Genomic DNA, 66600 nt, shown 5'->3' with positions numbered 1-66600 from the left:
AGTCTGTCCTTCCTAGGAGACAAAAACAGGGTGGAAAGGGGTAGCCACTGTGGCTGGAAGCAAAGGATCATGTCTGGGACTGCAAGGTGATGTAGCTATGCAGAGGAACAGAGAATTCCTGAGCTACATCTCAAATCTACAGCTCAGGGATTAATTCCTACAGGTTGAGGAGGTTTCTTTGCTCATTAGTGAATCTGTACTTAAGATGTCTGTGAACACCTGAGTCACAAATGTAGCTCCTGAGCGAAAATGAAATAGTAAACAAATCTTTACAAGAAATTTGCTTTCAACGTTTAACACACAAACACCCTTCCTTGCCCTATACGTGTGTATCAGTTGTGTACTGTACCTTATGCTTGTATATGTGTATGTTTGCAATTAAATCCCTGCTGCCATGTAACTTGTACAAGCCCTCAGCCTACACTTGATGGCTAAGGACTCTGGTAGCTCCTCCATGTTCATGCAGAGGAACGGGCGAGAGCTGGCACCTTCCATGGCCGGGCAGAAGGGTGTCATTACAGCCCCCCGGGCCTGAGCTGCGTCCCCACCGGCCCCGAGGTGCCCTCCGCCCACAGCGCGGGCAAAGGCAGCCTGGGCCCTGCCTCGAGTCACCGGCCCTCCGCCGCGGCCTGCCACGGGCAAGGCCCAGGCTGGGCTGGCCTGGCCTGCAGCCTCGCCCAGCTCCGGCAGCGGCCACAACCCCACACCCGCCTCGCCACGGTGGTAAGCGGGGCACGGAGGCCGCCCCGGGCTGAGGAGAAGGGGAGGCGCTGAGAGGGCGGGCTGCGGCGGGCGCTGCGCCGCCTTCCCTCAGACAGCGCGGCCAGGGGACCGGGCCCGCTCCCCTCACGACACCGCCTCCCCGGCACCACCGCGCCCCCTGGTGGCGCGGCGCCATGGCCGCAGCACCGGCTGGGGCAGCGCGGGCCCGCCGGCGTAGGGGGCTTGGCAGCCGGCGTGCTGCTTTGCAAACGCAGCCGCTTCGCCTGCTGAAGGCTGGGCACAGCTCTGTAAGAAAATAAGGGAAAGGTTTTACCAGCAGCTTGTTGACGGGTTGAAACTCCTGGTTTAGTTGTTGAGGTGTTTTTTTTTAATGATTATTATTTTTAGGGCCCTGTCGGGCCCACGGCTCCGCCGGCGCCGCGCCGTTCCCTCAGCGTGTGCCGCGCCCCCGGCCCCGCAGGCTGCGAGGGAGCGCAGTGCTGGAGGTCGTGTATGTTATTTCTGGCGAAGGCTGCCACACGTGTCCGTGCAGCGTTCAGAGTTATGAGGGGGCAGCGGCCTGGCGGGCAAGTCGCTCCTTTCTGCTCATCACCCGAGAAGGACACGGTGAGGAGAAATGGCAGCTGCCGCCTTCCCCCTCCAGCTCTGCCTGGCCTGAGGGAATCTGCTTTTCTGTAATGCCTGCCAGTGAGAATGTGCCTGTTTTCTTCATAAAACGCCCCATGGAAGAGAAACAGCAGTTGTTAGACAGGTTCATGTCCTTCAGCCCAGCTGCGTTTTAGCCAGGGGGTTCCCTGTCCCGCCTGCAGCCGTACAGCCCCGCTGCGGATCTCCCACCCTTTGCTCCCATAGCTTCTGCGGGGTTTTATTTGTTCACCAACTGCGGCTCACGGCCAGAAATCATTTGAGCTTTATCTCCTCCTCAACATCGTGAAAATACATTTATGTGCAAAATAATAGCATCTGGCTTAACAAAATACTGGTTTTACTTGGGGGGGGGGGGGGTAGTGCCAAGAATGTATTGTATGTTTGTAAATGAGACTGCTTTTGCTTATAACGTAATAAAATAAAAAGAGGATCATTTCACGAATTTAATAATCATGCCAACTGTTAATGTTTGTTTATACTGTAATAGGACATTGAATGCGTTAGACTTCAAATGGCCTAGCTGAATAAATTGCCCTAGTGGGTGGAGCAGAGCGGAGAATTGTAAAAGTGTGAAAAAAGAAGACAGTGAAAAAAAAGAGAGGAAGAGAAGGTCTGAAGAAACAGAGCTGCAGTTGTTATTACAGGAGCTACACTAAAGAGAAACTCGGCTCGGAGAAAGTAAGCCTTATACAGATCTCTTAACCTTTGAGGGATTTTTGTAAAATTCTCACATGCAAGTTGTATGTTAGCATTATGCGGATAGCACAAATGTTGTCTTTTTCACTTCTTTTCATAAACCTGTGTCTATGTAAGTTTATTAAATAAGCACTTAGCTACAATTAAAATTCCATAATCATCATTTGTCAATACATTTGTAATAAATCATATTTATAAAAGTATATATAAATACTTTGTGTAGGTATATTAATATACATTAATATGATATTAAATATAAAAATAATTTAAACTATAACTAGATAATTATTATGTATAATTATTAAGTAATAGGTTATTAACTATTTAAAGATTAGGAAATGGTGGAACTAAGGTTGTCAGTACAAGTTTTGTTTGAACCCCTTTGCAGGTGCTTTCTGGTGTTACTTTTAGTGATTGTTTTCCCCAGGGTCCTTTGCTTCATTCAGAGGACAGAGTGGTAGTGCAACAGGTGTCCTACGAGGAGCCAGGGTTGTTAAGAAGTGATATGGTTGTTTGAAGGGTGTAAGATATATGCAAATTGGGGGTTGGTAAAAGAAGGGTTTGCCTAAGGGCATATCAGGTCTTTGTAACCTGTTACAGGATGAGGAGACCCGAGCAGCTTTGCAGAGAGGAGGCAGTAGGAACTGCCCATTGCAACGTGCTGCTGTGAACGGAAGAGGGACAGAATAATTTAACAGCTGGGATGGAGGGCAGGGAAGTAGGTATTTATCCTGGACATACTTCTATCACCTCCAGCTGTGCTGGCTGGAGTTTATTTTGGAGCAAACCCCAGTATAATACAGTGGCAGATTTCCAGTCCTTTTATAGAGCAGACAATATTTGAGTAAAATTACTTCAATCATTTTTGCTATTAGAACTTTTTAAGAGGTACATTCCTGTGTGCAGCTGTATTTTTGCTTCATCTTAACTATGCCGTTGCAGAGAATGTTTCATCAGAAAGTGCTGTCTTTTGTTTTATTTTTCATATTTTATTGCTCCAGATTTTTTTAAAAAGTAATTAATGTCTAAATCTCAGCTAGGCAAAGGTAGTACAGCCACATGATTAATGAATAGAAAAAAATACAGAATTCCAAACGACCTGAATGAAACAAACTGAGCAGCTGAATTTGAGTCTTGATTAATCAGTGTGAAACATTTTCAGGTATGTGTAACCTGATTTGTTGGTTTAAATGTGAGAGATGTACTAATGAGACCTCAGTCAGTGGCATCAGCAACAAAGCTAAAGTCAAATTTTTTTTTATCTAATGGACAATGCTTGTTGGGGTTGTTGTATGTTGGGACATATTGTCCCAATTGTTTCTCAGGTTGGTGACATCAGGTGTCTTGTTACATATGTAACGGGAAGTATTGTGGTTTTTTGAGAACCACAAGTGTAAAACTGGAGTCTTACGAGGCCTACAGCACTAGCCTGTTTATTGCAGCTTGCTAAAAGTGTGTCCTGTGTTCAAAGATGTGGCAAAAGAGTGTAAAAATATATAAAGATATGAAGGAGAAAGAATTTCCAGGACTGTATCTTTAAAGGTAGGCTATGCAAGGCTCTGTATCTTCAGACAGGTTTGTTATGATTTATTTAGGATCTTATCAAACCTATTCTAATGGCATATGTATTTTATTGTGTCTGTGTCTATCGATAATTTTTAATTAATTGAAACATAGTCGTGTCAGAGGAAGTTTGCAGTTAGAAGACAGTGTTATCTGGTAGTCAGGAGTCTATAGGAGGGGGCAGTCAGTCCTCCCACAGTGCTCTATAAAAATGAGTTGCACAAGAAAAATTCAGTCTGCCAAATGCTTTCATGAGATGCTAAATGTAAATTATTTTAATTTATTCAATTTGCAGAACTTCGTAAAAACAAAGCAAATTTATTTAAAAAAATGTGAAAACATGAAGCTAGTTACTTGCACAGTGTATCCTCTTTATAAAAGCCTTACAGTATTACACCAAAAATGAATAATAGTGGTATATCAAAAGTGAATGTAATGTTAGAAGTAATGAGGTATATTTTTGGGAAAAAAAAATCTTTTCATTAAAAAGTTAAACAACTGCCTCTCCTTCTGTGTAAACACAGTGGCTGACAGACACCATGGAAAATTCTCAGCCTTTATTTAAATCGCTGTAAAATACAGAGATTCATGAGGAGAAGATACAAATGTCTCTGCCACGTTTTGTGGGAGATACCTGTGTATGTAAAGCCGTTAAAAATCCTGAAATCTCAGCAGTAACAGATTTCATCCTTACAGGGTGTTCCACTGATAAAGACTTAAAATCTGACCGAGTGGGTTAGCTTTCATTATATATTTTTTTGCTTTTATTAGCTTCAGCACATTCTTCGTAAGTTTTTACATTTAAGCAATTTTATGAGGAATTTTTTTTATTTGCTTTGATGGTGCAACATCTGAGCATTTCTAAATTCCGTAAGAACCTATACACTGCCAGATTATTAGAAAGAATCTTGAGCATCACCATAATTCGAATAGCTAAATTTACAAACAATGCTACCACTTGTCTTTTTGGCCAGAGACAGATAATGTTGATTTTATACCACAGCTCAGGGACGTGTTTCTGTCTTGGAAACTATGATTGCTTTCTTAGTTGAAGTCACTGTATATATTGATTTCACTCAAGCTGGTGTAATATAATGGCTGAAGATCTAATCCAGTGTGAATTGTTACGTGTGATCAGGCTGTCCAGGAATTTGCTCTGGTCACTGTATATGTATTCTGTGTCTATCCAGTCACATGATCTTGAAGAGCGTATTTCAAATGCAGTCCACCCATCTAAACTCCACGTAAGTATCCAATTTCCATAGAGTTAGAGTAAGCAAATATAATGGCTATAAATTACCTTTGCCAGTTCCAGTCTAGGTATTTTTTGTTATCTAGGTGGTAAGAGTAATCAGAATCAAATATATGTATCAGCTGGCTATTGGAATCCTGGCCACTCTGCAGGAGCAGCCACTAAAATAAAAATAAACTGTTAACCTGCATGAATGCTTGTATGCTGAAAAGAAAGAAAATGTCTCCCCCAAAATAAATATGTAATCAGATCATGGTTTAGGCAGACCATTATTTTCAGTATGGACCTTTGCGGTTTTATTATTGGATACCTCAACATGGCTATTACACAAAATAAAAGTTTTTAAGATCAATTTACATGTGATCTTCAAAGAAAAAAACCAAAATATGTCGAATGTGCTTAATCAGAGGGTCACTGTTTATTTCTTCTGGATCAAACGAAAGACATTTTTTGCAAGCTTTCCTGCACACGGGTACCCTGTGTTCTGTTATGTGCAGTGGCTTAGATTGTCTATTGGGTTTTTTTTTCCTCTGAGTTTTGCACATACCCAATGGCCAGAAATCTTGGAGGAAAAAATACAACGATGATAATAATACTCAATTTAATTTTTTATTACGAGCTCCCAAATAAGGTTGGTGCTATAACTAAAGTGCTAATGAAGATTAATCTGTTTGGGAAATACATCTTTTCATATATGGTAACACAGTTTATGAATCTTGTTATTAGCACTAAAATTAAGGAGTCTTTCTGTGCATAAGCTTTATAGTCACTGCCCCTGCTTTTAAGATATGCATGTGTGTAGTGACTGGAGGCAGCTGAAGACCACTTACAGGGAGCACGACAGTTAGTGTGTATAGTAAAAAAAGTGCATTTCTCTAGATTTAACATAATATGATAGCTCCAGTAGCAGCTTCAATCAGCCCTTTTACGGCCGGTGTCTTCCTGGCAGCGGCCAGCGGAGGGTGCTGTTGTTACTTTTCTGTACCGGTGGAAAAAAAAGTCCGGAGTAACCTTGTGCTGGGTGGGAGAGGTACAGAGTGCCAGCGAGGGGTCCTGCGGTTCCCCTCCCGGCACGGCCTGTGCAAACTCGAAAATCGACAAAGTGCTTAGTAATGGTTGACAGTGAGCGCCATCTCCAGTGTGACAGGGAGAGGCGGGGGAGCAGGAAGGGAACAGCTTCCTTTAGGAAGGAGTCTGCAGCAGAGCGCTGCAAAAAGCTGTGGGGTAGGGGTCAGTTGTTTGTCTCGCTTTCAGCGTGTGAGGCTTGACACATCAGCTGGCAAGAGGTTCTCAGCAGTCACTGGACTTGGTCTGTCATGCTAGGTGCTTTTGTCTGAGCTCTGTTTCTATTTTGAAATATCTTGGTGGAGCTGCACAGCAGAAGTTTACCTCCTTTAGCATAAGCTTTGGCTGCATAGGTGCATCCTTTGTGGTGAGCTTTTGCTTCCATTGTGGTATTGTAGCTGTCTGGCTGTTTTCAAGCAATCCTGATCCCAACTTTGAAAAGTCACCTTTTAAAGGTTGCACTATGCAGTATTAAAAGTATCATGTATTGTGGCCCATGCATGTTGAATGGCATATGTTGGTTGACTTCACAGGTATGGAACCTCTGATGGGAAAAGCCTGCTGAAGCCCTCAGCTTCTGCTCCGTTACATCTGTGGCTTGCCAGATATCCTACACAGAAAGCCTGCAATGCCAAAAAGTCTTTAATAGTCACTGAATAGAGCCTGAAGACAGAAATAAACTACTAGACATAGGAAGCAGGAGTCAATCACAACAAGAAATAACTTCTAAATACACAGTTAAAGCCTCTTAGTGACTCTTGTGTGCTGCTCTGTCTTTTTGGTTGGCACTAACTTCACTCAGTTTTTTTCTTTTTGGACCAGTACCAGTGCTTTTCTTATGCCTAGGGAGTCAGGTGTGCTTATTCCTTTCTCTTCTCTGTGCATCCTTCCTTATTACTGAGTGGCGGCATTTCTCCTTTGTTCAAATACAGCAGGCGCTTATTTAGGGAATTCACTCAGCTGAGCATTACTGAAAATAATGGAGATCTTCTGTCAAAGAAGAGATCTATTTTTTCATGCAGGGTGCTAGACCAGCAGAATTAGCAGACCTTGAGTTTCGTTTGGTAGGGCCGGGAGTGTACATGTGGTTAGGCAGAAGTCCATCTCTTGCTTCTTTGTCTGCAGGTTCGGATAGACCAAGTTGTTCTCTTCTAGTTGCTGTTACTATGTGATCAGCCCCCTTAAGGTGAATGGGACAATTCGTATGCACAAATGCTGGTAATGTCAGGGCTTATATTTGTGTACTCTGGCTTAAAAGACTCAGGTTCCCTTTCTCTTTCCCACCATCCTTCTCTCTCTGACTTTGTTTTGAAATTCAGTTCTTCCTGTCCCTGATTATTCCTTCTCAATTGCAAAAAGACATCCTCAAAGTAAGGAGTGAGGTTACTGAGGCCAGGGGAAATCCAGCAGGTTTCCTTTTCTGAGTTCTAGGTCTGGCTCCGCCACAGCCAGGAGCAGCTGAAAGCAGCTGGTTCAGATGCTCGGACAGTAACAGAGTTGTTACTGTCCTGAAGCAACACACGCAACAAATGTTTATATCTGGTACCAAGAGGGATAAAGCATGTTTGGTGAAGATAGGCTCTTTGGACATGACAAAAGTCTTGTCTTTAGGCAAGGCTGAGCAATTTGGAGGGATTTCCGTTTAAGTCAATCTGAAAAGCTTGAGAAAACTATAGTAGGTGGTAGGGAATGTTCAGAAATCACAGAAACTAGCAAAATTATCAGAGTTAGTGGCAGTGAAATAGTGAGGGTAATGTACTTATAACTTCTTCTGTACGTATAATATATACGATACTAAATATAAGCCCCAAGGTTGCAGATGCTCAGGCAAAAATATTCCCAAATTTTGGAGAACACTTAAATGCATAAAACATGCAGGGCATGCTGATGAATATGTGGAAATGAGCATTGGTAGACAAGAAAACTGGGTTAGTCTTGTTTGTAGTTTGCCACGTAAAATGGACATGATGCTGTGGAAACTTTAAAGGTAAGGTGTTAGTCAGGTGAGAAGCATTCTAAAGAGAAGTTCCTCTCTAATCTCCTATCTTTGTACTTTGTTGTCTTTGGGTAGAGGGTTATTTGAAAAATACTGCACTGTCAGGGGTGATTTTCTGCTGCTGTTGTGTTAAATCAGTCTGTTTGTTTTACTTTACTCTGAAGCCTACATCCTGTTTTCAAAGTGATGGCACAATTTGTGGAGATCAGGAACAGCTTGCAGATATTCAAGACCAACCTTTTAATTCCTCCACCACACAGAATGGAAATTGTTGCAGAAGTTTTGTACCTTTCTCTGCTTACTGAATTGTAATTTGTCAGTCATGTGCCTCACAATAAGGCTGTTTGGCATCTAGCACAGAATTCTTTGTTACATATTCACCTTAAAAAATGACTCTTTAGTTCTTCTTTGTGATTTTTTTAATTCATTTCTGCTGTGTGGTAGGCCTCTGAATATCTCAAGTTGGTGAGCTTTCCTGAGGCTTGTGAGCATTAGGAATAACTGCACAGCTTCACATTCTGGAGTCAGAGGCAGTTATTAGTTGAAACTGGCATATGTCTTGGGAAGAAACAGGATCTGCTCCACTTCAGAAAGCTACTTCTGGTTGTCAGGAAATCTCCACTGAGTTTCCTGTGTGTCTTCTGATTTGTCAGGTGGGCAAGCTGTATTTCTTTGGTGCCTTAATTTTTCTGTTTGTGAAGTGGGATAACAACAGATGTTTCTTATATCACCAGGAAAGGTTTTGAGATTTGACAGAGTATTAATGGAAAGCGCTGCTGAAAATGTTATACCATGATTCCTGTTATACCATGAAAATCTGCTTTACGCTTTAGCACTGCTGCAGGGAATACGCTGTGGCAAATAATGACATTTTGGATGAGGCAAAGTCGTTCTGAGTACTTAAATAACTGAATTGTATTTACTAATATGGAAGAAGCAGAGGACAGTTCTTCCCTCAGGAAGAACACAACGCTCTTGTTTGTTCAAATGCTGTGACTCATTCTTCAGAGTCCCTCCCCAGATTATAAAAATGTAAATATCAGTGCATCCACAAAAAAAAATTCGGTTTCTTAAAACTTAGGTCCAATGTCATACACATTTTTCCTGGTTGTTTGTTTTCAATAATTGCATCTCCCGATATTTCAGACTATATAAAATGTGTACACGTGGTGAATAGGGGTCTCTAAATGGCAATTTCATATTGTATTTAATGGCTTTAAAGATGAGTGGGTTTGTTGGATCTAATCATTGTTTTAAGGGATAAATGCATTAAATAAATACCAGGCATAAATAAGAATTATTATATTTCATGAAAAAAATAGGGAATTAAGGACCCTATTAAGATGGTCTTATTTTGAATAATGCTTTTTCTTTCTGAAGTAATTTCCTTAATTTTAGTGGCCTTACTTGTAAATGAGAACCCATGCTGGCAGAATTGTGCTCTGAAAGATCTGTGCTGCTGGAAAACATTCAAATATTTTTCATGCAGGAAGTTTGAGAGAATCATAAAAGATTTGCAATTAAAGGAAAACAGAGGTCAGTTTCTCTGAGAAAGAACTCAAGGAATGAAAAGTAGTCAATGAGCCATAAAGTGGGTCAGCCCTGAGATCCCAAAAGGTTAATAAAAAGCCTTGCCTGGCAAAAGGCAAGGAAGGAAGCTAGGATGAACATAACCCGTACAGAGTTAAAGGCCCTTGCAGGGAAAAGGCAAAAGAGGAGGATGTTAACGGTGCGTTCAGAAAGCTTAAGGGAGAGGAGAAGTGACAAGAAAAATTGTTTAGGTGGAAGTCCAAGAAAGACTGCAGAGCAAGGAAAATAATTACTTGAGAAGATTTTTTATAAACTTTCATTTGCAAGTGTAACTTTTTCAATTGTAACAGTCTTGCTGTCTCTCCCCCTTGAAAAACTTAATAAATATGCCTCTGACTGCAGATATAGAGGTACATCCATATGAGAGAGGGCCCGGGATCTCTCTCATGCACTGGATCCTGAATATCCAAGCTGCTTAAGTGTTAGCTGATTTCCTGCCTGCTCCAGACAGCTCTCTCCAAGATAAAGCACGGGAGCAGTCTGAGGACAGTTTGCTCTGGGGACAGTTTGCTCCAAGGACCACACTCAAAAGGCAGTCACAGGCCAGGACCAAACTTAATTCTTGGCCCTGTCTAATCTTCCAAAGCCAGCCCAGAGGTTTTTGTGTCTTCCAATACCTGCACATACCCTTGTGTCATAGGCTGTGGTATGCGACATGTACGCTTAGTTTTGTGCTTAACTAAACCACTGCTGGACTGCGTAACAGTTCACTTTATTTCAGACACTGTGAACTCAGGGCGGGTGGGTAGAATAAAAAATTTGTGTCCTAGGGCTACAGCAACCCAGCAGAGATCGTGGGCTAAACACTATGTAGTACAGATGCAGCCAGTGAGATTCTAGGGGTTAGCAGTTTGGACACAATCCAGTCCTTGCTACTTGGCCTCAGGGATCACACCCTGTCCTTCTCTTAATTAGGAGTGCAGACTCCACACAGAGTTTGTTCTCGGCAGCCTCTGGTAGGAAAAAATAAAGGGAGTTCCTGCTTTTCATGCTCCTACCCTGTCACTTCTCCAATGAATAAGTTATTGCATCAATCCTAGTGTTTGAAGTAATGCCTCTTTTTCCCAGGGGCAATGTGATTGTTTCTGTGCAGAGCTGCTTTAGTGCAGATCCTCATGTTTTATTGTTGCTCTATGACAAAACTACAGTGTTACATCCTAGGCTGAAACACTAAACTGTGCTTGGGAAGAAATGAGTGGGCCACTGTTTATATTAGTATGCAGATTCCAAGTGAAGTGAACAGCAATAGAAGTCCTTGGGTCAGGAAGAATAAATAGCTGTAATTCATGGAATTACTCCTGGTTTTTTGGATCTGGACTGTTTCAGGCCAGGGGAAAGTTCACAGTCTTTACACAGTTCTTAAAAAAGAGGAAAGAAAAATCGTCTTTTATCATAATTTATCTCCAAGCACACAAATACAGCCTTCAGATTAAAAAAGTACAGTAGGTTCTTGAACTTATGCATGTCTAATTTAAGAATAAGTGATTATATTTATACCACCTCATAGTTACAATTTCAACTCAAGGTACTAGAAATCTTACGAGGAAAATGAAATTAAAAGAATAGTGAAAACACTGAATTGTTACCCACCAGTTCTTACTAGCATTTTGTATGGAATGGTTGGCAGAATTGTTGCTCCAAAATTTTGCCTGTTGGCAGTGTTCTTGGGGTCTAAGACTATGATTCAGCCATCCTTAGGCAAGCTTTTGATAAGAAACATTGTAGCCTTTGAGCACACACTTACATCCACCCCACTCAGCAAATTAACTTAAGCTCACAAAAAAATTCCTTTAATTTGTAGGAAACTTTGGTGTGTGCTGAGTGGATTCCTGAAGGCAGAAAGCCTTCAGTGTAGCTAACTTTGAACAGTTGACCAGGAGAGGTCAGGAAACACATCTTTTTTTGGATAGAGGAATTTTCTTTCTTAGTAGACCTTGTCCAAAAAAGAAAATGTTTACAAGCAACCTCAGTGTTCAATCTGGCCAAGCATAGACTTACATAGGGAACTTTGTTCACCCTCTGGGCAGGGCTTTCACACTATCTCTCCATGTAAAGATGAACCACAATCTAATTTTGAGACCATACAGTTAGTAAGTGTTATCTTTATTAAATATTTCTTCCCTTATCCAGTCCTGTTGTAAAAAATAGTAGTTAAAAGTTTTGGCCTTTGCTGTACCACAGCGTCATCTACCCTGAATGAAAATCAGTTTCTCTGTTTACTCACAGTTGCTCAAGGTAATGAAATATTCTCCTGGGTGAATTTTACTAGCTTTGGCAATGAATTCCCCTTCAGAAAATCAGTTTCAGAAATAAGTCTTTTTCCTTGTAAAAGAGATCATCCAGTCATGATGGGGGAAGATAAGCTGTCTCCTCTAAATTGTCATCATTATTTAGGCTCATCTGATACTTTTTCTCTAAATGGCAGTTGTTGCATGTTGTATTGTTGTAGCAGGCAGAGAATCTAGGGAGTGTGAGGCTCCGTGAGCTGGGATGCTCTGTAGGCACAAGGAGCAGATGTGAGGTAGTAGCTTGACTGCCACAGGAGAGGCCGTGCTAACATTTCAGCCCTTTTGAATGTTTGTAGAAAAGTTTAGGCTGAACTTGCCTCGTCATTATTTGTTACTGAATTTCTAGCTACCACTAACATCAGACCAGTGCGTGGCCTCTCCTTGCTGACTGACTGTCATCTAGAAGCTTTGCTGCTGGGGCTCAGTGCAACATCTTTCTTGTGTGTTCCGTGTACAATTGTACATCGCAGTCAAAGTCTGGATCCCAAGTAAAATGAAATATAAAACTTAACAATGCTTTTGGTTTGGATGCACATTCAATCTGAAGTGATGGTCTAACTTGAGATGCATTAAATACCATCTCAACGCCAGACTACAAGGAGGTGTATTTTCCCTGCATGTATTACCGCTATTCTGAAGTCTGACACAGTAAGACAGTGGGTCAGAGTAGTTATTTTCTTTAGCCTTAGAGTAGATAGGAGGTAAAGGATACCTTTTCCATATCTGTCTTCCTGTCCTGTTCAAATTGTTTTTCCACTCCCCATTCCCATTGTTTAAAAAACAATGTTCCTTCATATTGTAGCTGGCTTTTGCATATATGAGAAACTGGTCACACATTTTGTTTTCCTGTCTCCTGTGTGTTTTTTAAAACTCTGAAGTCAGTTAATATTGTCTGTTTGGAGTCTTTTGTTGCACAAAGCTAAAACTTTTCGATAATAACAAAACAGTTGGACTTGGAGGAGATGTAGTAGTTGACTTGGAGTAGGTGTAGTAGTTTTGTGCTGAATGTTTAAATAGAAGGCTAATTATATACTTTCTTGCCCTATTACAACTCTCTCTTACTAGAAGTCCTAGTATTCTTACTGGATTAGAGACTCCATTCTTGAAAGACGATAAGCATTAGGATTTGAGAAGGATAGCTTGATGAAATATAGAAAAAGATAAAAAGCATCGTATTTTTCATGTGACCACCTGACAGATGGGAGAACTGTAAGGCTTTGTTTATCTAGCCAGTTTCCATGATGCTGATAGTTTTCTGTTCCATTTTCCATTTCATTTTTCTGAAGTTATAAACTGGGATGAAGAAAACTGGTGCTTCTGTACAAGCATAACTTCACTGCATAACTTCCTCTGTGATATTTTTTTTCTATCCCTTATTAATATAGTTATCAGTTCTAATAATAAGACATAGAAATAGATGAAGGTAACCCTAAAAATGTAAACAGTCTCTCCTCAAGGAAGGGCCTGAGAGATACTGTTTCTCCTATGCTTCTTGCCCTGCTCCAGGCAGTCACTAATCTGTTATTGCTATGTACCATTATATTGCAGCAGTGTATCTCTTCTGTACTGACCAGGTCATTGGCCAAGTGTTTACCACATCCCCATTTTTGCCCAGCTGTTCTCCAGAACAGGATATGAACTCTCCAGGAGCTTGTCCTTTTGTTGCCCTGTAAGATCTCTGCATGAGAGAAAAATAAGGGATTCTACAGTCTTCTGTACCCTGCACTAATGCAGAGGGTGAGATACAATATTACCCTTCACGTGCATCTCTCTTCAAGAGCGAGCATCTTACAGGGCTTCAAAATTAGTCTCTTTCTGTAGAGAGTTCTGCTGCAAAATCCACTTTTTTTGATGTTGTTCCTGAGTCTTGTGACCTTCGTAGTGATACAGGCTCATGTAGTGTTACAGAAGGAATCTCATAATGTTCCACTCTAATGAACAATTAACATTAAGTTCCAAGTCAGAGTGATTTAAATTTATGATGCTCACTCCATGATTTTCCTGCAAGCTTTGCCTTCGCTTGTGACCCTCTAATTCCCATGACCTTGTCTCTCTTAAAAAAATGTTCCTTCTCAGCAGACCTCAGTCCTATTCTTTCCTGTCATTATCTCAAATGCTCACTTCTCTTCAGTTTATTACCACATGGTTACTCTGTCCTTTGATGATCCGTCCACTAGAATGCTTTGTCAACATTGGACAGCAGTGGATCATCATGAGGGGCCCAGGGCATTACTTCCCTTCCTCCAATCATACCAGCAAAGGGGTCACTAACTTCTTTTCCCTCTGTTAATAGAACCTGGGTAGGAGCTTGAGAAGGTCAAGAGAGTCACAGTATCTGCAATCCCCTTTTCCAAATCTCCTCACATGTAGGCAGTGGAAGTTTTCAAATATATGTGCGTGTATACCTGTGAGCTATTTTACTATGTAAGAACACAGAAACTCAGGTCAAAATCTCTTGGGCTATCTTGTCCCGTGATCAAATACAGAATTATTCCTTAAGTTCTGTTATTTAGTAATCTGACCAACCTAGTGTTGGACTACTCAAAGCTTTCTGTCATTCTGCTCCCACTATGCCTAATTATGATTTTGCTGAAAATAGACCCCATGGTAAGGAAACTTTTTCTGTTGTTTGGTTTCATGGCTTCTTTTAGTTATTTTCCATCTCCTTGTTACGTGTACTCCTCAAACTCCTCCATTTGGTAGCACACTTCAGATATCTGAATTGAAGACACTCCATATCTTCAGATGACAGAAGATGTTAATCAAATCTCCTCCCCATTATTAGCCAAGTACACATGTTCAGTTCTTTAACAATTCCTTGTACATCATTCCCTCTGGTCCTCTGATCTTTTTTACTGTTTCACTCCGAATTCTCTCCATTGGTGAATTTTCAGTGAGATCTCTGATATCACAAGCAGGCTCTGGGAAAGCAGTGTCATTATATCCCTTTAGAACATGTCACTTACTTCCTTGTGACACAATAAAACCTGCTCATTTGTTGTACAGGGTCTCTGGCTGCTCTCGGGATGCTGTTGTTTTGTAAACTACTGACATACCTGATTTATGATCCATTGGAAAGGTGATGTTCTTCCTGGCATTTACTGGCTGTGTTCTGGAAGATTTCTGTTGATGGTGTGTTAGCTGATGGTATTCCAGTTTGCATGTGAATACATTTCTTCCCTTCTTAAGTCTCGATAAAGTGTTTTGTGTTCCCCATTCTGGTTGGTGTTAGCAGTTAGTGTCTCCCAATTAATTGCACTGTATGTAAGCATGCTTTTCCATCCCTTTTTTAGGTCGCTACTGAAGATACTAGAAAGGACAATAAAAATATTTTTTCAGTCTCAGAACTAGCAACTCTCATTACTCCTCACAGCGGGAGCTGCATACAAGGTAAGCTTACTCAACTACAACGGAAACACTGCAATCTCCTTAAGGTAAAAATAGACTAAACAATCACAGTATACTGACTAATGGAGGAAGGATTTACCGTAACGCAGCTATTACTCTGTTCTAAACATGCAGATGTAGATATTTAACTCTTCAGCCTTTGAATCGGTTTCAAATTTACTACAGTAAGTTTCTAGCTTCCCAGTGGTCCTCATCCTCCAGATCCTGGACATAATGGTCAGCAACGTGCCTCTGACAGAAAGTTATTACCATGTCAGAGTTTTCTTCTTGTTGTGCTTATATCTTCTTCTTGTGGAGGTTGACTTTCATGTTGAGGGAAAATGTGGCTATGGAAGACTTCAAGCCTAACAGAAATTACATTTTTTGATGTTGTGAATGTATATGTGGAGTTCTGGAGGTGTTATGGGGTTTAATTTTGGCTTTCTCTTTGCATTGTACAAGCACGTCTTTCCTATAGGTTCTGCAGGTTTGTAAATAGGCTTAAACTGGAGAGGGGAGGTTGTAATGGGAAGATGATTTTGTGGTGAAAGCAGCTGGTAGTATTCCAGTGCACACATCTAGTGTGGGTAAGAAGGTACAGTTTGCTTAGCTATCCATTTGTTAAATGAGGAGAAAGATAACTCAGCTGGATATCTTGAGGCTTCTTTATGGATATGACTGTGCTAAGGTATGGTGGTGATCCAGCCAGGAGACTGCTTTTGTAGCAGTGGTTAGCCAGATACCCCTGAATTCACCCGTCACTGTCTTACGGGCCCTGAAAATACAGAGGGACATTGCAGGTGAAGGTACAGCAAAAAGTAAATTGTGTGGAGAGAGGACTTGTCTTCCTCCCAGACCACTGTGCTACTGTGGCTGTTTTCACTGAAATAGCAAAGTCAATTGTAGATAGTTGCTAGTGATAATAATGGTGATTAGATACACAGATATGTTTGTCTCTTAGGTAGGCATGGTTATACCATGGCTATACTCTACCCTGGAATGTCTTGTGCTCTTGCCATTCGCCAAATGAAAAACTGTGTTTCCTTACCAAAGAAAAGAGCAGGTATCAAAAGAGAAGTAAAAAGCCATGTAAACAGCATGCGGGTAGCATTTCAGCTGCCTTCCCTCAGGTGGTTTTCTGCTATAAACATTCTGTGGAAATATCATGGCATGTACTTTACCGGACAAAATTTTATCCTTAAGTACTGCTGTCTTCACTTGGAAGCTTTAGGAAAAAATATATGAAATGTACCCATTCTTCAGTTGCTTCTGAGTGTTTCTTGGGAACAGGACTAGGCTATAAACGCAGAAGACATAGTCAGAAAGGATGTGTGTAGATATCCCATATTTCTTTTCTATGTATCTCATATAATCAGTGAGTTTTTCATTTACAGATTATTATTATTTTTTAAATGTCATTTTAAAACCAAATGCAGGTCTGGCCTTGATGGTGCTGATTTGTGGGACACATTCCCGTGTAGTTCTTCGGTTCCCCCCGATAATTAGCACCTGGTCTCAAAATGATGTCAGAAGATGGCACCGGGATTAGGATTTTCGTTTCACGTTGATCCCGGCACTAGCTTGCAGTGCGCTGGCCGCCGCCCGGCTGCGGGAAGGTACTGCCGCTGCCGGAGCGAGCGGAGCCCGCGTTCCCTAGCGCCGAGCCCGCGGAACAGTCGCGGCTTTGGAAGCAGCTGCGGGATTTGGCTTCCGCAGTTCCTCACCCCGCAGGCGACGCGCTCAGATCCCGGCAGCGGCGGAGCCCCCGCAGCCCGGCGCCCCTACACACCGCCCCCAGCGCCGCGGCTGCCGCCGCTTTGCTCCCGCCGGCTCGGAGGCGGCGGGCGAAGCCCCCCCCGCCCCCAGCCGCGCCCCGGGCTGTGAGAGCGGGCCCCAGGGGTCCCGGCGGCGGGCGGGGGCGTCCCGGCGGGGCGGGGGGTCCCGCCCGCCCCCTCGCCCCCCGCGCAGCCATTGGCCGCGGCGCCGTCCCCCGCCCGCCGGCCCGGCCCGGCCGCCCCCGCTGCCAGCGCTTATAGCGGCGGGACGGCGGCGCCGTGCCGGGAGGTGTCGGGATGCGCGTTGCGTCGAGTTGCCTGCGCTGGGTGCTGCTGCCCCTGGCGCTGCCCCTGGCGCTGCCCGCCCAGCGGCTGCCGCTGCTGCCGCACGGGGAGGAGCGCGGCGATGCCGCGCTGGAGCCCGGGGACGATGCGCGCTCGGCGGCGCTGGAGCTGAGCACGGCGCTGCGCTTCTACGGCGCCGCCGTCCGCTCCCTCTACGTGAGTGTGGGGCCGGGAGGGTGCGCGGCCTCGTTCCGGCCGCCGCAGGGTCTTGGGGGCTCCCCGGGGGGGTGCTGCCGGGGTTGGGGTTGGGGCTGCTGCGTGGTGGTGCTCGTTGGAGTTCGCGTCGGTTGCGCGAGCGCCGTGGTCAGAGGTCGGTCCGAAGGCTTAACTGTGCCGGCTGTGTTCAGTCGGGTGTCAGAGCTGTGTTAGTTCCCTTCTCACACAGTGGGTGCTGCTGATTCTCTGAGGTGCACGCGGTCTGTGCTGGGAGGCGATGCAACCGACAGCAGGAGGGGAAAGAGAATGTAATGGGTTATCCAGAGTGAACATCGTCCCCAGGTGTTTTGTGTGCTCCCGCACAGCGTGCATGTCCAGCTAAGAAAAAGCCTCGTCTTGGTCTGCGTTTTGCATATTTCAGCATGCCAAAGTCATAAAACCGAAACTACGAGCCTCCAACCAGCAGCTTGACATGCCCAAGATTTGCACCTCTTAGCGCTGAGAGTGCTTTCTGCCCCTTAATGTCTTGGACACCCTCAGATGTTCGTTGCTCATGACTCTCTTGGGCAGGCGAAATTCACATCCAGAGCAATTGCAGGCTTTGGGCTGCAGACAGACGCCAGCCATGTGTGTGCCTCGTAGCAGAATCTGCATCCCAGGGTTGTGTGTGCATGTTTATAGCTAATGGAGGACGTTTAGTATATGAAGGTGGGATTGAAAACAGATTGTCTGGAGCAGAGCTGCTCCAAAGTAGCCAGAAAAAAATGTTTAATGCGACAGCATGTCTTCAGAACACTCTAAGAGTATTGTCTATTTTATCATTGCCTCTTTTCTTCTGAAGCCTCATCTAGGCTGGCAGTTGGAGATGCCAACTAGCATATTTAGAAAGGTCTTAATAGGGAAGGCCCGGTGTGTTTAGTGCATTAATCTGATCAAGTTAAAATCCACCTCCCTGTCCAGATAAACCAACATGCTTTAGCACCATGGGTCTAGGATACAATGCTGGGGACTAATCTACACGGAGACACTTGGGAAACTGGACCTCCATGTGGCTGCAGTCGTTCAAAATTTGATTCCTATGTACTTGAGTCTGTTTTACAGGTATTCACTGAAGATTTAACATGCTTGCATTACACTGAATTATATTAGTGCTGCCACTGAAGTTAGGCTCTTTTTCATTGTCCGCACTGCCCCTACCTAGATAAATCCTGAAATTACATCTGAAATCCAAAATTTCGAGGGATTCAAGTTATGCCTGTGTGGAAAATGGGCACTGTTAACGGCAGCTGGCAGTAAAGGCAAGTAATTCACAAGTAGTAAGTAGAGTCAAACTTCAGTTTGACCCTTAGTTCATTGTCTTGTCTTCCATACCCTAAGTCTGGTCACTTATTAGCCAACCCCAGTAAAAAATACACTTTTTGAAGCACAGACATATTCTTGAAAGATAGTGGGCTGTGTATGCAATCACTGAGAAGCAAAGATAACAACATGTCAGATAAGTGACAGAAAGGGGACAGAGTTTTCAAAGAGTAGTAAATTGGTTAACCACGCTAGGTTACTTTAATAATCTTGTTACTTGCCCATGCCATAAAACAGGAGCAGTTCTAGTTAGCTTTTGTCTGGAAGAGTATCCGTGTAGAGCCTATTCCAGAATCACTTTTAGGGTACTCTCAGATCGATTACTCAGTACTAAGGATGGGCAATTTTAATATAGGCAAAGTCTGATAATGAATGGTATTTCAGTGTCAGTCTAGATAATATGCAGAGTTTTTTATCTTGCGTTTAATCTGTCACAAGTATTGCAAAACAGAAGCGCAGTACAAACTGTATGGGGGTTGCAAAAGGAGAAGTATACCTGTTAGGAAAATGTATTGAGCAGTCTTAAATGCACCTTCACTATACACAGTTTTATTGTATATTGGCAATAAGTACTTATTAAGCTCTATGATGTTATTTAGTGAGCAGAATTCACCAAAGTGTTGCTAGTTGATAGTAAATGTTATCAAGCTTATACAATTAACATGTGGTATTGGTAGCAATACATTACAGTACATCAAGGAATTCCTGGATCAGATTTTGAGTTGTGATGAAATAGATCTTTCTGTCAGTATAATGTGATTAGTTTATCTTAATTTTTGAGTGCTTGATTTTTGCAAGTTTTGCCTTCAATCAGCTGAAAATTTATGTGGGTTCTCTCTTATTTTTTCCAACAGTTGAGAAGCTGAGTTGTTTGAGTTAGCTCTACACGTGAATAAAAAGGCAAGGAGTTTTGAGGAACGATTGTTTAGTATCAATTTGTCATAAAATCCCTGGCAATAAAACTCTTTTTCTTTTCAGAGACAGAAGAGAGAACTTTTATATAAGTGGAAACAGACTTTCACATACTGTAATGTTTTCCTGTGCAAGACCTATGACATTGAATTCTATCACTAAGTGATACTGGTCTATTTGTTTTAATAACATACTTTTATTAAGGCCTTTCCAGTTTACACTAGGGCTCACTGCTGTGGAAAAGTTAAAGGATTAGGGATTCCTTCCTTTTAGGGAAGAATCAGAGTCCTTTAAGGCAAGTTTGGATTAGTTTTCTAATCGTTACTTTTATTAACATCCTAAATTTATAGTTGGTCATGTTTGTATTAGAAAGTTTTGCTGCTTTAAGTCAACTGGCAATTCGTTATACAAATACATTCAATTTTTCCAAACTCCCTTACTCAGAAACACTTAAGTCCTCGAAATGCCTAGTCACTGTACAAGCAAAAATACCTCATTTGTTTGAAACTTTGATTTTTGTTATATGCACATGGGTACACCTTTTTTCTCTCCATAGAAGTACTTTGTTACTTCGTACTTCCTTCTTCTCACTTGTTTTTTCATTGTGGATGTATAATAGGGTGTATGTGATTTGTTCTGCTACAAACCACAAATGTATGTTAACTATGTGTGTCATCCAGAAGTTTAACATGCTAAAAATACATCTGTGTTTAGTTCCTGTCAAGTTAAATAGTATTTTACTCTAAAAGGAAAGATGTACCGTACAGCTGGTCTTTAGACAACGCCCACCTGAGGCCTTTCTTCCCCCCCCCCCTTTCCCATTTGACCGGAACGAAACTTTAATGAAACCCAGTACTTACCCCAAATTACTTCGCTTTACTTTGGGGTTCCACACTTTAACTGTCTGTGTGACCTTAAACATGAACAGGGTAAAGTTAAATTGTACTATTGACCATCTTTTTCAGTATAAATGTATTGTTAAATCTGAAAACTAAAACCATTTTTTCAGTAATGGTGAACATTCATTCTCTACACTAAAGTTCTCTTTACAAAGTGAGCAGTTTGTGTATTTATTTTCATTTAATGGCTTGCAAATGTTTTCTCTGGGTGATAGAGTACTTGCAGCCAAACATTCCCTTAACAATTGAAACGGAACTGTCTCATTTATAAACTACAAACATGAAAATGGAGTTGGCATTTTTGCATCTCCCTAATAAAATTACTTGTTGCATTTAAGTTTTTTAACAAGATACAAAGTGACTAGTCAGGAGCATGCCCCTAATAGGTGAAAAGAAGAGGGCAAAATGTTAGGTCATTTTTTCTGGTCTCTACTTAATTTTGTGGTCTTAACTAGTCCTGACTGTATTTTCTCTTAATGTTATTTTAATCTGTCATAAATGAGGGACCATGCAGCCACAAAGTCTGCACACACCAAATCTGATGAAGAGCATGGAATTTGTTTAAAATATTTGAAACACCAGTCATCTCTCACAAGAGGATTTAGAGTGGGAGTGGGGGTGCTTGTGTACAGAAAGTATAAGCAAGGAGTGGAAAAACTTTCAATTTACTCTAAATGTATTACTTTAAAGGTGGACTGCATCTCCTTGCTAGAAGTTCTTAGCCAGCATACTGTAATGCCCACCATCTTCCCAACTGTCTTCCAGTGGTATAGGATAATTGGTGAATTTTAATTTTTAGGGTAAGTTTTAGCTTTGCTTTACGGGGGTATGAGGCATTTTCTAGTGTACAGGTGTTATAGAAGTTTGGGAAACCTTTCTGGACTAAATCGCTGTTATGTATCTGCCTGCAATTGCAAGGTCTAGACTGGGGTAACTCATACTGTCGTTTTAGTTCTGTATTCCTAAAATTCATAGTTCACCTTGGGATCTCTGGCCACTGTTAAGTCACAAATGATTAGAGGAAAAATGATCGTGATACACAGCAGCTTCTCCCCCTTTCTAACATGGCCTGTGTTCCCGTCATGCTTGTGCATGATTATATACTGCTTAGATAACTTTATGCATGAACAGTGTATCCAAGATAACTTCCCATTTTTTACATGATCTTAACTTTTTAAATTATTTCTTCACTGTAGCAGTAATGACTTTATATGTCTGCAGACCATACAATGAGCATAGATCAAGACATTTTCAAAGTAAATTCTGGTATACTCTGTGAACTACTTGCTAAGTTGAGCTAATAGTTCATGCTAACAATTATTTATACTCAAAGCTGATTGACCACTAGCCTGTGGCAGGGGGCATGCTTTGACCCCCTGGGTAGCCAAAGGAGGGTTCAAGGCATAGGTGTATGTTGTATATGAAGGGGTGGTAGTAGCATGACTTTCCATACTATACTTGTTCTGATTTGCTGCATGTAGTGGTAGAAATTGTGGTCTAGATTTTAAAGGATGTTGCCAGGAAATATGTAGCCAACATCCCTGACAGGCTTGCACGGCCCACAATTTATCTGTGTCTTGAAGAATATATGTAGTACTGACCTTCTTGTTTCCAAAGGTATATAGTAGAAAAGGGGAGGAAAAATTCGGAGACAGTGAGATTGATCAGACACAGGGAACAGCTTTTATTGGAAGCGTGTGAATAGGCTGGAGGTCTCCATTCTGGAGGAGAAATTACACAGGGGGAGAGACTGGGTAGGATTTGAATGCATGTCCCAATACATAAACTAGGGGCCATCAAATGAAGTCGGGAGCCAGACTGAAAACAAACCAAAGTAGGAGAGACCTCAGGGTATGAGTCACAGATCTATGGGATTCCTTTTTAAGGGATTTTGTGGATGCATAAAGTTTATATGTGTTGAAGGGAAGACTTAAGAAATATGTGAAGGAGATCCACTGAGGCTGAATAAACAGTCAAACCACAGGGAATCCCTTGAGCTGAATGTGGTCAGAGACTGGTTGGAGGAGTATGTGCATGCCCTTGGCTTGTTCTGCTGAATCTGTAACCTAGCAGGTACGGCTGAGGACAGGCTACTGGGCTAGATGGCCTTGTGGTCTGAGTCACGGTGAGCATTCTTACCCTTTTCCAAGCGTTCATGAAGGTTGCATAACATTGTGAACATCTTGACTGTGTGAAGAGATTCAGCAGCGGTTTGTTGTTCTTGGAATGGCAAGAATCCCTGTGCGTGAGGTAAGGTTTTGTTTCATAGCTTGGGGTGCCAGTTTTGGGACTTCTGTCCCTTTCTGAGGGGGCAGCAGCTCTAGAGAGGTGAGTGCCTGGCTGCCTGCAGACAGTCAGATGTGTCCAGTTGTCGGGTAATCAAACACTTGGAAATAGATTTGTGTGTGGCTGATACGTACGGTGCCATATATATCTGGAAGAAGGGCCCGGACGAAAAGCTGTGTGTGAGCAATTTATATACTGCCTCAAGGACTTGTAGTCTTGCTTGCTTTTTCTGTGTGTGTGAATGCCAGCTCTGGTTTGCCAAGGAAGTTTGGCTGTCACACTTGGACATGCCCTAGCATCTACCTGTGCGTATGTATGTATTTAATTTTTAGTCAGAGGTGGTTGGCTGTGAGTCATCATCTCACTGACCATTAAATCTTGCTGAGGCAGTATGTATGCATTTTCAGATGAAGAGCTTCACTTGTATATGTTAATGTGCATCCCTCCCCCCAAGTAATAGAGCTATTTTTCCCTAGGACTGTGTCAGGGCACTCAGCTGTAAGGGAACTTACACAGTGGCTTGTATCTGCTGTAGAAATTCCATCTCCTAGCTTTTATAGCCTTTGGTATAGGAGCTGAGCTTACAGCATATCTTAAGAGTGAGCAGCAGCTTGTTGCAGCCAACCTTGCACAGTCGCAGAGAAGTTCCTAGGAGGCTGGTTGCAGTGAAGTGAGGAGAAAAGAAAGCGCCAAGAGCTTTTGGTGATCTGGGAGGGTCCATACATAATTCTTGACAGACTCACAGTGGGGTTGCACTGGGTCTTGGTGGGAGAAAGACTGGGAAACTTGTGAAATGTCGTGGTTATGTATATCTTTATTAGAAGAGGCAATAAGTACCTGAAATTTAAATAGCTAAAATCTTTATCTGGGGAAAAAAAAGGTAGGTTTATCCATAAAGTGGACCTCTGGTTTTGGGCAACTGAAATCCCAGGATTCCTGACATGGGATACAAAACAGAAATGTCAAAAAATTCAGTTACTTTTGAAATACGAGACTTGACTTTTGACTCAGTTTCTTTTGGAAATGCAATATATATATTATGATCTAGAGCACATAGGTGTGGGTGATAGCCATATGAACCATATCTGTCTTATAATTTCCACCTTTTTATTAGGTTGCCACTAATGGGATTATTGCAGTGAATGAGCCCTCAAGTGAAGAAAAATATCTTGGTCAATTCCCAGTCAGTTTTGGGGCTATTGCTCCTTTTATGGCAGACCTAGACACAACAGGTGGACGTGGAAGTGTGTATTACAGAGAAGATTCATCCTCAGATGTCTTGCAACTTGCCTCAGACTATATCAAAAGAGGCTTTCCTGAGAGTACTTTTGATCCCAGCAGTGTTGTTGTTGTTACGTGGAAGCTTGTGGCTCCTTACCAGGCACCGGGAGAAGATCATACTTCAGAAGAAAAGGTGAATGTTAATCAGAGCTTTAAGTCGTGTTGGATGTGTTCAGTTGCAGTGTAACACTGTAAACTGTTGTTTTGAAGGCTTGAATTCCATTGTGTTTAAATGTGTGTACAGTTAAGTATGTATTTTATTGTTGAAAAGGCTGTAGCAAAATAGGAGTTTCCAAAATTTTACTTGATTTTTATTTTACAGTATTTTATTCATTCAAAAGAAAATGCTTGAATCTACATAGCTGATTTCTTTGTATTCCTTGACAACTCTTACTTTGAATGTTATGTGTGATGTGGTAATAACTGAAATGGTAGGATATCCTGCCCTCCCTTTGTGCAATATAATCCAGTTGGCTTGCATTTTTCAACAGACACTTAAGTCATTTTGACATCAAACTATCAAAAATCTGACAGGTATATGGAGTAATAGGAACTTCAGACTGTGAATCCCTTTTGGACAGATGACATTGAATTCATGCTTTGTAGCTAGTGTTCAAGGAAGAAGCAGTTAGAGGTTTGGGTTTTATTATTTACAAATCATTTTCACTTTTTAAACCATGTTAGATACTATTCTGCAAAGATATGTAAATTTATGCACCATCATTATCCCAGCTGATAAGCGTGCTCACAGTGTATGAAGTTGAGGACATTACCACAACATAGCAAGTCTTATTTTGTTAAAGATTAATTTCTTGTGCCTGACGACGCAACAATTATGTTTGCAGTAATGATTCTGCACTCTGATAGCAATGAATAGGCGATGTCTGAGGTGTTGTCTTGATGGTTCCTACAGGAGAAGACACTTGCAGCAACATGAAACTTGAACTCTTCTTGAAATACTCTGTTTACAGATATTTTTTTTTCTATTTAGTTAGGCACATCACTCTTTTTATTTTAAGATGATATAGCATCCTATGCACAGAACTTAGAATTGTTATGTTTTAGGCAGCCTCTCTGACTATTTCCTAAGAGATTTACCTTAACTTTGATAATGCTTTCTTTTTAATGTTTATGCATGCTAAAGCTAAAACTGCCTTAGCAAAACATAAGCCTCTGTAATAATGATATCTCCTAGGAAGTACATGATGCATTATACATGATGGAAATTCTGATTTTGACTTTTTGTTTTAAAAGAAGTTGTTCTGTTGTATATCTTTACTATTTTTCTATAGTAAATGGATGTTAATTTTTTTCCACAGAGAAACACATTCCAGGCTGTTTTAGCCTCTTCTGACTCCAGTTCCTATGCTATTTTCCTTTATCCAGAAGATAGTTTGCAGTTCTATAGTACATACTCCAAGAATGGTGATGAAAAGATTCCTGCTCTGGTTGGCTTTAGTCAAGCCTCTACAAACTACTACTTTTTGGAAACGCCAGGATCATACAATGTCATTGCTAAGGATGAAGACAGCATTAGAAACCTGCACAAGTATGCTTTTTGTTTGTTTAAACTCCTTGAGAAAACACCAAGGAGTTCCATGGTTTTCTTAATTGTAGCATGAGTCAGTGAGAAATAATAAGATCCCATTAGCTATTGCATGAGAAATCACAAAGTTTACAACTCATAAATGTCCACCCACTTAAGGAATATGAGGACTTTGGTCTAATTTGTCAAAAGTTCATAGTTCCATTGTCACTGGTAGGAGCTGCTGTGTACTTAGCCTTTCTAAAAATAGGACCACTTCAGACTTCAACTCTTTATCCTGGGTATTTTTTGAAAGAAAAAAATGAACAAAAAGGCAAGGGAATGGGTTAGAAAGTTTCAGTAAGTGTTAACAAGATCTTTATGCCCCAAATATCTCCTTTTGTTCCCATCACTTTGGAGACAAGAAGGCTAGATGTTCTCAAGAAGAGAGCTCTGGCTGTGGAGAAAAAAATGCTATCCAAACAGCCAGGGGTGTTTTATAGCTGAATAAACTGTACCTGTAGATAAGTATGCAGATAAGATAATTGGACAGTTTTGTCCTGTTATTTCTCAGCAAAGGGTAACACGTAGGCTAGAAATGCTATGCAGCTTGTACTTGATCATTTTCATTTGGTATATGCTTCTCTTTGATAGAAGCAGCAATGCTGGAAAGCAAGGTGTCTGGGTGTTTGAGATTGGCAGCTCATCTGACAGTATTGTGCCTGCCAAGATCAGCAACGTTTTGGAGAGCCTAGAGTCCAATGAACAAGACCAGGAGATGACTTCGAAACCGTTTATGTCAGACTATGGCTCTACTGAAATAAGACAGCAATATGTCACCAGCAGTACGGACAGCACAGAAGAGGATCAGCACCATGTTACATATAGTGTTCCTCAGCTAGCTGCAGAAGACTTTCTGACTTCGTACCAAGATGTAACAGGAACACCTTCAACTGAGTCTTTTTACAGTCATCAAGATTTCCCAACAGCAAAAGCTCCACCTCGCCAGTTCCAGCAGTTCCCCCCACAGCAGCCCCAGGTCATAGATGTGGAAGAATTTGATGAAACTGGTATAGGTAAGGTCTTTTGTGCAGCTTGGATCCTTCTAAGATGGATAGGCTGAAAAAAAAAAAAAACCCACCCCCAAAAAAAAAACAACCCCAAAACAGAGGAGTGCAAGAAATTGAACTACTGAAGAAATAATCTGTTTCTTTCTCACTACCTTCGTATCCGAGAATCTGGACATATTTAATATGTTTGTGTTATTCATCAAGATAGTTAACTTGAATGTCACCTCAGATTCAGATCTTGCCAGTCTAGTAAACTAGCTCCCCAACCAAGCTCACAGGAGGACACATTTACAGTGTGTCTGTGGGAACTGAATCCCTCTGAAGGAAAGCTTCCTACAGAGATAATTGCATTCCTAAAGCTGACACATTCTTAGCGGGGACTGATTTCCCCACCTCTTTTGCCCAGGACTGTTCTTAAAAGTATGATCTTAACTTTAATAGCTGCATTATTTGGCTGTTCTTGGTAAGGATTTTACGATCAGTTCTACTGAAACTGAGGTTTTTTCCTTTCATAGATGTGTTACTGAACAGAGGTGATTTAATAAAGGTTGGGAATAGTAACTCTTGCAAAAATTGTTGGCTAGGGTTTCATGGTCTCAAGTTTTACAAGGGTGGGATTAGCAATTCTGACTTCTGAGGAACTGTCTATAGAAAATTCAGAACAGTGTGGCTGACTGCCCAGATGTTAATTGTTTCTTGAAGCAGATGTGAGAATTGCTATCTCCATGAAATGATGGGGTAAACCAATTAGGATTACAGGGTGCATCAGTTGGTGCATGGTCCTGGGTACTTTACTGAAGGGTTTTGTTCTGAGGTTGGAAAGGCTCCTTTTTGCTTTGGTTTGGAAACAAGGACAGGTTAAAATGATTGTGTGTTTAGTTTCACCAAGAAAGTTTAACAGATCTGTGTTAATATGGATCCACTGAATTCAATAGAATTAAAGTTTTCTAACATCTGAAGTCCTGCAGAATGGCAGACTGTTACTTGCATGTTGCAAGGTTAGCAAAAATTGGTTTCAGTTGTTTGTTTTCCTTAAACAGAAAATCAAAAACCAATCAAGTGAGTCTAGAGATATTTTTAAACTAAACCAGGGATATGTGAATACTATGGGAATTACATGAAGTCTAAGTGTCTGGTCTTATTTTCTACAGTGTTTCGCTACCACACAGATGTCCAACAGACTTGTGCTAACAACCGCCACCAGTGCTCTGTTCATGCTATTTGCAAAGATTATCCCAATGGATTTTGTTGCAGTTGTATTGCTGGTTACAAAGGAAACGGCAGACAATGTGTAGCAGAAGGTAATGTTTTTGAAAATTAGGTACGTAAGCAGCAATTACACGTGACGTTCTTGAATAAGGTGACCCGTTTTCAATACTAAAAAAGGTGTAGTTAAATATTTTTTGAAAGACATTTTACTGAGATGTATTGAAAGGTATTGTAAAACATCAGCTATACTTTCTAAACTGGCGTGGTCTTTTGAATGAATCAAGTTATTTTAAGTGGTCATTATATCATTATGCATTTTAACATGACTTTCTAGAACCAATAAACTTCGGTAACTGACATAATCTAGTGGATAGCACAACATGCAGTGGTTTCTTGCTAGAATTACTCGTGAAGTTCCAATGTGTTATAATCTGATATGGTCCTCACTGTGGGAATGGACAGTTCAAAGGGGATGAACAAATTAACTTTGATCATTAAACTAAAGAGTATGGCTCCTCTTTGTCTGACCCGTAAGCTTCTTCACTAAATGGCTAATCTGCCAGATTTTTGTTACATACCCATTTAAACTTTGTTCTTGTGTAAAATCCATAAAGGAATTTCTTATGTATACACTTGTAATCCTCATGGTGACTTGACTCAGAGTATAGATTCATTTCAACAACTGAAATAGCTCATGCAGACTTTGTATTTTATAAGGTGGGAAGGCAAAACCTACTAATTAACTTTCAATTCATAAAAATGAATTTTCAAGAGAAAGAAAAGAAGGACCTGACGATAATGGAATTTGAATTTGCATGTAGGAAATCATACACAGAAGAAAACTAGCAATCCAAAGTAGCTACTTCTGTTGGTTTTTAAAACGGTCGATAGTTTTGAGTCAAGAAATAGAATAGGTTAGAATAATAGGTCAATTATTTTAACACCTAATAGTGTTAGCCTTCTAATATGAAATGAACAAATTTACATTCAGTAGGTATCGATATGAAGTGTGATGTTCAAAAGTTTGTGTGTGCCACTTTAACTGTCAGAGATATTGTAACAGCGTTATGGGGCTTTCCTTGCAGACAAAAAAGATAAGGAGGATAAAGAACATCTCTTCAGGCAATTTTGGCCACTTAATCATCTGTATAATGAATAACTGTGCACACACACACGCATGCATGTACCTATATACGTACATAAGCAAATTAACACACTGTTTGTAGGTAGCTTTCCTGTCCGTTGAATTCTGTGAGCATTTGTTTGCTGTTTATTTCAACACTAATATATTTGAACATAGAGAATACCGAGTATGTGAGAACTGTCTTTTTGTTCTGATGCATTGTATTAATTTGCCAGGTTCTCCTCAGCGAGTCAATGGGAAGGTCAAAGGAAGAATCTTTGTAGGAAATAATCCTGTTCCAGTTATATTTGAGAACACTGATCTCCACTCCTATGTTGTGATGAACCAAGGGCGTGCCTACACTGCTATCAGCACAATCCCAGAGACTTTGGGGTATTCTTTACTGCCTCTTGCATCTATTGGAGGTATCATAGGATGGATGTTTGCTGTGGAACACCAAGGATTTAAAAATGGATTCAGTATTACCGGTAATTTCTAAATTAAAATAATGTTAAAAAACTGTGCTATGCTTTCCTCTGTCTTGAAAGAAAAGGAATGTGCATTTAGAAGCAATATGGAATGAAAACATGTTTAGTCTGAGCTGCAAATGGTTTCTCTGTAATCAAACTTCTCACCATTTTTCTTGTTTACAACGTATAGTGCACAAGCACGTAAGTGTGTTAGAAAAAATGGCTTGGCAGTTCCTGTGCAAGAAAGAGATTATGTAAAAGGATTTTATTTTTGGTACTAGAATGTACAGAACTACTGAAAAATCTGCCCCTACATCTACAAGAGGTTTAACATGTTAATTGCCTGATTGTACCAATAGAGAAGAAGAGAAATGAAAATCTGACCTCATGAAGATCTGAAATTCTTAACAGAAGCAGTTGCTGCATGAGATGCAAATGATTCTGTTAACTTATTTGAGGGAAACCACAGTTCACAATTACAGCTTTTCATAAGTGTTTGAGGCTAGATCTGGTTGGTGGTGCACATGAATTCAAGCTGTTTGAGGAGAACATGTGTTTCTTTTTAAAATGTTATCCTTTACAGCACTGTACTATGAATTTAGTTGAACATAGCTTTTTGTTTGGGGATTTTCTTGGATTTGGTGTGTTTGAAGTTTGTCCTGGAATTTACAGCATACGTTTCACTTGGGCTTGATGTGGAAACAGATGTACTAGATTTTTAAAACTTTTTTAACTCACTGTATTCCTAATGGAGGTCTTCTCTAAAGTGTACAACTCCTTTGCCATTTTAACTGGAAAGATAAAGCCTACTGTTGCTAGATTTGTTGGAACTTTTTTTTTTTTTCATTTAAAAGCTGCTTCAGGTTTACGTGTGATTTAGTATGTTCATTGCTTAAGAAAAGATAGTTTCCTTGTAGTATCCAAGGATGTTATCAGTACACCTCCAGAAGTTAACTTCTGTAGAAAACCAAAACATTATAAATTATGCTGCATTAATGCTTGCAGAAAATAGTAATTTATATTTTATCTACAAGAAACAATACTTTGAATAGAAGGATTCAGAAACTGCTATTAAGTGGTTTAACTAATACCGTTTCTTTAGGTGGTGAGTTTACACGGCAAACAGAAGTAACTTTTCTTGGCAACAATGAGAAACTGGTTATAAAGCAGAAATTCAGTGGAATTGATGAGCATGGTCATCTTACCATCAGCACAGAAATGGAGGGCAGAATACCTGAGATCCCATCTGGCGCATCAGTCCATATAGAACCATACACTGAACTCTATCACACTTCTAGTTCTGGTAAGGTTCCCTAAGAATGAAATTATAATAAAGTGCATGTTTCTTAGAGCAGAGTGTAAGACAATCTGAAAATCTGAAAAACATTATTTTATTCCTTTCTCAGCGAGTGTACTCCAGACCCTTCAATTTGTAGACAGTTGGGTTTTGCCTCTTAGGAACAGGTCCCAAAAGAAGGCGGTTTTTCAGTGGAACAATGTAAATGTGTCTAATCTTTTTATTGGGGGGGGGGGGGGAGACTTTAAGTTTCTCTGAACCAATGCTTGCAAAATACTCTTTATTTCCCTTTTTGTTGGCCTTATTTTCATAATGCTGATGGCAGTCATACTAGTTGCAAAGCTTTTTCTAGGGTCCACAGCTTTTCACTAGGAGCTGTACTGGTGTATAACTGTTTGTGGTAATGTCATTAAGTGGGCTTTGGTCTTGCCCAAGAGACTGTGCAGACCAGATATTTACTGGTATGTGCCATGTAAATTGCATTGTGTTAGTAACAAGCATTTGTCAGTATTAGATGAGCTGAATTTGAACAAGTAACCAGAAAATTAGGAGCTTCTTCCCTTACCAGTTTGCTCCATTGTCTCTTCAGTACTCTTCTCTCTCCTTTATCCCACACTCTGAGATTTGTAACAGAGCCATTCTTCATTTCACTGTTTACAGGGGAATCTCCCTTCTTTTACTTTCCTCTTTCTGGATAAAACTATGGGTGTTTCAACACAGCAAAACCCAAGTGAGGCTGGAGTGTTGCTGCTGGCCAGCCAGCCCGGCTGCCAAAGAGCAATAAAGAGGAAACAGTCTGTGGTGTACCCAGGTGAAACATGAACACTGGAGAGAGCTCACTTTGCTCCAGGGGTGCACTTTGATTGCTAGAAATAGCTGACAATGGTGTAGTTACATCATGACTGCCTTATGTCTGCTAACGTCTGACTGTGGTGGCCAGTGCTGAACCCCTTTTGCTGCTTTGCCTGTTACAGAAAGTGAGGTGGAGGCAGGAGGAATCTTCTGCTTTGTGCTGAACGGCTCCTGAGTTTTGGAGGAGTTGTTTGGGCAGTGTGCACTCTGTAGAACACCTGCTGCCTTAGCAGAAATGCTCTGCCTGTGGAGGAAATGTCAGAGGCTGGAAGGAGGCATCCAAATACTGGATTTGATTTACCAGTACTCAAACAGCTATTCTTCTGCTGTCCTATGGCATATTTGATAGACCGTTACTTGGCAGAGATAAAGCTTGTGCCAACTGTTGCAAGTGGATTGATACAGGCATATTCTGGTTTCCAAACAAAGAATAGTGGGGTTTTGGGAAGATTTCTGTTGGTGGGAGGATCCACAAGCCCAGATCTACTTTGAAGAGTTTTGGTCACAGTTTTTCACAATATAGAAAACTGTTGTGAAGCATACAAGAGCTCTCAGACATGCATCTTCTTGAGGACTCAATATTCAAGGCCAGTAGCTTACAATGAACTAGATGTGGGTGTAGTTTAGTGCTGGTGAGGTGGTCCTTGTCCTTAGCTTGTAGCTCCATTATGTAAATTCATCTAAAGAAACCTCTGAGCTTCCTGAGTTGATTTTCCTTGCTTTACCTGGCTTTACCCACAAAGTAAAGTTAAACTTTAAAAATATTTCAAGATAAATTAAATGACTCATTCCTCAAGGCTGTGATACCTGAGAACAGAATAGGCAATTGACTAGGCTTATTCCTTTGCATGGAAATACATCCACTTTCATAGCTTCTTGCCTTTGAAATTTCTATTTGTGCTACTCAGCCTGTACCCCGAGTCTACAGACAGCGGTTGGCAGAGTATTTTTGCTCCCTGCTCTGATCAGTGTGTTTGTTGCCATGTTGCAGTGATCACTTCATCATCCACAAGGGAGTACACAGTGACAGAGCCAGAAAGGGATGGCGTTGCTTCCACATACACAGGTGCCTATCAGTGGCGACAGACCATCTCATTTGATGAATGCATTCATGATGACTCTCACCATGCTGCCTCTGCTACTCAGCAGCTCTCAGTGGACAGTGTATTTGTCCTGTATAACAGAGATGAGCAGATTCTGCGATACGCTATGAGTAATTCCATCGGCCCGATCAGGGGTATGTATGAATTGGAAATCTTTCTTTTTCTCTTTTGTGAGTAATTAAGAGCAGGCTTCTGGGTTGTTTTTTTTTTCTAGCCTGCCTTAGCTGGGTATTAACAAGTTAAATTAATTTGATCTATTTATGAGTAGATGCCCAGGTCTATCAATTAAGAAGAGAAATGGAGCTGTTGAAAGTTTGTATTTTTACTTGGGAAAGAGTATTTAAGTGACTACCTCCTATTGAAATTCAGTGTAGTTTGTGTCTAATTCCTTGAAATACTCTGTGTACCACCTTGAATCTATTGCTGCTCAGACACATGGAGTGTATCGTTTATCTTTACCTAATTTATAGGTCCTCTGTTAATGAGGGTTTTTATATTGCCAGAGCAAAGGGTAAAAGAGGGGAATAAGATTTGCCATTGGAACAGCTGGTTGCTATAAATTATCTTGAAACATGTCATTTTATCTTTGGAAGGTAGGCAGCCTATGAAGTATTTTTTTTTTTTGTTTAAGCTGTCTAAGTTTGTCTCTTTGCACTAAAATCAGAAAAAAAACCAAAGGAGCAATTTGAAAATGCACACCAGATGAGTAGAAGAAAATACTCTGCTCACTTGTTTGTTACAAAATAAAGTTCTACTAATTAAAATAAATAAACCAAGCTGTTAACAATTGCATTTTGGGTCTAGTGTCAGTGACTGGAAGATGCATTATCTCTGTCAGTCTGGCTCTTTAGAGCGGTTTTTGTGGCTTCTCTTTTTTAACTCAGCAGTCCTTTGCACAGGAACAAGGAATACAGGTGCTGATGCTATGTCTTGTCCTACATATAAGTTGCAAGTCCCCTTCTTCCTGGTGCAAAAAAAATTCTCTTTCCTTGTTTCACGTGCACTACAAGCAGTGGCCTTGGCTGAATACTCTTACTTGGATAGAGTTGTCATGGCTAAATGTGATCTCTCTTGTCAGATGGTTCTGCTGACATTAACCGGAATCCTTGCTACACCAGTACCCATAACTGTGACACCAATGCGATGTGTCGTCCGGGAACTGGAAATAGTTTCTTCTGTGAATGTTCGGTTGGCTTCCGTGGAGATGGAAACGTTTGCTATGGTATGAGAAAACTTTCATTACAAAATGACAGCTAATGTAGAATTTATTTTGTGTGGGATGCGTTGACCCTCAGGACTAGCCATTCTAGCAAAATCAACTGTCCTGAGAGGCTGGTTTGGGGAAAGATAGGTTAGAGGGATGCTGGGGTATCTCAGTAATCAAAGTGAGCAAGTTTGGCTGTGTTGAAGGGTCAAACTTGGATGTTTTGCTAGTTTGCAAAGTGACTTTCCTCCCCAGTTCATCTTTTCATAAAACCTGTGGGGAACTTAGCTGTGAGAAATATACTGTAATGCAAATTCTGATTAAAATTAGGTTAAACGTTCTTGAGGGAGATGAGGAATGGCATATGCACATATGTACAGAGCACAGATGTGTGGAACCCACTGAAATTGTCTTTTTCAAGATCTGCTTTGAAAATCCTTTCAAGGACTTAGATAGTTCAAGGAGACTTTTATTTCCCATCTCTGTATCCTTAATGTATTTAGGTTTTGTTCCATAATCAGATCACAGCACAAATACTTGTTTTCAAGAGGTGAAAGTATGTATTAATGAAATATGCATCATCCATATTAGTTAACTGAGTTGGGTTTTTTAAATAAAAAAATCAAAACACCAACCCTCCCCCCACTCCGACCCTTAAATGAACTTGCAAATGAAAACAACAGTATCACACTGTCCCTCCCAGTCCTCTGGCACTGTGAGTTGAATACCAGTGGCTTAAAGATGTGTATGGATAATGGAAGAGGAAGTCTTTTCTAAAGTTCATGCTTCCCCAGTAGTCATCCCTGCTTCTGGTCACCTTGTAGGCAGCATTTTCTTTTTCAGTGGCTCCTCCTTGCTCTTTGTTTTCCTGTTCCTTCCCTTCTGGTTTTGTTGGGGTTTTTTTTGGTGCACATCAGCTGAGGACACAGTTACCTGAAAACTCAGGTTACTAATATCTCTTAAAAGGTATCGTCTGTCCAAGATGTGGTTTAAATATATAAGCCTGCTATTACTCAACAGTTGAACAGTTTCTGTTTTTCTGGTATTTTTATTAAATGCATCTTTGTAGTAACTGGAATCCTTATAATATTCTAGATGTTGATGAATGTTCAGAGCAACCAGCTCTATGTGGCAGCAACGCAGTCTGCAATAACCAGCCGGGAACCTACCGCTGCGAGTGTGTTGAAGGGTACCAGTTTGCAGCAGATGGGCGGACTTGTGTTGGTGAGTTTCACATTTCTTAAAAGCACTGCCCACCAGCTTTCAGGCTGTGATTCATCTCACAGAGACAGAAAACAGAGCTTCAAGGATCTGTGCTGACTTCTAACGTGAGCTGAATCTAGGAGTTCCTGCTGCAGTTAATTATTACAATCCATTAGGTAACTGAAGAAGGTGCCTGAAGAACTTTGTTTTTATCTCATAAAAATTCCCCATTCAGAATGCTTGCAACTGGGGAGGAATGATTATTGAAAGCTTTTGTCCTTTCTTTACCATCATTTAGTTGTAGATTTCATATGGAAGTAAAATACAAATTTATAAAAGAAGCAGCATTAAAGTGAGAAGTTATTTATTTGTATTTCACAGCATGTCACTTTCAGGATGAGGCAGGGCTTTTTCTGCATTTTCTCTAGTGCTGTGCTTTGGCTTTTGGGGGGTTTGGGTTCTGTTTCTTTCTTATATCTAATTCAGAATTAGATTTAATAGATCAGATTTTAGTTACAGATTCTTCCCTTGGACAAGGCAGTGCACAGGTCTGAACCAGTGTGTCTTGGCTGTTGCAGGCTTATTCTGAAGTGATAATTAGTCAGGCTGAAAAGAAATTACAACTACAGATCATTTCACTGTTAAAATCTCTGACATTTGTAGGAAATCTAGCTGGTTTGTTAATGGACCATTAAAACTTAAAATTCAGTAGTTGTCACTGAGTTAGTTATTTTTATTTAATTTAAAAACTTTTTTCTCGAGGAAGCCTGAGTTTACCTGTACTTGCTGAACTAAGATTTTCCTAAAGAGGTGGTATTTTTTCCTGTTTGTTGTTTTTCACTAAAGCTGTAGAAATTCCATTTGGTAGCTGGTAGAATTGAAAGGTGGTTGAGTGGGATGTGTATTGAAAGTGATTTTTCCACATAGAAAGAAAATGCATGAGCTTTACCCTTGAGAAGATAAGCTGATTCTTTTGGGTGTCATATATATTGCAAATATCAAAAACTAAATAGAAAACTGCAACTGTCAGGATAGGATATAGGATATATATACATGTATATATATACATATTTATTTTTTTTTTAGTTAGAATTTTTGTCTGTTTGTAACCTGACAGTAATACTGTAGTGACAAAACCTATACACACACTTCCAGTATGGTTGGACCAGTTCTTGTTTCTTTTAGGCATAAGGGATAACACCTGAGGATTACGTTTGCGTCTGTCATGACTGCTTTGTGGTGGAAGCTTAGCTCCCTTTGATCAGCTAATGCATTCAGGTCTTTCCTTGTTGTGTTCTTCAGCTAAGACTGAGGAGCCTTCATTTAACAGCAGAATGTTGCATGACTTCTGTTAAGCGTGTGGCTTTGCATGCTGTGGGCTCACAGTGCACCGAGCCTCCCCTTTGTTGCAGAACAGTCAGAAAAAGCAGCTTCTACTGGGGTGCTAGAAGGGTGAGATGTGGAAGAGAAGTTTATATTTTTTCCATTATGTTCACTGCTGCACTTCTATCACTTGGACCTGAAAGGGAACATTTTTGCCTCCAGCCATGAACTCACTGGCTTCACCCTACCACTTTCCCACAAAGCTGATGTGTCACACTTCTAACAATTCCTTGCCCAGCTTGAAGGACTTCAGTGTGATCCCTCCCATCAATCAAACCCAAACTTTGCATCCAAAAGACTGAAGAGAGAGAACATCAACTCCAGTTTTCCAACAGACTGAAAATAAATGTCATGGTAATCTTGTTCCCCTTTCCACAGGGGAGGGTTTTATAACCCACAAACAACTTGAACCTGAGAAGGGGCAACAGATACCCTCTTTGTGCTTTTGCAGGTTGCTCTGGGATGCCAGCTCTGACTGAGCTTCTCTGGAACTGCAGCTTTTTCATGCTAGCTGTGTAACTCACTGGATAACTTCAGATGAGAGTTGTAAATAAATCCTGTTCTCCTATTTGTAGGCTGAGGAATAGGAGGACTTGGGGACTCCCTTTGAGCTCCAACTCCAAATCTTATGCTTTTATAATACAGGTCTGAATATGTTATTTTGTAATCTAAAATTTACTTCATCAAACAGAAAGATACAAATTATTCTGACGATGATGTCATCTCCTCCAGAGAAATGGAAAAAATGGCTGATTTCAGATCTGGCACTGACAGCAGATTTTTGTTATTTCCCTGCTGATACTGTGGTAGCTTCCATCTGTGTACTGTGATGAAAGGAGCATTGTAGAGTCTTGTCCTGGTCCCCTGTAAAGTCCTTGTCAGAACTGTGTAAAGAAAACCTCAGTGGACTCCCTGTTACAGCAGCTGGAAGTCTGTTTCTAGTTGTACACACTGCAAACTCACCTATTTCCAGGCCCAAAATTTTTGTAGTGTTGTGCCTCTTCCTATTCTAAGTACCATGGTTTCCTTTCCTCTTCTCTGACATAACAGGTAAGCATACACAGGGCTCCAGTGACTACCTGAAATAATTTGTGTGTAAAGCAGTACAATACCTTTAGAGTCACTGCTGTCAAGGATGAGAAAGTTGTGGAAAGCTGCAGAATTGGTCCCAGCTTCCTCTGTTGGTCAAAAATCTCTGTAGTAGTTGACAAATGTGTTTATCTCTTGGAGTGAGTCACAGCTCCTATCTCTTGCCAAAGTGACAACAGCCCTGGGTCAGTGCTAGGTTAGTATAGTGGAATATCTAATAATTCCCAGTGCAGTGAACTGGCCACTTAGCTAACACGTGAGGTACCTCTGTGAGATGCCTTACATTTCTTTATTCGGGACTTCTTTTTATTAAAAAAAAACTGTCATGGACTTTAGGATCTGTCACTGTGGTAGCCTTTCTTCCATGTTCTATATGAACAAACATCTATGAGTTGCTGAGGTCAACCAGTTCCTTGCAAAACATTAATAAGGTTTAACACAAGTGAAAGGGGAGATCTTGGGGAAAAAAATCCCAAACTCCAAAACAGAAAAAGTGAGTTTTCTTGTTTCCTTTCTCTTCTGTATGCTTTCACAGCTGCTGTTCTCTCCCTATAAATTTCTCTTCTTATAAACTTCAGACTTTATGGAGGAAAACTAAAATTTTCATCTTCTCTTTTGTATATCTAACCTGCAGCTGTTGAGTATGTCATAAACCATTGCCAGATGGGCACACACAATTGTGACATTCCTCAGCGTGCTCAGTGTGTGTACACCGGAGGGTCCACCTACATCTGCACATGCCTCCCTGGTTTCTCCGGAGATGGACGTGCCTGTGAGGGTAGGTAGCACCATTTGTTGTGGGGGTTTTGTACTCTTTATTGCACAATTTGTCTGGTTGTTGCAATGCCCTATAGTTACATGTGATTTAAAGTAGGAAATTCCATAGTTTAAATCCCTCGAGCAGGCATTGCATTAAGCTTTTGTCCTTTCCTCCCCTTGCCTTTGAAATCAGTCTTCAATATTTGAGCTACAGAGGGTCCAATATGAAGTAAATGCAGAAATTGCAGTAGTTGCACTTGACAGACGAGTTCTTCATCTGCTGGAACTGTGTGCACTGTATTGGTTTATGTTACTAAGGTGGTGACACATGATGCTCAGACTATGTAAAACAAATTATATTCTGTTTCATTTCCATTGGAGTGCACTGGGGAAGCAGCATTAACTAACTACATGTTGGAAACATTGCTGGCCAAATCCTGCCTCTATTGCTGTGTTAAGATTTTTGCTTGAGAAATATGGGCATATATTTCTAAAATACTGTGTGAGTTAATAATGCTGGTTACTTATCAGAATAGTAGAGTGCAGGGATTTGCTGAGAGACAGAACCTAAAATACATGCATGCTTTTTTTCCCCTCCTTTGCATTTCTGTATAGACATTGTTCCAAAGGTCTGTAAGTCTAATCAGATATCCTAAAATAGGAGCCTGAAAGTAATACAGCAGATTTGCACTTTAGTTCATCACACTGATTTGTTCATCAGGAGGAACGGTTATCTGAAATTGATTTTTGCTTTTACAGATGTAGATGAATGCCAGCAGGGCCACTGTCATCCAGATGCTTTCTGCTACAACACTCCTGGGTCCTTCAGCTGCCAGTGTAAGGCAGGTTATCGTGGGGATGGTTTCCGGTGTGTGTTAGGAGGTAAAATTTTATAGTTCTTGAAAGTTGGACCAGAAATATAATTTGCAAATTGGAGGATATATGTTAATTTGGTTCCTCTCTGGAACAAATTGTGTGTTGTCTTACTGGGGTCTCTATTCTTTCTCAAGTCTTTCAAGTTTTGAGTTTCACCAAAGTTATGTTAAAATCCGTATCTTGACTATTATCACTTTTCCATGATATCCTGTTCAGTATCCCCTTTTATGTTTTGTTTGTTCTATCCTCAGCAGTTCTTAGTCCCAAGCTGATACTATCTTTTGAAATTGCCTTATGTAAAGGTTTGACCACAGATTGATTTGCTTTGCAAATACAGTAGTCGCTTAACCATAAAACATCTGGAACTGTTGGCAATTTAAATGAAATGCAACAATTACGGGAGAAAAGTGAAGAATGAGACCAAAGTACCTGCACTGTTGTCTGCAGTGGGATCTGGATGTCTACGTGCCATGTATAACTCACAAGAGTCCAGAAAGACTAACCGGTTTCTAACTTAGCTGTTTCAGTATTTACCCAACTTGTTCCCTATTTAGGAGAAAGTTCTTTACCCTCCCACACTTCTGTTCTTGCATTGTACTTTGGGCCTTGAAGTATAAAACTCCTGATCTTGAAGATACGCTTATAAAAAGAGAAAATAAGGATGGTTACTTTAATTCAAAAGCATGGCAAATCTATGGGATAGCACTGAGGTTCTGCACAATGGTGAATGCTTTCATCCAGGGAATAAAGCCTAACTTCAGAGTATATCCAAACCCAGTTCTCCCGCTTCCAAGATTCTTGCTGTTGGCTCTGCACCTCTCAACAGACTGAAACTCAACTGTGCAACCAAGAGTAAGAAAGGCATAGGGCCAAAGGGAAAGGGAAAGAGGAAAAAGCAGTATGACTGTGGAGGAAGGCTTTCTTTATAATTCAGCTTCTGTACTGTGGTCTTAATGATGTCCACAGTATTTGATTGTTCAAAATTGAGGGGTTTTGTTTGTTTGTTTGTTTTTTCTTAATAGTGGATGTGCTGGCTTAAAAGTGCTTGCCTGTTTGGCACAAAATTACTACCTGATGAGTTGCTGAAATTTAATGTTTTTCTTTTGCCACTATATTCCCTAGTTCTGAATTTCTGACTTTTTTGCATAATTAGATACTCACTATTAAAACAAAAAGGCAAAGGGTCATTTATAGGAAAGGTATAAAAAATTACAAGGTTGTTTCTGGGTTTAGATCATATTTGCATGACTCTTCATGTGCTCGACAACATGTGTTATGTCAAGTCACCCAGTGTTTGTAGATTTTTCTATCATGGGTAGACTGTAGGAGGTTTTGCAGTGTTTAATTCTGAAAGTCTAGCTTTTTCCACTTCATCAGTCTTTCAATATAATTTTTAACTAATTTTTCATGCATGAATGCCCATGTGTATGTTTATTTTAATGCCAGATGAATGAAGAACTACCCAGTATTTCTGACCTGTGTCAAAATATTTAGCTAATCAACCAGCTGATAAAACCAGGATTATTCCTCCTGCAGGAGAAACTTGATGTGAATAACTTGTAGCAAAATCAAACCTTAAAACTTCTAATTCTTCAGGCAGAATTGTAGAGACAGAAATACTGCTTTCATGTGTGGCACATCCTGTTTGCAGCTGGAAAACGTGGTTTGGTAGACTGATACTTGAATTCAACCAATTGACTTCATTACTAGGACACAATTAATTTCTTCTGAGTATATGTGATAGCATACTTAAGGGTGGTGATGGTGGTGGGTTTTTGCATTATTTTTAAGGACACCTTTTCACATGCAGTGGTCAGTGTGTCTGCTAAACTGCTAAGCACAGTGTACTATTTCATAGTACTTCAATGTTCTTTTTTGCTGCTTATCCTGTAGGCTTCTTGACTTTCCATACTCAACGCAATTGTATCTTGAACGGGGATCTTTCCGTGTCACAGCTTTAGTGGTAGTAACAAAATATCTTGAAGAGTTGTTTTATCTACTGTTTTAGTGGGTTTGTTAGTCTTCATATATGTCTCTCTGTTTTTAATTTTTTTAATACTGTTTTGTACTGACAGTAGATGTGCTTTAGAAACACTTCTAACAGTTGGCTCTGCTCAGAAAAAATCTGTGCAGCCAGGAAGTCTCAGTTTTGCTGAATCCTGACTGAAATACAGAGTATCTGTATTGCTCAGCTAGTCTGCAGCAGTGGCATTGTTTACAACAAACTTAGAGAGAACTTAGAGAGTTAATAGAACAATAGCTGCCCTTGAGATGTCATATGTTGCTAAAGCTTTAGTATTTTAAAGTGGATATATCCAACAGTTAATCATTACCAGGAGATAGAATCAAAATATACTTTCTGAAGCCTAGCAAAAAGCAGCTTAGTTTACTTTAGCACCCAGTTTGTAAAGTTGCTTCAGAATGGAGATTCCAGATGAGGCTGTATTGTATTCAGTTTTAATTAGAGACCCTTTCTTCCACTTTCTACCGACTAAAGTTTTGATCTAATTAGCCTCAGTCAAGTCACTGAAGTCTTTCCTGGCTTTTAATAGCATGGAAAGTTTCATTCATCTGAATACTTGGTTCTTTTTTGTTGTACCCTTTTTCCGTTCCATCATGTGTACAATTGCTTGCTTGTTTGGTGCCTTTATTATTATATGAAACCTACTGTTGAATCTGACCACTGCTGAACAGCAACTCTTGAAACAAGTAGACTAACAAGTAAAATAGATTTGAGTCACACAGAAGTGAGTGCATGTAGGAGTGAACCAGCAGGTTAATGAAAGAGTTAATGCTGGAATGTCCCACTGTTCACAGCTATTAAGAAAGTCTGTACTTCATTATTTCCTCACGCTTGGTTTTTCCATTTCAAAAAACCAGATGTCTGAGTGTTTCTACCCCTGCAGACCCCAGACACTGTTTACTAAACAGAAACAAATCTAGATTCTTGGAACTAGGGATCTGACTGTTAAGAGCCATTTGCTGGTCCTCTGTATACAATCAGTTTCACTTGAGAAATGCACTTCTCAGGGCAACACTGTAAGTGAAGGATTACAAAGGAAAATGAAGAGACAAAGGGAAATGTGTTGGGTTTTCCTCTTCTTTTTTTTGGTGATGTCTGAGAACAGCAATTTGAAATGTCAGTATAACTCCTTGTGATGTGTGGGGAATTAAGTGATCCACATAGGAAATTAAAAAGTCCTCTTTGACTACACACTGATTCTAGACGTGGTTTTAAATCACTTCTGCTTTTAGCTTGTGAATGAAAACCTGTTTAAGTAGTTATAGGAGATCTTTAAAAATTTTTGCATGCTGTCACAAAACAAATTGAATTTGGTTTAGTGTATCAGCATGTAATCCACCCTGCAAAATGCAAGGGAAGAAGTCTCATACATCTCTTTCTCATCATGTTTTCTCAGCATCCATCTTTTTTTGGAGAAGTCTGTAAATTATTTTCTGCAGTGCTGCTTTCCTTTGACCAAAAAAGACTTTGAATATTTGTATATGACTTTAGTGTTGTCTCCCCCGTTCTGTTTATTTCGTTGCTTATGTGAGAAATATGTGCATGCATGTTTTTCATCTGGCCCACTTTCCATATCCATCCTATTTCCATTTCATTTTTTTCCAAGTTCCATGATATATTTCAGTGACTTTTAAATTCCAGATTGCTACTGGTAGTTTATGAAACAACAGAAAAGAATATGTTTAAAACATTAAATACAAATCTATTTTTCTGAGGAAGAGTGTACATTTAGCTTGAGTTCGGGATGCACTATCCTACGTAATCTAGTCTGACTCCTGTGTTCTGTGGTCCTTGGAATGTAAATCTTCATCATGCCTTTGATCCTTGTTCTGCTCTACAGCTTCTCTCCTAGGAGCTCTTTCCTGTGTACAGGTTCAACTTTTCACTGTCCTTTTGAACTGTGGTTACCAGAGCTGCACACAGTATTCCTTGAATCATGTCCCCAGTCCCACATGGCATCTCTATACCTATGTGGTATATACCCTTTGTATATGCTGAATTCTTACTTACACCCCCTCACAATCCCTACAGCGCTGAGCTGCGTGCTGGCAGCTTATCTGCTCACAGTTATCTGCTGATAGCTGTGGTCTGCTGATAGCTTTTTTTCTGTTGTGATCTCCAAGAAGAGTCTATCTTTAGAGGTTGGTCTGCAGTGTATTCCAAGAAGGGTAACGTTCCATTTGACTGTGTGAATCTACTTGTTGGTTTCAATGAGCTTGGTTTACCTAGTGATGAGGTCCTGTCCTTCTCATGTTTTGTGGCCTTTTTCTCTTCCACAAATGATGCAACCTATGGTTGTATATTTTCTTCTGGAAACTTAAGGAAGGAATTACATTTCTTAATAAGGAAATCTAAAACCAAGACTAAGGTAATATGGGAACTTACTAGAAATACCACTACTTCATGACATTTGTCCACTGACTCGGGCGATTTTTCAGTTTTTAATCATTTATCAAATTACAGTAGCCCACAGTATGGTGCTTTGTTTCGAAAATGATACTGTCCTGTGGGCGTAAGCAGACTGCTATAAGGAAACACTAAACTATAAGGTCAGTGTGCTGCCTTCATCAGCCAAGAATCTACTGTGTCAAAAAGCCACAAGAACAGATTTTTACTCAATATTCTAACAAATACTAATCAGTAATGCTGAAAAGCGGATACTGAAAAATGCTGAAACTTGGTGCTGATGTTAATAAATGGCTGTTGCTACCCCTGCTTTCCTGCGTCTCTGAAGATTACCCAGGTCTTGCTCTTACCATTGGTTTCATCTTTGGCAGTATGAACTAACCCTAGTGTGTAACATTTTTCTCATCATTGGCATGCTTGTTTAGCTTGGCTTTCAAATGTGGGTTTCAAGAAAGGTGAGAGCCTCTGAAAACCAGGACTGGTAGCCCCTGGATATGGATCCTTGAAACAGGCATGACTTCATTTCCATTTGCTACAATCAGGTATAGCAGTAGATATAACAGTGTGGTTAACTGTGTGTAACACCAGGTAGGCATTATTTGCTCTTAGCTCTAACTGTTGTAGTTAATGTACGTTTTCTTCATGGCAGTCAAGAGATGAGAGAACTCTCCTGATTTTAATTGTTCTGTGTCTTTGAAGAGTCTGTATTTATATTAAAGGAAGAGCACTAAGAAACCTCATTTAGGCTGCTGTACTGAAGGAAAAGAAAGTTACTAGCCATAAGGTTTGTGTCTAGAAAGTGGCTTACAAAGTAGCCCTTATACTTCCTAAATGTGTGCCAATTCTTGTGGTAGGTTTTGTTTAGCTTGTGCTGTTAGCTTATGAAGGGAGTGTGCTTTATTTACTGTGTCAATCTCATCTTTCAAACTCTGTTAGAACTTGGCTCATTTCAGACAATTAATGCAATTTAAAACTTGCAAAATCAGACCATCTTCTCTTAAGCACACAGAGTAAAACGTATGACTGTATAGACAGTATAAGCAGGCTATTTATCGCGACCAGCTGTCATCTGTATCTAAGATTATTGTGCCTTCATTGCTGCAAAGGCTCCACCACTTGCCTGGGGTTCAGCTCGCTTTTCTTTAGGTGCCTCTAAACTGTAAGAATAGCAATCCTGCTCTTGATTCAGAGATAAGGAGAGAAAAAATACAGTATGGATTCCAAGTGCCTGGTTTGGACTGGCATGACTTGTTTAGAGGCTTGTTTTGGTTTGTAAATTTTAATATTGATTAAATTTATGTTAGTGAGTTGAAATGTGTTTAATACTGAAAGACAGGTTAAAATGATTCAGCCAGCACAGATGAACATGGTAACATTAATCTGTTTTCAAAATGTTTCTTTAAGATGGGTTACTTACTGCACATGATGCTGTTAAAAAAGTTATCGCAAATAGATTTTCATTACCACATAAGCAGTAAAACACATAGTTATTCCTAAAGTGAGCATCACTGTGGTACTTGACATGTTTTTATGCAACTGAAAAAAATTAGTGTTGATGGGAGGTTTTAGAAAGAACAAATCATATTCTCTGCCTTCTAGAAACTGCATACTCATCTTGAAAATTAATTTGTCTGACTAATCTCTTGACTAATTGCATAGGCAGGCCATTTGTGAGATTGCTCTTGATCATTGCAATACAGGTAGTCTTGAAAAATTCCATCAGTATTTCTGTATAAAATCTGCGGATATAAATGTGAACATTGTCTGGAAATTAGAACAGACATTGGTATTTCAAATTACCAGTAATACTAATATATTTTATGTCTGACAGCTGGGGCCTATCAGGGAGTGTGTACACACTCCTTCATGTAATTCATATTCAGTAACGCATTTTCATATATCTAGTCTTTTGATTTAAAAAATTGTAAGCTGTTGGGTATTCTCTAATTCTGGGAGTTTCAGATGGGGAGGAAAAATGACCAGCTTCTACATTTGTTTTTATGTCCTACTGAAGAGGAGCTAATAGTGCCTCTGAAAGATGACATGAATGCAGTGAAGATTTTGTTCTGCAATGAACAAAAAGCAGGGTGGGTCAGTTTACTGATACTCTGTATTCCTCCTGCTTTTTCTTGTGAGCAGTGCATATTAGAGCTTAAAAAAACCCAACCACCCAAAGAACACAAAAATTCCACCCCAAAACAACTGTGGCAAAACTATCCAGTTACTGGAATCAATATTTCTTTTTCCTGCATACTGCACTGAATAAATGCAAACAAAATTTAGGATAGATACTGAAGGCTTTCCTTCAGGGTCTGGTTTTGTAGGTTGATTCAAGGCTTTCCACCACCCACATTAAAGCTGATGCCAAATATTTCAGTTGTTTAGTGTGAGCTGTTCTCCAGACATTTATATTTCTTTAATTGTGTCCAGGTGCAGGAAACTTGTCCAAAGCTTTTGCTTGCATAACTAGTTTAAATAATAATAAAAAAAAGGCCTTCTTTTTTGTATTTGTGTGATTTACACCACAACGCTCATTAGCTTTTTGCTGAGCTGGGCTGGGTTTAGTCTGAGCCACACATAGCTAATGCTGTCCACCAGGCAACGTAAAAACAAGGAAGGAATAAACAGCAGTGTAACGTTAAAGCCTCTTCGGCAGGCAGTTTGTAGTAAGTGTTTCTAACTGTAGAAGTGATAGACAGGAAAAAGATACTCCCCCATAATTAAAGGCCGCTTTTTCTTAATGCACAGAAACCTTCAGGGGTCTCAAGTGTAAGGTAAAACTAAGCCAGATTTCTTTGGCTAGAGAAAGAAAAAGATTATTATTTTTGTATTATTTTAATTTAATTTTGTTGTTTGGCATCTAGAAGGATATATTGATCCAGATGACATTCCCTATTGCATGACAAATAATATCATAAGATGATGTATATTTTAGTCCAGACTGTGTTGTAAAATGCAAACCAAAAGAACCAAATCCCTGAGTCTCCTGCTAATTTGGAAAGTCTTTTCTTGGTAGTCTCTACAGTAATACATATACATGTGGTGTAGCCATTGTGCATCATATGTTTGTCTGCATACATAAGTAGTATTCCTGTTTTCTGTATTGCATTATTTATGCACCTTACCAGGAACTGGACAGTCTGTCCCTGCAATTTCTTTCTTAGGTCCAAAACCACCAAATAAGTTCTCAAACTCAATAACAAAACTCTAAAAACCTAATGTACATCAAAGCAATGAGTTGTTTCACTTCCCAGGTCCTGTAGCATCCGCCTCGCATTGTAGTTTTCTCTTGTGCCTCTGAATGGAAAGTCAGCTTTTAGAAAAAAAAACCTTTATTCACTGTATGGCCTGGCTAATTAGTCACATTTTAAGGCCCATGGATAATTGCCCAATGAGTAGACATTGGGTTCACAAGTCAGACAGAATGTTCTTGCTAATGTGCCTCAAGGAGAATGACAGTGTTTTCCAGATTCTGTTTGTGAACCTTCAGTGTAGGAAGTTGCAGGGGGGCTATTTGTTCTGATTTAAACTAGACAGTGAAAGGTAAAGTTACATAAGTTTAAGGCAAATGTGTCTATTCCTGAAGGTGAACTGAAGGCATATGCCTCCAAGGTTTGTAACAGTGTCATGTTCTTCCAGTGGTAAGAATACTTGCACTGTTGTTAATGGAATATAGTTATTAGTTAAAACAGAAATATTCACTGGTCTCTCTCTTTATTTTTTTTTTTTTTTTTTTTTTCTTCCACAGAAGTGGAAAAGACCAAATGCCAGCGTGAACGAGAAGTAGCTCTTGGAGGTGGAGGCACTTTCTTCCTGAGGGAGATAAGAGTTGGTCACTTCATTCCCCAGTGTGATGAGCATGGGAATTACCTACCCACTCAGTGCCATTCTAATAGCGAATATTGTTGGTGCGTAGATAGGGATGGAAATGAGATTGATGGCACCAGAAGCGGCCCAGGAGTTCAACCACCATGTAAGTGACTGAAGCACTTGTTTCTTGTGGGTTTCCCAAATGTGGTGCTCGGTCATGTACCTGAGGTGCAGCACTGACTTGGAGCAATGCAGATCTTTGCTGTCCCAGTGATGATATGCATTGTACTGCAGCCCTTAGGTAACTCCAGCATACGCTTTTCCTTCAGCCAGGGCATCTGGAGAACTGTGGTGAGCCTCTGGATGAGAAGATGGTTTTCTAAATCCTTCCCTGCTTTGAAACCATGAGGGGCCCTGTAGTTTCTGCCCTCTGGGAGGTGGGCAAATCTGAATGTGTGGTAACCGAATTGCCTCAGAAAATGAAGGATGTTCCTTCCTACATCTTCCCCACTTCACCTGCAAAATAAGATAGCTTTTTCTAAACGTATGCAGGTAAAAGCAAGTACAGAGCTGAACATGAAAAAACCTATTATGTCAATTGCTCCTTCTCTGTCAGCCAAGGGGAAAATTCAGAAGCTTTCTGCATCTGATTAGTTATTAGTGTCTGATTATAGGACCGTTTCCTTCTAAGAAGTCTGACTGTAATTGTGTCTCTGCAAATAACAAGGAGCTTTGTTATGCTGTACAAGCTAGGTTTTTTTCTCCATCTGTTTTTGTCTTCATTAACAAGGTCTGAGCACAGCTGCTCCTCCTGTTGTTATTGGGCCCTCTGTCCGACCAGATACGGTACCTCTGCCACCAGGAACGCACTTGCTCTTTGCCCAAAGTGGTAAAATTGAACATGTTCCACTAGAGGGAAACAATATGAAGAAAAATGGTGCAAAAGCACTCTTGCATATTCCAGTAAGTAACCTACTATACTAAGTCCATGTGGTTTAGAAGACTTGTGACAAAGATGAAAGTGAGAGTGTTTGTCTATGTAATTTGATAATACGAGTTCCAAACTTTCTTTACTCTTGATTAAAATGTTAGTATCCCATCACTTTATCACTGAAAATTCCTGACCTGACTAGTCAAAAAGCCTAAAACTGAGCTATAGAAAAAAAATCATTTGCCTTTAAAGAATAGTTCATAAGACAAAAATCTAATATTTGTGATCTCATGTGCCTCCAAGAGCTCATCGTCTAAACTCTCCCACACTCACGCTTCCATTGGCTTTCTGACTCTGGAATAAAAGTCTAGGAGAGCAGTATGTGGAGTCTACAAGAGCAGTATATGGAGAGGCCCTTTTTTTCACTCTTATTCCCTCAAAGGTTTTTCCTAAATCCTTAGTCTCTTCCTGTTTTTGTTTTTATTTTTTTTAGTCAGTTCTCTGTGCTTCTTGGCTACAGAAATATATAGAGAGATTATAGTTTTTCTTATTTTTTTCCTTCCTTCTCCATGTGCAGGCCCAGTGGGTGGTAAATCTTTTTCCCACACTTTACTACTGTCCTGAAAATCATTTTTCCTTGAAAATTAATCCCTGATGCTGACATGATTTTCCATCACCTGTGACACACATCAGCTCTTCTCCCTTCCAGTTTCATCACATTAATTTGTTTTGCCTGGAGCCTGGAATTTGTTTTTTCATTCCAGTGTTACTGTATTTATAACAGATAGCAATACCAGGTAGCATGCTGGCCTCTTTTTTTTTTTTTTTTTTACATTACCATGAATATTTAGTAGACTAAATACTGACTAAATTACACAGATTGTTGAGTAAATAGTACTGAAAACTGTGCTGTGATGTAAGGGCAAAATCAAGCTTTTCTTTCTTGTCTAAAGTGTTGCTGCAATAATGTAAAACTGAAGTAAAATACTGTGTGCAAAATGGGTTAGTTAGGCTGATATAGAGCCATGGTTCTGAATCCTTGTTAGCTAGTCTCATGATTTGCTTGATCTAGCTTGAATGAATTAATTAGAGGTATCTTCAGTAAAGAGCTCCCAAGAGATAAGATGCAACTCTTACTTAAAACTTTGAATTAAAATGAAACTTTCAGTTTCTGCTAACAGTCTTTTCTCCATGTTGTCTCAGTGTTGTGTATTTGCAAAGTGACAGTGTTCAGCAGCGTGGAGATGTTCAGATTATTTTGTAACCTACAGCATTAATGTATGCTGATGAATAAGCGTGTCTGTTTTAATGCATGGGTTTGGGCCATCTTTCTAAGAAGTTGCAAGTTATAAAAGCAGCAAAGATGAGAGACCTGGGAATCCATGTGAAATTATTATTTTACCCTGAAAGTCTCTTTTCATTTGCCTGGAGGAAAGAGTTTCAACTCTAAATTCAAACTCTAGTCCTATCATCTTCTGCCTGGAGAATTGTATATGTATGTTCTTTGTCCTCAAGCATATTCTTTCCAGAAGAATAATTTATGGAGTAGTCTTTTAAGCTATTTTTTATTTTTGAACTTAATTTTGAGTCGAATGATGCTATGCAGATAGCACTGCTTAAATGTAGCCACAATGCAGGGATAGATGAATATACAGAACGCAAGTCAGATTTGGTAGAAATCATTATCATGGAATCATTTATTCCTCCTTGAAGGGAAAGAAAGAGAGAAAAGAGCACACAAGGAATAACACAGTAAAGGAGCAACATGAACTTACTTTAAATGGATATGCATGTGAAGTTGTAGAAGTCAGACCAACTGTTCAGGACTAATATCTGTAATGCTTCTTTGAAATAAGACAATTGCAAACTGTGTCTGCTAGTTAAAAGGGACTTTATTTGAAAATCAAAGTATTTTTCTAAACTATTCTAGAATGACTGTTACCCAATTGTTTTCCCTGCCCGTCCTCCCCATGTCCCACTTTTCCTCAAGAATTTTGTTTTTTTAGACTTGAGACTTAGATCTGTAAGCTAGTGCTGCTGACATATAATTGTTTGGCATAAGCTGATGTATCTTGCTTGTTGACCAACAGGACAAAGTTGTTATTGGAGTTGCTTACGATTGCACAGACAAGATGGTTTATTGGACAGACATCAGTGGTCCTTCGATCAGCAGAGCTAGCCTGCATGGTGGGGAGCCAACAACCATCATCAAAACAGGTAACAGCACTAAATTCTTCCTCTTGCTGCTCCCTAGGAATGGCATTAGAGACTTGACTTTCGTAATATGTACTTTCCAGGTGTTGCCTGAGCTGTAGCATTACAAATTGGTGTTATTTGGTTAAACAATAACCAGAAAGTCTGAATAACATAAAATGAAAAAAGATCTGTTCCCTATGAAATAGCCCTTCACTGCCTCTTCACTGCTAGGCAAGAAGTCAATTCTCTTTAAAGCAAGTTTAAGGCCAGAAGTGGGAGCAGTCAGTGAGATATTTGTCTTTAGTTGCAGTTGCAGGGTACTGTGTCTAATCATTGACTATCTTGTGAACACCACTGGGGATGTTTTAATTGAAGGTTGCAGGATTTGAACGGTGAATCAAGCTGCTGTGGTGGTTTTAAAGCACATCTCAAGGCACAAATGGGTGCAGAGTTCAGAGCCTCACAATCTGGGCTTTGGACAGTGTCTCAGCTCCTCACAGGAATGTTTAGAGGCAGTCTGTACCCAGTTACAGTCCTAGGCTGTGCTTATGTTCTTGCTGTGTTTAACAAAGGAAAAAAACTCCTCCTTTGGATGCTTTGTCACTTCTGGGGAAGAACCTTGATGTAGACTTGAGGCCTTTACTGCTCTCTACCTGTGGTGACATTCTTAGGGCTGCTGCTGTAGTGGGGCAGCATGGCTAATGCTCTCAGGTCACGTCATCCCAGATTTTTAAAGTGCACTCAAGACCTCGCTTTCCTGTGTTGAGGACTGGCTGTGCTGTTGTGCCCAGCCTGGCAGCCTCTGTGTAGCCCAACTCTTTCATAGTCACATCTTGTCAGCCATACTGGTCAGAAAGGGGGGTCCAGCATCCTTCCTGTAAAGGTCCCGTGTCCCTGGACACAAAAGTAGGCTGAGCTCAGACTATTATAGATAGACATTATTCATGCTTACAATGATGCAGTGGCTACAAGATATAAATCCATGAAGGAAGGTTATCATTGAAACCTAGGTCACGTGCTGGAGTAGATCCATCATTGTTCAATGTATTTATGATCTGAAAAGGGGATGATGGATTATCAGTTTAGTGTCGAATGGGTATTGAACACAAGCAAAACTAAAGCTAACTAAAGAGTTACATTTATATGTTCATATGGAATATCATCTGTGGGTGTCACTACTTTTTTTTTTTTTTATATTCTAGCAGGCAAGGTAGGTGCTGGCTAGCTGAGATTTTGTTACACGCAGTCTTTTTCTCTACTATTCTCTGCCTGTCAGCTGCCCACTGCTGAGAAAAGACTGGGGAGCAAGGAGGTTGAAGAGGAGAACCTCTGCTCTCTGTGCCTGGGCTTGGGGACCAAACAGCTGAAAGGTGGTTAGAAACTGTTTCAGCTGTGACTTCCCGTGCTTCCCACTGAAGCTGTAAAATAAAAGTGAGTAAAGCCACCTTGTTCAACTTTCACCCTTGGAGTTGCTCAAGGATTTGAAAATTGAACTAGAGGGTATTGTGGGGTTACTGCTTTTACAAATTATGTCCTGCTTTTATATTCTTTTACCCCAAGACTGCTGCTCACCGTGGTCCATGTTCATTTTAATTCGAAGCATTGGTGTAAGCCCATGCATCTTAAATATGAAAACCTTTTTTAAATGGAAATGGTTAGGGGAAAGGACAGGTTTGGAAAACAAAGTGAATGGTAAGAGGGCATTAAAAATAGCTGGAGGCACTTTTTGAATACTAGTGTCATACTGCATAGAATTCAATACTTTGAATTCTAGTGCCTAGAAAACCTGTGAAGTCAAGATACTGGAGGAGGTTGCTTTTGCTTTGGAACCTTTACAGATATCGTCACAAAAATTTAGGAAATTATTTTAGCAAAACGATCAACTGGTTTTAAAACTCTACATTAAATTTGCTTTAGTTTTCGTTGGATGTCTTGAGTTTCTCTACCTGCAGCTTGTGCTTCAGAATAGCCAATTTTCTGGGATTTTCTGTTAGGAGCAGTGGAGAGATGGGGGCAGCTTGAATCCTGCTGTTGTCCTGGGAAGGGAAAAGGGAGAGCTTAAGGCCATCCCATACCATTCCAGCAATTAGGGAGCTTCATATTTCTGTACAACTTGATGGCTGAGATATTTGCAAGACTTCTTTTTCATCCCAAGATATTTAGTCTGAAAGGGACTCAACCTATAGTGCAAGCATGTGCCTGTATAACTACAAATTCTGTGGGGACTATTAAAGTATTTCCTCAGATTCTGCATTTTACAAAATGATGGAAATTACCATTGCTAAAAATCTTATATGGATTAGTCTGTCTAATGAGAATGTATGTGCATGCATTAAAATTCTTGCAACATATAAAATGTTTTTCAAATATTTGTGAAGGCTTTCAACTAGATTTGATTATTTCAGATAATTCAAGATGCTTCAATGCCGCGGGGAAACCTCATGGTTTTAATCTGCTACAAAAAACATTGATTGTGTAAAGACATCTCATGATTTCTGTTTTTGTTTGCGTAGGAAGTGAATGCCATTCCTGAAGAGATGCGCTTTACTTTCTGTATGTTAACAGGCTGTTCAATAGGAGTCAGAACAAAATAAGGTTGAATATTCAGTATTTGAATGGATGTCTTCTATTTTGGTCAAAACAGAAACTTTACAATTTCAGGAGATAGGAATATGCCTTCTTCCCAGAAGACTCATGAGAATTCTTTGTTCTGATTTGATCTTTGCCTTTTTCCTCCTGTGAGCTGCAGCTGCTTTCTTCAGTTCACATGTATTTTTGTGGAATGCACTACTTCTTTTGTTTGTTGAAGCTCTTGTGATCCAAGTTGCGTTGCTTTGCAGAAACACGTTTTATTGTGGAGCCCCATCCAGTTCTCATCTATCCCTGCAGCTGTATAGCCTGTGGAGGCTTTCTGGGTTCTGCAGCTGGGGAGGCAGGTCAGGAAGGAAAGCTTTCCTCTTTGTTGTAGTTGCTTAAGTCCTATCAGCCGCACATGCCTGTGCAAGCCTGTCCCCAGGGACAGAGCCCGTGACTGTATCAGGCCTGGTGACAATATAGCAGGAAGACATTCGTGCTTCTGGAAAGACCGGTGATGCATGAAGCCTATATATTTCCTTATCCCTCCATGGGGGATAGTTTTTTATGCCTCACTGTCAACCGGACAGGAAAAACATTTACTTTAGACTTCTTTAAATCTCCTGGTGTATAACTGGTACAAGGGAACTGAAGCAAGGAAACTAGTCAGGGAACAGCGGATTCTGGGAATCAGAACAGAACAGCAGAAGGTAGCAGGCATAAGATCTGCTGCCTTCTTCTGTTTCCTAAAACAGGCTGGGAGCTCCTCTACCACCATTTAGTCAGTGATCTGATTCTAGAGGCTGGGGATTGTCACCACCATCACCTCAAAACGTCTGCTCTCAGCAGCCTCTGTCATTAGCAAGGAAAGAATTAGGAACATTTGAGGGTCTGAAGTATATGTCAGGTGGTTTCTTGCAGATGACAGGTTTAGCTCTGCAGAAGGATTTGGAGAAATGCAAGTAGTAATGTGAAATCAGTGCAACTAAGTTAAAGTACACCCAAGTGCTCTTGGGAGGAACAAGAAGGTAACATTTCATTTCTTGGCCCCCGCCATGTATGAGCTGTGAGTCAGAAGCAGTGACATACATCTTATTTGTTCTCTTCAGCAATGAATATACATCCAGAATGTCATGTGTCCAGGTTGAGTGTGGCAAGTGTAATCCACCTGTGTGAAAGAGCAGAGGTATTTAAGCTGTTATGCAACTATTACTCATAGCAAAGTCACAGTAGCAAATTTTAGACAGCTTTACGCACTGTTCTGGACCATATGGTTTTTCTCCAGAAGGGTTGTTTGTGTCACGTAATGTTTGTTTAATGGCTGTCAGTAAATAAACTTGTGAATTAATAGAAGGCTTATGGGCCACGTTCTGTCATTCCTGGATATTTACATGACCTGTGCATCTGCATTTGAGAGGTGTTTTTTTCAACAGCTGGCTTGTATGAAGGGTCACTTCACCTCTTTTGGGGAGTGACTACGTACAATCTTTTCTTTTGGAACTGAAATTGGACTAAAACTGATTTGTATCTGTCTTTGGCTTTGTGACATCCCACACAGCCTGCCTGCTCTTTCTGGATGGATGTACGAACTTTGAAAAGTATAGAGCAGTTTTTTTTACAGTGGCTGAATTAAATGTTGGAGTGCTATATATTTATTCTGCATCCTTCATCTGAGTTGGAACTTACTAATGCTAAAGCAGTAAGGTCATTATGTGCTATTTCCTGTTGCTGTTGGAACAAGTAACTGTCCAAGAAACTGTGCACATACAGTACTAAAACAAGTTCCAAAAAGGATTGCTCTGCAAAAACAAAGAACTGGATCTGAATTCCATCAGTTAGCTAATATCGTTTATCTCTAGTGCTTTGGAGCTTGATTATCTTTAAGTATTGCATTGGCTAAAATTGGCATAAATCCAGTTTTTTTAGAGGGGTGCCACATATGCCAGCACAAAGAAAGGGGAATATTGAGAATTACTAAGTCTATTCTAGATCTTGGCCTGGTAAGGAGGGTAGAATAAGTTTCTGATAATCTCTACTGTTTATTTCTCTGCTACTCTTTTTTCTGTGTCTTCTCCCCAGGGAAAGTTTACATGCGTGATAGGTTGGCTCCTCACAGAATTTGTCTTTCTATGTATTTATGAAAGTTTTGTGTATTTAAACTTTATAAGGCAAAATGTGTATTCCTCTTCCAGCTGACATGAAGTAGCTTTTGTTGGAGCACAGCCAGAAAACTGAAGAAAACTTATCTCAGTTAAGAGTTATGCTTATGAGGCTGACATTGTGTATTGGGATTAAACATAACTCCTAGGCACGTGGTTTTTTTCTGTTCTCTTGCAGACTTGGGAAGCCCTGAAGGGATAGCTGTAGATCATCTAGGTCGCAACATCTTCTGGACTGACTCTCAACTGGATAGAATAGAAGTGGCTAGGCTGGATGGGCGCCAGCGTCGCATCCTTTTTGACACTGGCCTGGTGAACCCCAGAGCAATCGTTGCAGATCCTGTGAGAGGGTATGGATATGTTGTCAAGACATATGTACAAAGCTTGTTTCTGTTTATTTATTTAACACGACCGTATGCACCGAGGCCATGTTTTTAGGCTGTCTGTAGACAATAATAGGACTACCTGTTCCTAAACCAACAAACACAAATGAAACAGTCTACTTGTGTCTGAGTGGTATGCTGGAAATAAGATTTCTAAAATGCTCGCTAGATAATACTGTGATATTTTGTGGAGAGGCTTGTCAAATACTTATTTTTACCTTACTTTCAGTTTGTTTGCAGGATGACAAGCATTGCCTTTACCTAAAAAAAGCTTTTTTTTCACAAGATTACTGATCTAAAATACTAGAGTAAGCAATCTTACATTTTCGTTTCCATCATGACAGCCCTTCCTCCTGTACAGCGTTGCCTTCTTTGACAACTCCCATGGTGTGTCTTCTGTCATCACTTTCACTTCATTCAGTTGCCTGAGAAGGTCCTATTAGGCTTCTATTTGAAGATGCAGCTAACTACCTACTTTAAAAAATTGAGCTTGTAAGCTGCAGTCACAGAAATAGCCTAGCAGAGTGTCAGTAGAAAAGTGTATATGCTTTCAAGTTATGGTTTCAGCCTGCAAAAATGAAAGTGTATATATACTTTTATGTAGCCTTTGATCTGTTGACATTTTTCCTCTCTGAATACTGGAAGAAATACAGGGAAAATTAAAACTACTACAGAGTCCATGGTAGTACCACATGTCTATTGATTAATGTCTGAACTTGCCTGCTTTTGTCCTGGTGCAACTTCCTGTAGCGTGGCTACTGCTGAGGAAAGACATTTCAGTCAAAATACTCAGAAGCAGAGAGGCTTTCTTTTCAGTCTTGAATTGCTGGGAACCTCTAGATATAATTGATATAATAGGCATTTGGAATGCTGTTAGGGAGAATTAATTTATGAACAGAAGTACTGTCTTGCTTAGGGAGTTTTTTGGAAGATGCATCCTCATGCCAGATGTTTGCAGGTGAGGTTTGTACTGAGAAAGAATGCACGTGATCCATGACAATTTAAGTGATACAAAATCAAATGAAAAAGTAATGGTATTGACTTCTCTAATTCCTTTAACGTAAAATGAACTTTTATGTAACAGTCACATAATAGTGGGCTGAAAACACATGGATGGATGCGCATCAAGTTACAGCATAATAAGGAAAACCAAAGGTGCTTCGTGGTGTGAGAGAATGGGAGAGGCACAGGTGTAACCAGACTGAGGAGAGACCTCTGTTCCATGCAGAACCCCGCTGATGGAGTAGGCCTCTGGGTTCAGGTCAAGCAGCACAGACTTGTGTCTCCAAGTAGATTGTGTGTGTGTGTTAAGGAGTAAACAACAAAGGTGCTTGCCTTTTGAAGAGCCGTGTAAACTCTCAGCCACAGAAAATGAATCCAAGAGAAACTACCACTAACGAATGGCCATTAATAATAAAGCGACAGTGAATCAGGGGTTCTCCCTTGACCATAAACTACTCTGATTCTGTTATATGTTGCTTACGTGGTACACTGAAAAGAAAAACACAATTTTGAATGAATCTCACAAATGTACGTCAAATGCTACTGCTGCTTAGCCTGAGCAGACATGATGGGTAGTGAGGAGAAGAACTGTAGACATTTTGAATGGTCCTCAGAATGCTGAAATAAAGGTCTCTTTGCCTGGCATCTTGCACAGAACCTAAACGATGTAGAGAAAGCATTTCTTCTCATGTGTGCTTGCTCTTTTTGTTTTTAATGGAAGTATAGCATTTGCTACATCTTTATTGTACTTTCATTGTTTCTATATTGAAGTGCAATGCAGCCTTTTTTATTTATTTCAATGATTTGGCAGGGGGGTGTGTGTTACTTTTGTGTCCTTAGCATTTTTCTTAATAAAATGATCCTTTGAGATCAGTCACTATTTTAATTCTTGCCTTTTTCTTTCTCTTAAGAAACTTGTACTGGACTGACTGGAACAGAGAAGCTCCTAAAATTGAAACCTCATACATGGATGGCACAAACAGAAGAATTCTTGTTAAAGATGATCTTGGGTTACCAAATGGGCTGACATTTGATCCTTATTCCTCAATGTTGTGCTGGGTAGATGCAGGTAAAGAGGTCCTAAAATCTTTCTTCATTATAGTAGATTAATAGATAGAATAAGTATGTTCAATCCTGAAATTATGCACAGCCAATTAATTTTTATAACTCTTTGGGCTGCATCTTAGATTTCATGCTTTTCTTTTTTGCTTTAACAATCTCTCAATTTATTCATTGTTACTACTGCTATAGCATTCACATGAGGCTGTTTACAAGCTGAAAGATATCTATTCTGATCACAAAAATTTCTAGGGATGCAACAGGTTTATGTCTGTGTGTCTTCTATGTGGCTATCCTTCAGGCAGTGCTTAGTCCTTTGTAGAAGAAATTGTGAGTTTTCTTGTAGAAGAATTTCTTCTTGTAGAAGAAAAAAGTGAGAGACCAGAAAAAAACCACAGCTCTGTCTAATCTGGCCCACAGAATGTCATCCTGGCACTATTGTTATAAGACCTGTAACCTTAGGGAAAGTCCAGCTTAATTTGACTGAAGCAAGTCTTGAAAAAGCAATTCATAGTAGATTTAAAGATCAAGAGATGAAGATTCTGCTATTCGATCCATTGTTAGTTTGGCAGAGGGTGGAAGAAAAAAGAAAAATTGAAAAAAAAAAAAGCATGCTTTTAATTCTCATTTAAACTTTTTGTGTGTGTGTGTCTTACTGTCTTTCTCTCTAGACTCTGCCAGAGACCTCTTCCTGTGAAGGTGCTTTTACACTTCAAGTCACCTTTCAAGTTTTTGATAAACTAAAAAGATCAAGCTCTCTTTTCCACTGTAAGACACTTTCTCCAGGCTTCAGATATATCTCCTTGTGCTATCCTCTTATTTTTTTTCTCTATTCGTCTCTTGTTCTCACATTTGTCTTTTCCTCTTTCCTTAATTTTGAAACCCACTACTTCAGAGAAATCTACAAGTGTTTACATTCACTAGCAGTGTGCCCAATGTGTAGTAGCTTTGCAGCTAGAGCTAGACCTTTTACACCCTGTTAGCATTCTGCAAGTTAGATGTTCTTCTAGCAGTCTTGCCTTCATGGCCCAGCCCAGCAAGCATTTTGGGAATACGCTCACCAAACTAACTTTGCAAAAATGCCTTCCAGAGGAGGTGGAAGGCTGAAGTATCCCTCCAGGATGGAGGAGACCTGTCAGCTTCCACACTAGCCTGAGGGTGCTGATATTTGTAGCAGGAATCTCAGCTTGTGAGGAATGGCCATGGCTGCACTGGACATCTGTGTTCCTGTAAGTTAGATGGTGTGCTGATTAGCATTAGTACCAAAGTACTTTTCCGTCCAGTCTTTGGCACATGCAGAGATGTGACATGAAGGAGGGCTTTGGCTAAGCAGCATACTGAAAGATTTCCAGGAAGTTTACTCTTTTCATGCTTGCATGCTTACGGTTGTCCTTCATCCTTCAAGAGAGCTCTCTTGCTCTGGTTCAAAGGCTTAATTGTTTCACTACACCCAGGTACCAAGAGGCTGGAATGCATGAACCCTAATCAGCTTGGTCGACGAAAGATTGTTGAAGGAATTCAGTATCCTTTTAGTGTTACAAGCTATGGGAAGAATTTATACTACACAGACTGGAGAAGGTATGTTATCTGCTAAAGAAATTATGGAGTGTTTTAATCTTTTCTTCTTCCTGGTAGAAACTGAAGTATATACTGCATTTCTCATGTCTGATCTCTCACACACATTCCTGTTTTGTTGCTTTTCTGGCAGTAGCTGATGCAGGGTGGAGTGGATGTGTAGAGCTGACCTACTGATGTTGCCGGTTAACTGAATTTTCATTTTCAGCATAGTGATTTGTCCTCTAAGAAAATGCTCTTAACACTGAACGTCTTTGGGAAAGGAGTGGGAGCTAACACATTTCCCTTATGGCTGTACTTGCTGCATTGTAAAGGGCAGAAATTTATCACTCATGGCTTTCTATGCTCTATGTTATCTCTGTGTTTTACCAGAAATAAGAAAAAAACATTTTTACTGTCTTGATGACACTTTCGTTGTTGCAAATGATCTAAAACGTTGACATATGATCAAGACTTTAGAGTTTACTATATTTTCCAGTAAAAAAAGAATCCGGTCCATGCACCTTGATGTAAGTTGTTGTGTGAGCTCTGTCTGCAAACTCTTACACAAATGACTCCATCAATTGCCGCAGGAAGAGCTATTAATGTGTGTAAGGATTTCCAAGCTAGAACCTCATAGCTGGGAAATGCTGTTCTGGAATAGGCTTGTATAAATGGGAAACAGTGTGTTATAGGTCTGTCAGCTGACTGCCCTTTTATGTTTAGGAAGAAAAGATTGCTTATGACTAGCTGGTGTTCTTTCTGGGTATAAGGCTTCACCTGAAATACAATGTTGTCCATAACCATTATGCATAATAGCTGCAATGTCAGCTATACGGCAGAAAATGTCGGAGGGGCAGAATATGGAAAATGTGTCAATACTACTAATAGAACCTTTCCTGTAGAGGCACATTTTTCTGTGTCAGAAGTACCTTCAAAATTAGAAAGGTATCTCCCTGCTAAATTTCTTAGCTGCCTGGAATGAAGTTTATGATGTATTTTGAGTTGTCCGGGAAAAATGAGGATTTTGCTTCTGGCATCACTTCCTAATTGTAACAAAAAAAACCAACTTGAGATTTCTTCCCCCTCCTCTTTTTTTGTGTGTATGTGTTTTGTTTTGTTTTCCTCTGTACTTCCACCTTTATCTCACTTCTATATATTCTCTTCTGTATATGGCAGGGATGCTGTTGTAGCAGTGGATCGCACAATTTCAATAGAAAAGGATAACTTCCAGCCTCACAAGCGCTCCCGTCTCTATGGAATCACTACAGCCTTTGCTCAGTGCCCAGGAGGTAATCCAGCTGATTCTCAAGTTTTTACAGCTGTGCAATGCCTTAGCATATAAATGAACTTAGTAACAGCTCCCATCGACAGGCTGCCAACTGATCTAGGAAGTTAGTAAATAACTGGTTAGTGCTTAGATTTCTGTTTACCTAGAAATTAAAAGCCACCTACATTTTTTTATTTTCATAAAAGCAGTTTTTAAGGTTGCCGTATGAAACCAGAATAGAGAGGGAAGAAGGAGCCTGTTCTGTCCTTCATGAAAGGGCAAGTGTATGATCGAGATGAGGATCTGACACGGCAGAAGCTGCTATGTTGTCATTGTCTAAACTGAATGCTATATTCATGGCTAAGGCCTTATTTACGCATTTTTAAGTTTAAAGTACAGAAATACCATGGTCTTCCAGATGTCTTTAATGAGATCCAGTGTTTGTAAGAAGGGAATGTTCAGAAGACAGCAGGTGGTAGAGTAGCTGGGCTGGTCTTTCTGCTCAGTGGAATATTAAGTTTTTCAGATACATTATTGAAAAGCCCCTTGTGAAGCTTAGAAGACAGGAAGTTGATACCCTTGAAAAAACAATTTGTTCCTTGGGAAGCAATATCACAGTTCAGTTATGTTGTTCTTAGGAGAAGAGTTCACTTTTTTATTATTATTACAATGTGACTGGAATTATAGGAATTGCATTTTTTACTTTAGTCTTAAAAGACTCCTAAGATAGTTTCTCTTCAAATTATTCAACATATATAGTAAAAAACATAATTTAATTTAATTTAATTTAATTGAAATCTTGATTCAGAGCTTAAAAATGCATGTAGTGTCATAATTAAGAAATCAGTTACATTGTTGTTACTAGTTAATTCACAGTTCCATTTTGGCAGTCAATGCAAAACAAAACAACACTGTCTGCTCTGTGTGCTTATGTTTATGACATTCAGAACCTTGGCGTCATTTCTTTCTCATTGTATGTTTGTTTCAAGTATTTTTCTGGGACAGATGCCTTTCTTCTCAGATCCACTGCTTCTGGCACTGCCTTCTCTTTCATTGTACCCTTCCATATTAATGCGCTCCTCCCCACCCACCCTATTTTTTGGTTTTCATGGCTCATTCCTCCTTGTTTTTGTAGTGGGTGGTATCCAGGGATGATGTGCTGTAGCGTTTCGGACTTTGTCCCCACATGTTGCACTTTCTCTATTTCCTCACTCACCGTCTCTTCATTGTAATGTCTGTGACCACTTGGCCAATTTATGAAGGGCTTTTCAGGAACAGACCAGGTTTTTCATGTTGCTGCTTCTGCTCTGTCCCGATATCTTGATCTTTCTTTGAGGTGAGTATCAGAAGCCGACACAAGGGATATGATGACTCTCATGTCCCCAAAGCATAGTTTTGCTGTACTCTCTATCTTGCTATGGCTTGTTCCTCTAGGGTAGTCATGAAATCTGCACTACTTTTGGTTTTATGTGTTTTGGGTTTTATTGTGGTTTTGCTTTTATTTATCTTTACTGTTTTACATCTCTGTTCTTTCCCAGGACATAACTACTGTACAGTGAATAATGGAGGTTGTACTCACCTCTGCTTGGCTACCCCAGGAGGCCGTTCTTGCCGCTGTCCTGACAACACCGTTGGAGTGGATTGTATAGAAAGAAACTGAACATTAAGATAAGCTTTAGAGCAGCAGACACCTTTTGGAAATATGTTGTAAACAATTCACTCCTATCGACACAATCAGGCCTTAAAGATAAGTGCTCCGTGCTGCTGACAGAAAGCCACACTGTGTATATGCAGACACACACACAGGCAATGACTGTTTTGTAGCAGTTAAGCAAGACAGAGCTGCCCAGGTTGGGTCCAACTGCATCTTGTTCCTTGTAATGTTATCTCTTGGCTTTTAAAGGTAAATGTGGAAGCCTTAGTTGCAGCTGTGCTGGGCTAGGAGGATGTGCCTCTTGGCAAAATTTAAGTAACGAATAGCAAACAGAGTAAAGAAGATGGCATGACTCCGATCCTGAGACTGGGTTGTACCTCTGAGTATGCAGCAGTTATCTGCATAATGGCATGTTTAGCTCATCATATACGTGGCTGGGCCATATCTCTAGCTGAGAAGCAACCGGGGGGTCCTCAGGATGCAAAGATGTGTATGGGAACACCCAGTAATATCACAGATTTAATGTGGAACTGCATTCCTTCCCACTACCAGTCCTTCCACTTCCAAAACTTGAATCTCAGCTTTTGACTCTTGTATTACAGAAGTACTTTATCTATGTGCTGTGAGAGTAGTTCTCACCCTAGCTCATGTGATCCTTTATAGATAATCATCACTGCTTAGTGGATGTATTTGAAGTTTTTGTTAGATTCCAAGATATTTTTCTTCTGTCTGAGGTGGATTCTTCAGTAGTTTCCCAAAATCCACTAAACAAACTTTAGATATAGATCTCAATTGTTGATAGTTCATCAAAGAATGGATGTTGATTCATTTGGAGATGTTTGGTTTTAAAGACATACAGAGTCACATTTGTTTCCTGAGAGTTTTTAAAATAATATTTCTATGTTTGGTTCTATAAGTCTGAAGGTGGTCTTTGAATTCTCTCCTAGCAATCTTTCTTGGCAAACCATGCCATGCCTTTTTGTAGATAATGAGAAACCATGGCAGTTAAAAATCTGATTTTCTGAAAGGTCACCTGTGTCTTGCTGCTTAAATGAAAAAAGGTAGTGATGCCCCATTTGTGTGCCAGTGTTCAGTAACAGCAGAAAGGTGTGCTGAAAATCAAAGCTGACATTTTCATCATCACCAGTAAGTTCGGAGCGGGGAGGGAAGATCAAAATGCATATTCTTAGGTCAAATTAGCAGTACAAATCTGGGAGTGAAGTTTGGCTTCCACACTGTGTGTTGTGCAGTAAGCTTACCCGCAAGCCAGCCTGCAGCAGCGGAACAGAACAGGGCTTGTGAGGCTTCTGCCAGAGCACCTGTCACAATGTCATGATCAGAGCAGTAAGCTAACATCCCCATTTCCTCACTCCCTCTTCAGACACAACATAACAGTTTTAAACAGAGTCAGTTCTGAGTCTTAACTGTGTGACATCTTCCTCTTTAATTGTATATTTATCCTAAAATAACAAAGCATATAAACATTTCAAAGATTTTTTTAAAAAAATAACTTGTTATAACTTTTAATTCATTTTATTCATACACTTAATCAGGTATGTCTTACTGTAAATATGAAAAAATTGTTGAAATGAAGGTGCTTGGTAACTCTTTCTCCAGAATTATTCACGTATCTGGTGAAATATTAAAGTTTACACTCTGTACAGGTATCTACAGTACAGTCAATAAAAATTTTTGGTTTTTATTTTCTATAGAATAGTCATGCCTGCAGAAGGAAGTGATATGTGGTGTCTCAAATCTCTTTTCCTGTTGAGTTCTGGGGTTTAGCCGTCTCTCATATCTGGCGATGATACCTTCTAAGATGCAACACTACAGGGGAAAAACTGCTGTTGGGGCTTTTGTATTTTGAAACCAGTGGGATGCTTTTATTCAAAACAAATATGTTGGAGTGCTTAAAGGACGTACAGCTTCCTCTGTTTTGACACAGATTCTTATGGGGTTTTTTACTGATTGTTAACTCTTGTTTAACTTTCATAAGTAAGCATAATTCAGTTATACCATACTTCAGACTTCTATATTAGTGGAAATATAGGGCAAGGACTAGATTAAATGGGGGACAGAATTTATCCCTCTACTCAAAGAAGCCCTGGTGCTGAGTTTCTAGGTGACAGGGTGCTTTGCTGCCTGCTGCCACAGCACGCAGGCTCTGTGTGTGGCTGCAGGTGTGCTGTGACTGCAGGGCAAGTTGCAAGCCGAGTGAAGTGTGCCTGCTGGAGGTGGTGATGCTGAGATTTAAACTCCTCGACTTTTATGGCTGCAGCGTGTCAGTGCCTCAGGGGGTATGGCAGAAGGCTCCAGAGAACAGTGTAGATGGACAGCTGGAGAGCAGCGTGCCTGTCGAGTGAGCTATTGGAAGGGCAAGACAGTGGGGCAGCAAGGAGGACTACTGGGATCTAACAAGTGGCGTGTGTAAGTTACAAGAGGAGGTTGGTGTTGATCTGTGCTGAGATCTACGTGTGGAATTGGAGGGAACTGGGCCTTTAGTTCATTCTTTACTGTATACTTTGATCTTATTTTCTTTATTATGATCCGTCAAAATTGATGATTGCCTGCTTGGTGTTTGGACCAACACAATATTCTTCTTTGTGTGTTATGACAACTGCTAATCCTGTGCTAATTAATGAGCAGTGACAAAGATGTTAAGGAAAATATACCTCAGCAGAACTTCTAGTGTTAATTTGTGAGCTCCTATGTAGCCTGTAGGACAAAGAGAGAAACAATATTACCATGGACCCAGTTTTTAGACTGAGTGGCTGTTAACTCTGCTATCACATCTGACAGTAGCTAGCACTCGATTACAGGAAGCGTCAGCAGACCTGGGCCAGCAGTATAGATGTGGCAGTCTGCATAACTTCAAAGCAACCTTCAGCATTCCGGTCCCTAAAAATGAGGAGCTTTTAAAAAGCTCCAACATTGGGGTTTTTTTTCTCAGCAAATACTTGTTGCTAACTTCAGCTGTTGTAACTCTATGTCAGACTGCAGCAAAGGCAAAGCTGTTCCCTCGGGGAAAGGAGGCCAGCAGAAGCAGTGGCTTCACCAGAAGGGACCAGTCCCACTGTACCCCAGGTGAGGCAGATGGTGCTGGTCAGGGTAGTCAGGTTCAGCCCAGGGGCCAGACCACCAAGCAAATCTGCAGTGATAGGGTAGGTCTGAAGTCAAGTTGGGAAACTGAGTCAGGATCATGGTCAGGTCTGGACATAGTGGCCAGGATCAGTGATTGCCAGGCAAGTCCATAGTGGCGAGGCCTGCAATCAAGCTGGGAAGTTGGCCAGGGTCTGGATCAGTGGGTTGTATGGCTGTGGCACAGCTCAGGCAAAGAGCAGGGTGAGAGCCTCAGCTTTAAAGCAGCTTGAAGAGGAGGGTTGCCCTTATTGAGGTCTCCCAACAGAGCTGTTTGAGGATGGGCCTCTGTTGAAGATCCTTCAAGTTTTCTTCATACCTTCTGCAACCAGCGGGCCTGAACAGCCAGCTAAGCTCCTGGTGGTAGGAGTGTGCTCCAGGTCCTGACGCTCCAGAGTTCTTTATTCCTGTACATATTTGCTTTCTCATTGAATCTTGCTAAATCTTTGGCCTCTAAAATGATCTGTGGTGTTGATTCCTTATTTTTATCACAGTCTGGGCAGGAATCACATCCTTTGAGATTTGGCATTAGCCATTTCAGGGTATCTGTGCTGTGCCTATCATATTTTTTTTCAGTTAAATGTTCACAAGTATTTTGAATGCTAAAAATGTGAATTTTCTGTTTCCTTCTTCTAATCCTAGAGAGTTAACGGCACCTTTTTATAACACAGGGTTTTCTCATGCTGACATGGTCTAACTTATCTACCTTATCCTGACTGTTGCTTATTACTGTCTGACTGCTGTAGTCTTGCTCAGGAGCAAGTAAATTTCATATGTGTTTTTACATTGTGTTTTGGGTTAGAGGTAATGGAAAATAGGATGTGTTTTATTTCATTCTTAACATTTTTTTATTATTATAATAGGCTGGGACTGGTAAGCGTGTCAGTGTCTGGTTGAAGAATAGATTCAATGTAACTACAGTTCACCTTTTTTGCTACAAAATATAGTAGATTCCCAAGTAAGGAGAACAATTGCTTTGATGGTTAAACAAAAGACATACCTCTTAGATTTATTCCAGAGGTAAGTTAAATGTTTTCTTACATGCTTCCATTCAGAT

The 66600-nt window shown here is 40.2% G+C and overlaps 1 protein-coding gene across 1 annotated transcript; it reads left to right on the top strand.

The window, feature by feature from the left end:
- Nucleotides 1–17254: 17254 nt before the first annotated feature.
- Nucleotides 17255–64119, top strand: NID1 (nidogen 1). The gene is made up of 20 exons (XM_005436585.3): nt 17255–17484; nt 24055–24354; nt 25541–25770; nt 26401–26822; nt 27968–28117; nt 29385–29636; nt 30721–30921; nt 32759–33004; nt 33949–34092; nt 35170–35298; nt 38384–38527; nt 39268–39390; nt 47562–47786; nt 48414–48586; nt 50645–50771; nt 55662–55833; nt 57780–57937; nt 59382–59505; nt 60661–60773; nt 62290–64119. Exons 1-20 carry the CDS (start codon nt 17281–17283, stop codon nt 62409–62411), a joined length of 3759 nt encoding a protein of 1252 aa, XP_005436642.2. The 5' UTR covers nt 17255–17280; the 3' UTR covers nt 62412–64119.
- The last annotated feature ends 2481 nt before the right edge of the window (nt 64120–66600 follow it).

Source organism: Falco cherrug, chromosome 6 (assembly GCF_023634085.1).
Source record: "Falco cherrug isolate bFalChe1 chromosome 6, bFalChe1.pri, whole genome shotgun sequence".
NCBI lineage: Eukaryota > Metazoa > Chordata > Aves > Falconiformes > Falconidae > Falco > Falco cherrug.
Note: the sequence above shows the minus strand (reverse complement) of the source record. Positions and strands in the feature narration are given on the sequence as shown.

Coding starts and splice junctions, on each gene's coding strand:
- NID1 (XM_005436585.3), top strand. CDS start 17,281: ATGCGCGTTGCGTCGAGTTGCCTGCGCTGGGTGCTGCTGCCCCTGGCG. Junction 50,772..55,661: donor AACAACCATCATCAAAACAG/GTAACAGCACTA, acceptor GTTCTCTTGCAG/ACTTGGGAAGCCCTGAAGGG. Junction 59,506..60,660: donor TACTACACAGACTGGAGAAG/GTATGTTATCTG, acceptor TGTATATGGCAG/GGATGCTGTTGTAGCAGTGG.